We start from the raw sequence: 52450 nt of genomic DNA, 5'->3' as shown, positions 1-52450 counted from the left end.
AAAGGCAGTGGACACTATTGGTAATTACTCAAAATAATTATTAGCATAAAACCTTACTTGGTAAAGAGTAATGGGGAGAGGGTGATAGTATAAAACATTGTGAGAAACGGCTCCTTCTGAAGTGACGTAGTTTTCAGGAAAGAAGTAATTTTCCACGAATTTGATTTTGAGACCTCAGATTTAGAATTTGAAGTCTCGAAATCAAGCATCTGAAAAAAGCACACAACTTCATGTGACAAAGGGTGTTTTTTTCTTTCATAGTTATCCCGCAATTTCGACGACCAATTGAGCTGAAATTTTCACTGGTTGGTTATTTTATGCATATGTTGAGACACACGTCAAGTGAGAAGACTGATCTTTGACAATTACCAAAAGTGTCCACATGAGAGTGAGTGGAAGTAGAACATAATTATATCAAAATGTTCCTCTTTAAAAAAAACAATTCTAACTTGAAAGGAAGTGGTACTGAAAGGGACATATTGCCTTTGATCAGGCGAGTTGATCCACGCCGAATGTAAAAAAAATCGCGGCAATGTGTGTTCTCCTAAAATTAAGATCGTTCTATAATCACGCAACACATCAAACATATCTGCGCCCAGGGTGGCTTCAAAACGCAGAGCAAGTTAGCACTCTAGTCAATATATATATATAGCTCTATGGTTTGCATAGATAAATTCTTTCCTTTCTTCAGTACCGTGGGCGGTGGGTGGAATGTGCAGCGTTGGCGGATGTTGTAATTATTAAACAGCGCCCTCTTTTGAAAAAAATTTGTTCTCAATCGGAAAATATCTGAACTTGGACAAGAGACGCACCACCCGGATGCTGCTGCTGCAGAGCCAGCCACGGCACTGACTGAGCTGGCATAAGTGAAAGTGCTGAACATGGCACGTGATCAATTTCGGCTATTGCGGGCGTACGGCCCGGGCTTTTTCACAACTATTTTATTTTGTTAAAATTGATAATTGTGTTTATATGTTCAGTAGCAGTGTAGTCAATGAGAACTGTCCATGGGGACAGAGGGGATCAAAGTAAACACACCTTGTTTGGGATGGGATAATGAGTGGTTATTGCCCTTTTCGCTGTGGCGGTAACCTCGCATAAGGGGGCGTGTCTTACTTGTATTACTCGGGGGCAGTGGTGGAAGCGTCTCTCCCCCATATCCATCAATGTGTTCCCAGTAAATGAGTCAGTATTTCACTGACACCATGATGCCCGCCAACTCCCATGCACGATCTGGTTGACTTGCTCTATGATTGAATTTACACAGACTTTCATTTCGTGTAGCTGCTGTCCATTTAGAAGATCTTTGTGACTCATCGTCCAACATTTTTTATGACAACAATATTCTTCACATTTCTAAATTTTGGTATATCGTACACATCTTGTTGTTCTCACCCAACCATGCCTCATCACCACAACCCTCTCCGTGGTTCCTCTCGTCATCATCATGGTCAATATGGCCCATACCAGGCCTACCTAAGTAACAAACTGATGTGTATGACAATGATGACGGGACAGAGGGTATCCTCAAATAGAGTCCTTGCTATGAGAAAAACCATGGAGGAAGGAAACAATACCATTTTTAATCCTCTGAAGAATTCCTGAGATTCCGATTGCACAATGAGACAAAAGCCGAGCATCAAGTAAAATGGAAAGCGGATCCGCTCGGGATTGGCTGCGGTGTTGCCATGGCCTTGAATACTTTAACATTTCTTGGCCTCTGGTTGAGGGAAGACAAACACTAAAATTACGACGCGTTCTAGTTGCTTTGATCATAGAGGAAGTATTTTCTTCCTCCATGCTTTGATGATGGAAAACGTTTTGGTTGTTGGATTTCTTTATCGCACGAGCCGGTGTCCCAGGGGAATCGGTCCGGCGCTGTTGTTCCCCATTCAAAGGAAAAAACTAACATGCACTGAAGAAGGATGTTTCAAAAGAGGACGCTATCATCACTGTACACAAGTCACCGTATGGGGGTGGGGGGGGGGGGGGGTTGGGGGCAGAATCTCCGGGAACAGAATCTCCTGCCACCGAATAAGAAAAAAATTGAAAATCCGGTTGAGCGGCCTATAGTATTAAGACAAAAGCATCTTTCTGGATTTGCCATTTACTTGTTTGACTATTATTATTATACTAGCAGGACCAGATACAATATTTTTGTCTGAGCGCCCATCAGCGCACGCTAATTTTCCATACGGGGGAAATCTTCCACGGACCGATGTATAGTTTTTAAACAAAATTAACTGTTAAACTTCGTTCACTTCTAAAAAGAATTCTAAACAATCATTTTTGTTAATCGGGTCCATGCAACTTATAGGTCATGGTCCCTACCTCCATGGTCTAAGCAAAAAGAACAAGGATGGGCGATTTATTATGAGATTAGCTGTAGCATGGAGGTAGAAGTATTATAATATTTTACCCACCCAGATCCTTGTTTAACAATATGGTGCTTGTTTTCAACAACAAAATTGCGAAACATGTGAAACTATAGTTTGATTGTCATCGTATCCTGACCCAAATTAGTTCCCTTGACCAACTGAGACAAAAGGGGGAAATCTGTCTCACTTTTTAAAAATAAATAATGCGCCAATTAATTTGAGATGTAAAGAGAATGGCGTTTTACAAAACATTTAATTTGTAACTTGAGCTCATTCAAACTTGTTTCACAATATGAAGGAACAGCCGACGCAAATAAAATATAATTCTGCACTAATTGACATAATAAATCGATTGGTTATCACAGTTTTCTCAATGACGTCACAAATCACAAGCAACGTAATATCATACAAAAGATACAACGTTTAAATCTATTTTTAGATTATAACTAACAATGTTTTTATACAGTGGCAGTTGAGTTTTCAACAATAGCGACTATTATTATTTTGCAATGTGGGGACTACCCCTTTTCGCACTTGGGCCTTTGTTCGCACTGTGCAAAAAAAAACCAACCGAAGTCGTCTGGTACCCCGTGTGCATTCCGCTCTGTAACAGTTGCATATCACTGAAACGGGTACCCTTTAAAAAAAGTATACAAAGTGCCGTGTGTTATTAAATGGGTTTATAACGTTAACGACGACACAAGGCTCACAGTGCACTCTATGATTCACAGGGAAACGTTGGTCATCAATAAATGTTAGTTTTCAGCAGCTAAAAAGGAAGATTCCCGTAGCTTTGTTTCGCGTTTTTCTCGCCTTGGTCGTCTCTCCCCGGCTGGCATGGGTTCCACGGGGCAGCAGACTAGTAGGTTTGTCGACTATTTTGTCGTGTGTGGACTAGATCCTTCGGCAGTTCTTCAACCGGGACAGTTTTCTGGTGAGTATTTCTTACTTAGATGATTTGTTTACCACACATAACTCAAGCAGCAGCCCCAATCATGCTAATGCACGCATAGTGCCACGAGATCCCATGACCATGGTGTACTGTTTCTTATCATGCCACCACGAAGAAACTGTAAGATGCTTTTGCAGATTGTATTTGAAGTATTTTCAAAATGGAAACTGTTATTTGTTACTGTTGTCAGTGCATGTTTTACCTCTGTGTGTTAGGCCTATTTAAAAGTCGACTTTAATTTAAAAGTCACAAGTCTTGTGACTTCTGAGAAAAATGTTGTGTTAAATTCATTGTGCACTGTACTGTACAAACTATTCTTGTTTTTGTGTTTTACACTAACAGTAACAGTCCAACAGTGTTAGTTAGTTCTTATCTTTTTATATGACTTAGGTAAAAGGAGAATACTTAAATGGTCATGGTAATTCACGTTTTGATTTTAGTGCAGACGTCATTGAACAATTACAATGTGAACATCATCAGTCTCTCTCTTCACTTTTTGCGCTCAAAATCAATTGATTTTGGTTTCAGTTGTTAACCTCCGTTGTTTCAGCAGCAGGCGACAAATAACAGGATGTTGTTGGTCTTTTTGTTGTTTGAAATCTTTCATTTAAAAAGTCATGCAACCATATTCTGGGAATTTGACAGTGTATACAGTATGATGCTGGCGCGTGTTCATAATCATACAATTATCGTTATGTTTTGAAAAGTTTAGGGAATTTAATATTGTACGTATTTAAAAAAGTTGTTGTTTTGTTTTTTTCTTAAATGTAGTATATATGTTTTGTATTCTTTAACCACTTGCACTTCACATCAGTATTAGGACACATATTCTGGTGCCCGTATTTTTTTCTCTCAGATTTTTGAGCTTCTGGTGTTATCGGTTACCTTTGAAACCATCATTGCCGCAATGAAATCCCGACTTCAAAAAGGAAAGACAACAATACTGTTTTCATGAAAAGGCAGTGGGATTTGTTGTTTTCTTGTGAGTAAATGTGATTAGTCACTCATTGGGAATTGCGCTGGAAGCCATGGCTGATAATCTGCCATGATACACTGGAATCTGGGAACACTCAATAGTTCCCATTGAGTTGAATAAAATGATAACAATAGTGTAACAATTGTACTAAAAGGTCTGGAATCAGGGATTAAACAATAGGCCCCATGGTAAAGGGACATTACAAGCATGAGTTCCAGTACCTGTATGGGTGAATAGCACTGTACACGTAGTGCATGCCTGTGCAAGTGCAAGCTTCACAAGGGAATGTCCTCATGAATCTACGTCAGCAGTCCAACTGACAAGAAAAAAACAGAGGGTGCGCCAGAGTTGTTCTGGGCATTTATAAATCTCTGTTTTGTGTGTATTTTTAAACACATCCGATGTGAACTGGTTAAATACCAGGCCTGGAAGTACATGCTGGAGGCCATCATCGCTTCTCCTGCCCTGGTCTTGGCCTTGGTGCCCCTTCAATTTCAAAAGTTTCCCATTGACCATTTTCTAATGGAAGTGCCCTTTGCAAAATGAAAATGACCTTGCTCTTTTTAAAGATGAAATGTCAAGCCTGAAATACACCTATAGGCCTACATGTTGTACACACTTGTCATCCGCAAACTTTGTTACAGAAGATTTTTAAAGTAAAGTGTTACTAGCCGTTCTGTGTAAACAGCAAATGGTTTGTTGTATGGAGTGCAATGATCTGCTATGCGTTTATTCTGGGAAAAAGGTTGTTTTCAAACAAAAACACACATAAAATCAAAGTATAATTGTACACTTTAATTTATTGTTTTCTGTTGTTTATGGTCTTTACTAATACAGCAATTGTGGAGTTGTTGATTGTTGATTTCCTACTGTATAAAGAATAGAATCTTATCACAAACATCATTGGTCCAGTGATTTAAGCAATGGTTTATACATACAATACAAAGCTCTTAAAACTACAAAGATGATAAGCAAGCCTCTTGTAGGTATTGTGGGTAACTTACAGTAAACAACTACTGTAAACAACACTTAAATTGTACCTACCCAATGCTGTACATTTGTTAGTACTTCCTTTGTCTCTAGATATGACCACTGCATTTGTAAGGACATTGCCTTAATGAACCCTCGGGCCTGAAACATGCCTTGGTGCCCTTGCCCTTTCAAAAACAAAGCTTTCAGCCTGTACCTATGTAAATTAATCAATGCTCTAAAAAAAAGAGAGTTTTATATTTCAAAGAAACCAAAAGGATGAGCAATCTTGAATTGACCTCCTACATGATAGGCTGGTCCTATATCATCACTTGCTTACTGTGGAATTCTGAGCGTTTGGGCCATAGAATCATAAACTGTATTGTGCTGTAAGCGTAAATTTATGCGGTAAGCATAAACCTGATACTAAATTACTAATAATCAGAAAGCTGCCTATAGTATTGTGTTGATCTACTTTTAAACAATTCTTTTTCATTGCAAAAGTGCAAAGTGTTAAAAGCAGCTCAACAACTAATGCTCATATTGTGTTACAGCTTCCTGGCATCAATCTCTCTTCCCCTGCGCTTTAGAGCAACACAATCCATGCGCAAGGTCCGAGAACAATAAAGTTTAACAACTTCAGTAGTGCCCTGCCCTCAACCCATTTTCTTCATGCCAGTCTGCGCTATCCCATTAGTTCAGGTAAATTAGTTCAATCCAATTGCGAATAAAAGATAACAAAAGATGAGACATCGTGGAAACTTATCCCAGCCATTCATCAACGAGGGTAAACAAAAACACTTCCCATCCTTGCTGCCAACTTCATCACTTGACCAAATTGAGCAAACCCCCTTTTCTGAATTCCCCCTTCGTCTAATCTCCACGGAATTCATTCGCAGTCTAAGTGACAGAGAATCCCGCGTGATCCCCTCCTTATGAGATCGGAAGACGTGCTCCGTGATTCGATAATGTGAGATGGAGTCATCCGTCGCCAGACTGACTGGCAACGTGGCCGTGTTTTCCAGGCTCGGGGGTCTGAACGTCGAAAGAAAGAGACGAAAGGGTCGTAATACCCCACTGGCCTCAGGGATGGCTTGACCCGGACAAATTCATATTATTGAGATGGGCGATCAGACAATTGAGTGCCAAATAGAAAGTGGCGCTCCCATTTGTAACTTCCTCGCAAAGTACAGATCACTTTTAAAGCTCTTAGTAAAATTGGATTCCCAATAACACACTCAATTTGTTTTGGGGTAATAAGTCTATTTAAACCGCACCAACTAATACTCGCTGGTCATGTACATCTGACTGAGCAAGTTTTCTTCTTATAAGTGGACTGATTCCAGTGGAGTTGAAGTGAGATGATTGTCTTGACTTATTATTTCCTGAAATGTGTAGTGCTAGAAACCCCACTGTTCTTAAAACCACAGGCATGCCTTACTTGCAGGTTACACAGCAAGGCCATTGTACTCTAGTCAAATTACTCCTCACATCGGAGATTAACAAATGATTAGGAAATGCATGGTACTGTAGTGTTAGATACAAATTAAAATGTTAAACAAGGGATTCTTCATAAGTGTGTCATACATGATTTACATTTATTTAAATGTCGTGTCAGTAGTCGGTCAATATGAATGGACAGTTGGACACAGTAAAATGTTTCAATGTTCAACCAAAACCCAAAGAATTTATTTCGTCCTGATGCAAATTTTACATAAACAAAAAAATCATTGCCATAGTGCCCTGCTGCTAAAGTATATCAAATTTAAAGAGCCTCTAGTTACCAGGCAAGCTTGTTGGTCTAGTGCTGAGCTTCTGTTTTAGCGTGGCAAAGGTCCCGGGTTCGAATCCCACTCACCCAGGTAATATGCCTAGACATGGATTTTGTTCACAGGACTCTGGAAAGTACTGAGGTTGCAGTGTTTGAAAGTTGAAACACATTGGTGTAAGAGTAAAATTTAAATAACAATCAAGATGCAAATTTAGTGAATGTTTTTATATTAAGTGTGTTTCAAACTTTAATTATTTAAAAATTTCAGATAATGCCAGATGATAAGTCGTTGAAATGTTATATTGAAATGTTGTTGACCGTCGAATTTTCGTGTTTGACAAGTTTTCTTGTCCTAGTGTCAACAGCTGATTGAACTACCTGCAATCTGTTGGGTTGTTGCCAAATAATCTGTTGTCGTTCAAAGGTTAATAAAAATTCACTGTATTCAAATAAACAAGATGATGCAAGTGAGTATTCTGTGATTGCCCAATCCAGTATAAAGGTACAATGGTTTTCCATTTGTATTATGGAGTGCAAAGCTTTAAACCAACAATTTTTATTTCACAACAATTTAATATGTCAAGGAAAGAAGTATTATATGCAAAGTGAAAACACTCAAACACGCTTTGTGATCTTACCTACTAAACAGGTCTCTCTCAAAAGTACTGGAAACTGTTTTTATTGAAGAAGGGGTAGCATGCTTTCCATTTGAATGAAATATTTGAATATATTTATCTAACCTAAGGGAGTAAGAGAGGAATATTGTAGATGTATTAATTTTGAGAAATGTTAGTCATTTGAGTCTTTGTGCAGGTTATTTTTTTGTATTTTTAGGGAAAAACAGTTTTAGTTCTCTCGTCTATACATTCAAATGAACCTCAGTCGATGAAGGCTGCTTTTAGTTGACCCAAGGTCCTAAGAACTCGACCGATTCTCATTTGAATATATCCTCATAGAAAGAAATAATCAATTCGGCCTGAAGGTAAACTTGACCATCGAGTTAAGAGTGATTAATTCTTGATCACGATAGAAGAGGTCTGTCCTGATGAAGTTAATGAAACGGTCTGATGAGTGGAATGACCGAAGTAAATGGAATGCACATCATAATTTCTAGTGATTAGATATTTAACGGCTGTTATTGCATAATATTTAAATGGTACACGGGTGGTTTTTGTCAGTGTAATGTTGAGTTATAATATATGCAAAGAAAGATGCAACAAAAGTCACCTGTCAAAGTTTCAGCTGAACACAGTGTCTACTTATTTTTCAAAACAGCAAAAAACTTTTAAAACATTTTCATCAAGAATGTTGAATCCATCCACGTTTAGCATGGTGACAGCGGTTACCAATCGCATCTCTGGGCGCAGCATTAACAAACAGACATTTCAATCACCAAAATTTTTTGAAATCCTTTTTTGATTTCTAATCCACTGGGCACCTCAGATGAAATAATTTTGCAGTCTGATGCTTTATAAACTATCCTATCAGATCCTATCTATTGTTCTGTTTGATCAATCTGAATTCCAGTTTGTTACCACTCCTGGTTATTACACTGTGCATGACCTGCCCTCTCTTTATTTTCAAATGCACCGTCAAGATTTACTGAAATACTCTGACTCTCTGTAGTAATGACTTTTCCCTCCCATAATACAAGAAGGTTTTTAAGACTCAATCTCTTTTAAGGCTCAAGCGCGATGTGTATCAGGAAAAATGTTGTTGGATGCAGAGCTCAATGGTTCCTTTGTACCAAGTTGCATTCATGAGAGACGACATAAACTTCATCAATCGACTAAATGAATTCCCAGGGTCCTTTTCTTTTCATTTTCAAGAGATTTTGGTTCTGCAAACATCTGCTGTTTGGAATATTAACAGCAGCTGCATAGGTATACTCTTGATTCCCTGTAGTTGCCAGAGGTTATGGAGCTTGAGGAAAGAAGTGAAATGTGCATTTTGACTTGTCACGTTGTGCAAGTGTAGTTTTTTAAAATGAGTATTCCATATGTGTTTTTAGAGCTTTCCCAACTCAACTTTGGACTTTGGCATCCTGTCGGCTTACGTGGAAAGTTTGGTGTTTGATGTTTGTTGAGATGACCCTGGAACAAGTGGGATTTATCAATGCGGGGTGATTAAAAAGATTTGAACGATTCAGAAGATTGAGAAATAGGTTTAAATTGAATGATAAATTGATTAGCTTAAATATTAAAAAAATACTTGAAAAAAAGTAGTTTTAAGGCTTTAGCTTAAATATTAAAAAAATACTTGAAACAACAGTAGTTTTAAGGCTTGATACTTCTTTATTGCCTTGGTGCCTTTAAATAACAATACCTCTCTGTTATTTCTGAGAGTTATACAAGTATCTTTTAGTTGTTTGGTATTGAAGTAGTATGTACTTCGCATAGAGCTTTTTTCAATTAAAACAGCTCAATATGAAACTGTGGATAGTTTATTTTAAAATGTTTGATTCCGGTCTTGTGGCAAATGTTCTGGCCCAGTAAAAGTTTTGAGCTACAATCCCTGCTTTTCTTTGTTACACGCCTCTAGTACCCAGTTCGTGTCTCTGCATGTTGATGAAGAATGTTTTTTACATAACAATCTCCAGTAAGTGAAACCATAGACTGAGGTCTTTTGCATGAGGCGTGGTGAATATCACAATCAATCAGAATCTATAATTAAACGAATATCATGGTCTATCTCAAACATCTGTTGAAAAACCCCTAAAATATTCTTGGAATATTCCATGATGCACATCTCTGTAATCATTCAATTAAGTAGGAATATAGACCTTAATGTAGGCAGTTTATCTTTGGTTAAAGGCAGGTATGGGATTTTTCCCCGATTTCAGGATTTTCTCACAATATTTTTTTGAGCCTCCAAATATTCTCGATAGAAGGAAAGTCACAAAGAGAAAGAAAGTGCACATTGTGTCCTAACCTAAACCTGATATCAATTTCTGGTAATAAAGCACATCATCTGTAAACCTCAGCACTGTATTGTAAAATCCGGGAGAATTGAGAAAGGTGCGTCCTTTCTCTGTGCTGGGAGGTTCTGGGTCTGAGGGGGAACCAGGGCCCAATTTCATAGAGCTGCTAAGCAAAACAGTTTGCTTAGCAAGAAATTTCTTCCTTGACAAAGACAGGATTAGCAACAAAATTTCCATTTGTTGCATATTGCTTGTTACTGGTATTCAGCCGTTGTTTGCTTATCCATGAAAATCCTGGGCCCTGGGCTTGCATGCAGTTTTTTTCAGGAATATTTAAATTCATCAAATCTCACTTCTACAAGGGGGACCTTTACTTGAGGGAAGTCAAAACTCAAAGAGCATCATGGCAATGAACAGGGGCATGGAGGCAATTGGGAATATAAATTTCTACTATTGAATGATTTATGAATTATTAATCAGGCCCGCAAGGGATGTCCACATATAATACAAAAAACCTTTGTCTATGATCAGAACAGAAATATAGAAAGTTCTTAAATCATGTACAGCTGCGCATGGGATATCTCTCTAAGCCTGAAAAGCCATGCACCTCTTTTTACGCTTGATATGTCTCGAAAAGCATTTTTTTTGCCGTTATTTGAAAGCCTTCTCCAGTCAGCTTTGTTTGAAATTCAGTGTACGGTACGACCGGAACAAAGGAGTGCCGAGTCCGCTGGGTAAAACCCATCGTATAGTTTGGCAATGACGTCTGATGTAATACCAACACAGCTGCAGTGGGTACCTTTTGTCGTGCGCGTGTGCCCTTTGTCTATTCGAATGGTTGGACTTCGAATTGTTGAAGAGTGAAGGGGGGGGGGATAAAGTCGTTGAGGAAATTGCCCTGAAATAAAGTGGATGACTGCTAGTATGAAAGCTTTGTTGTTGAACACTGACGCACAATACCAAAATGGATTTAGACTTTGTTCATACATCCTTGCAGAGAGAGAACAATTTACATGATAAAAGTCATCTTGTCACCTTTAGATCCTGGAGGGGAATGTTTATCATAACGTTTTGTAATATATTTATTTTCAGATGTAGGAGTCATAATGCTGTTTGTGGGGGAAATTTAAATCCCCTTTCCAATTGTGCAATATTGAACATTCAATTGTAGATCTCAGATTTGGAACAGTTGTCATCATTTTAACTTTGCTGGTCGAAACGTTAGGCCATAAAATATATTTTTCAATATACCTTAGGTCCTATTGGTTGGTAAGCAGTTTGCAACAGCTTGTTCTATATTCTAAAATTAATATAATTTCAGTACACAGTGTCTTATGTTTGCAGTTAAATGCAGTTAAATGTAGTCTGCCTCTAATGGTATATTATTACCATGCTGGTGCATGTCTAGCCTTGTCCAAGGCTCTTTTTAAGTAAGCACTGGCCCGCTCTAACTCCACAACATAGCATTGGACGACGAAGTGCATTAGAGTACTGGCACGGTATATAACTTTTTGTCGCTATTGGCTTTCCCTGCCAGGGTTCTTGTCTTTTGTTTCGTCTGTAGTGTTTTGTGTTCCACCCCCACTGGAGGTGTTTCCTACACAATCCTTATATCTGCCCGCGGCCAGGCCAGGTTTCTCAGTAATTTGCTAGTGTTTTTGCATATTTTTAAGCTGTTCTCTTTCTATTTCCATTGTATTGCTTTTTCTTGTAAATCTTTGATGTGCAATTTTTTAATACTTGTTTGTGTTTTTTTCATGTTTGCTGGCAAATAAAATGAAATGAAATGAAATGAACAGTACTTGATACCGTAGGGTCAAAGCATGGTTTTGTAAAGGTTTTTCAACATAGTACAACAAAGCCGAACTAGTTGCGGCTTCTTTTTTGGACAGGGCTAGTACATGTACTATACCAGCCATTCTCCATAGAATGTAAACATCTATGATAGGCCTATATGAGTTGCACACAAATCAATAAATTATGATTCTCTTTGAGTAGACTGACAATACCGAAATTCTAGTTATTTTTGAGGCACCATGCTCGATCAATGAGGAAATGACATTCGCATGTGCCTGTTCGAATGGTTTTCTCATGCCATTGCAATGCATGGATCTGAACAGTGCAGGCGCTGTCTTTATGTAAACACTGTTTGTTTTGTCATGCTAGAAGGTCACGTGTTTGGCTTGGAATAATAATTGTACAACATGTAAGACTTGATTTTTTTTAGCATGTTGGAACACAGACATTTCAAAGCCACATGGTGGACAGATTTGCTGGAAAGTTACATTTTACATCGCACAATGTACATGTAGGCCTACTTGTACATGTACATTGTACAGTAAACACAATTCAATGTTTAAGGTCCCAGGTCAAAATTCCAGTTGAACCTAGTTAACTGGGGTCAACTGGTTAAACTGGAAAGTGACCAAACTCGTCCATTTTCCATATTAACCAACTGGTTTGGACTAGGGGTTCCTCCATGGTTCAACTAGGTTGAAATTATAAACCAGTTGGTTTCTGTCCATTTTCCATATTAAACCAACTGGTTTTAACTGTGTTTAACTAGTTTATCAACTGGTTTCAACTAGTTCCAGTTAAACCCAGTTTAACTAGGTTCAACTGGAATTTCGACCTGGGGTACCATTTCCGTGCTGAAAGTGAAAGTGTACAAAGTCATGTATGATGTGTACATGTAGACTATATGTGTATGCTGATTGCAGTGCACTAATAATGTCAATAATACATGTTTTGCGATGTACAGTTGATACACACATGTACATGTACAGTGTACTACATTTTGCCACAACTTGGAAACTTTTTCATCACACTTGTAAAATAACATACATCATGTACAGTTCCTTGTGTACATGCAGGCAGTACCGGTATGTACATGTGTACGTTAATACATTTAACTGTATACAAACAGTACCTCCCAGAATGGACATCCCAGAATGTACTGTACAGGTGCAATGTTATGTATTCTGTACACTGCAATGCAGTATGCATCAGAGGGATTGGGATGGGGGGGGGGGCGTGTCACTACATCAGAAAAATTAGATCATGGATGAAGATTATGTTGAGATTTAGGTTAAAAGAACGATAGGTCCCCGGTAAAACCAGTAAGAATCACATGATTACAACTGTTTAATTCTAAATTTGGTCGCATGATGTCATGATCGCATTATGAAATACAAGAGACCTGGATTCGAAATCAGTGCAGAACGTGGTTTTGAGAGTGTGTGAGGTTGCTCAACTGATCAAAGGTTACAGTGTGTAGAACAATCGGATTGAATGTATGATGTCACCGCAGATGATCAAAGGCCAGGTCAGTGAGTAAATGACTCTGAATGGATTGATAGTGAATGTTTGCTTAGAAGATTGTAAATGTACTGGTTGTTTGAAATGAGATGTTATGGTTTACACGTACGTGCAACCGACCATTTCAGAAACGGTTACATGTTCTACAAAATAATCGCAAACGCACTGGCTTAGTCACAAGCGTCTGACAAGCTCTGAACATAAATCACCAGATAGCTTCAGGAACGTGTATCAAATAAACAGAATGACGTTATTTTGTGAACACCTACATCATAGGGCCTAAAATAAAAATAAAAATGTGTATTTAGATAGTTTTGCCAAAATGTTCTCATAATTATAACATTCACAATGTAGAACGTTCTGACCTAAATATTTATGGTTATTAAAATTATTAAATGAAGATCTATCAACATATTTTGCACCGATGATAAACACAGTATGCATATAATTAATTGATAGACAATCTGAGAAAGCCTCCAGTTAGTGTTATATGGTGTTATCCAACAGGGTCTTGACAGGAGAGTTTAGTCTGCTCCCCTTTTGATGGCAGTGTACAATCAACCTAGTATTTCTGTTGAGATGCACACAGGGTACATGACTAAGATTGTGGAAGGATTTTTAGAAAGTTTACTGTGGGCATGAACAGCACCTGTAAATAAACAATGAAATACCACACTGAAAAGGGAGCATTTGCAGAGCACTTCAATAAACAACATCTTCATGGGGGGGGGGGGGGGAGGTTAGAGGCATAGACATATTTAGGGAGACCATCCCTCATTTGGGGGGGGGGAGAGAGGAGGTAAGGGGGCAAGGGTTCTTAAGGTCACAGTGGATGCTGCCCTGCCCCTTGCTTTAGAGTTTATACATTGATGAACACCAAGCAACAAAAGGAAGACACTTGTACAATGAAAATGGTGCTGGTTCATCAACATTATGTAACAAATTGGGGGGGGGGGTGGCAAACACTAAATTAAGCGTTTGTGAAGAAGGGGGCATACATGTTGCCTACCCTCCTGGTATTCTTGTAAAACAAGGGAAGCTTATTAATCAAAGATTCAGTACACTGTCAGGTCATACATTTACCTTGGTTAATGATAAGTAATGGGTGGCATGTTTGTCGTTGCTCTATGTTTCACATTATTACAACACTGTTTGATTGGTACTAATTGCAGTTGGCACCATTGGTGCCACTTCCATCCTTAATGGCATTATTAGTAGCAGTGGTAGCTGAATACAATGCATTAGGTTTATTGATGTAAGGCATTTAAAGCTTACTGAGAAAGAGGTGGTTTATTGATGCAGGGCTTATTGGGAAAGAGGTCGCTGACCCCTGGCGTGATCCTTTTACCGAGAAAAAGAAACAGTACATAAACTGTTGAGGGACAGGTATGGCGTATAGAAGCAAAGGGCAAGGTCTGGTCCTTGCTTTCTGCATGAAGGAAAGAAGGAACAATGACAGTACATTTATACAGCAAAATAGTATGAACCCATGCCAATGGCATTCACTGCGGTTGGTTGTTAAAACATGGAGGACAGGAACATGAAGTGAAAACTCAAGGCTAAGATCTCAGACTGTTTGTTTCTGTAGTGTAACAAATATTTGGCGATCTCAGTCTTGTGTTCTTTTCTTGGGTTTTGAGTTTCGAGGTTTCTTATTTGAAGAGCACGTTCAGGGGTTTTATCCCTAAGTTTCAAGTTCATTTTTCAAGTTAGTTCTCAAGTAACACACTATGAATTTACCATTGTAAATCAAAATGTTGGCTTATTATAACAATGTTCCTGTATATAAAGAGGTATTTGGCCAGTCCCAGTGATCTTTTTACTGTACTAAAATTATACAACCACAGAAAAACAGTTTTTTATATATTTTTATTTGATTGAAAATTGCATCGCAGCAGCTACCACACAGTCCATTTGAATATAATGCTGTTCAAATTAAAATATCAAACAAAAATCTGGGGTAAAAAAAAAACCCAGAACAGAACTCACAAAGCACAATGCCACTGAATGGAGCATTTCTTTTAGCTCTTGAATTGAAGGGGTGGCCTAAATATGACAGCTCAGTAGCTTATAAAGAGGTTTATTGAGGCTGTATAAACAAGCTTGACTATTATTGTGGTTAGAATGAGGCATGTCAGGTTATTGTAGTCACTGTTTGACAGCTGTGGTTATTTGTGCATCTTGACAGTAAACCCCTTGTCATATTATTACAATTTTTGTACACTTGTCAGTTGGTGTTTTTGTTCTGAAAACAAGCGGTATTCCTTTATCGTCTATCGTCTATCGTCGGAGACAATCGATGAGCTGTTATTATTTTTTGTTTACATGCATGGGTGTTGGATAGGAAAAACAAACGACAAAACACAATTGGTTCACATTGTATTTCTACATGGTGTTGTATTTTACAAGCTCATTTTAAAATGTAATGTTTTGTTCTTGTTTTCGAGCAGCTGCCTTATGGAGAAACATTCAGTGTTTGTTTTGTTATTTTGTTTTTAGCCATTTGTTATGCTACAGTTTCTGCATGAAGGCTTTCAATTTGTTATCTGTTTAAAATACAGATCTATAGAGAGAAGTCTGTGGTCTTTTCTCTATGGTAATACACAGCAATGACATTGGAATGGACGTACATAATTATGCACATTTCTACCTTATACTACTCGGGTGGGATTCAAACCCACGACCCTTGCAATTCTAGAGCAGTGTCTTACCAACTAGACTACCAAGGTTGCCCGGTAGCTCTTATTTTTTCACAGGCCTCAGGGAAGTACTGAGTACACAGTGCTAACACACATCGGTGTATGGGTGAAAAAAAAAAAAAATTAATATTCTTTATCCCGATGCAAATTTAACATCTAATATACCTTATACTAGGGTCTACATTTTCATGCTGTGTTAAACAAAAATTCCACTCAAGTTGGTGAATGCCCACCAGGTCACTGCAGAATGCAGATTCCTCTTCCTTCAGGTTTTCACATTAAAAAGAAATTACATTAATTTAAACTCGTACCCTAATTTCCTCTCTTCAAAAGATAATTTTTTGAAAGGAAATTGTCAGCTATCTTTTTGAATGCCTGAAGACTTAAACCTCGTTTCTATTTTACTTAAACGAATTCATCAGATTTGTTGGCGCCAGCCCCGGTAAGGGGGGGGGGGGATTTGTAGCTTAATTTACTTTTGTATGCTCACTGTCGGGTTAAGTTGTCAACATTTGTACGTGTCATTTTATCTTGTAACTTACTAAGACAATTTAGACTGTCTTCCTCTTAGCATACGTGCCTTGGATTATTCCGGGCTTATTACTAGCTGTAGGCTGGAGAGGCTATTGCCCCTAAATTGGGTTGGTCGTTAGTGCTGAATAGATATTGTACCCAAATATAAATTGTACCCATTTGCAAATTGTACCCACATACAAATTGTACCCAAATTAAAATTGTGTACCAATTGGATTCATAAACACCCTTTGCACAGAAAAATGGCCCAACTTAAAAGTGTATAACACGACACAATAAATTCACTCTTGGTTAATATTATAACAAACTATGGTAACAAAATTGTAATATGAGTCATATATGCCTAGATACGCAATTAATTTTGTATTATTAAAAGTGTTTACTAAAAAGAAGTGTTAATGAAATATTTCATTTGAGAAATATAAACAATTTCTGATGATCGTTCATCTAGAATTGGTATCTTAAATTTAAGAAAAGGTTAGGCCTATTGGATCAATGTACATAATACATGTGTACGTGAAAGATCTACATGTATGGATGTAGGCATTTTCAATATTTTCACCTTCGTGAATAGATTACATATTTTATTCATCATAATACAAGAACCAAATCCTCCTCAATTCCTCGCCATTCCCTCTTCAAGATTATGCAAATCTGGAGAATGAGTCAAGTGTTGAGTTCGTCCACAGGTCATCGTGATACAAGGTGGACGTCATTCAACGTACGATGGCTGAATGAAAGGGGGTTCTCTAGCACTAAGCAGCAATACAAGCAATCAGGTGTTGGAAAAAATCCCAAATATTAATTTTTGATGAGTGGTCAGAAAATGGTGCGCTTATAAAACAAGGCCGTACTACACTATTAGAGTGTGGGAAGTGCTTTTGGATTGGGGTCACACAAGGGACAATGGATGTTTGCATTTCCTTACGTGATGAGATGATATTCTATTCTCTCTTAAAGGGAAGGTGTATGTTGGGTGATTAAAAAAAATTAACGACAATAAAAACTTAGAATTGCGCCATCTTTTTCTAGTATGAAACGTCTGGAGAAACATTCCAAATCAACATAAATTTAGTTATAGAAAAAGATGTACGTTTTCATCCCTCAAAATTTGAATCTAAGAAACGTTTCTGTTGGTGTTGGAATTGTTTCTCAGATTGTGTATTCCTTTTAGGGATTATTTCTTCCTGTGTGGACATAAATCGCTCCGGATTTTGGTGATATCTCAAAAACGTGATCACCTTTTGAAATGAAATTTCAGTTTATTGATACACTATATTTATATAGGATTAAAACAGTCAAACGGTTCAAAAAACTAACCATACTTTGCCATTAAATATCAGTTAGCAGGATACCTTATATCGTAGGTTGATATATAAATTAGTTGTCAACTTGAAAAAAGGGGGAAATGTGAGTACTATGTAATGGACTTGTTATTATATTCATCGGGCACAGTATACAGCTATATTGATGTTTAGTGCACACTTACTGTATAGCGTAACACATTGATTGAATTGATTTTTCTTTCCCTGACATTATTTTTCTATTTTGTTCTCAAAATCAATTCTTTGGAAGGACTTCAGTAATTTTTTGTAGAAATTAATGTTTCGTCATGTTTCATTTGTAAGGGCTTGTTAAAGTGATGTTTCTCACTTGATTTTTTAATTAAAAAAAAATGTTTTGCTATGTTAAAAAAATTATTGTAATTTTTTTTCCCTTTTCTTTTTTAAACGATTACCTATTCTCAGTCAGTTTCCCTTGCAGTTTATTACTTGATATCTTTGAAAAATATGTAATTTTTTTAATACGGAAATGAGAAACATTTCATTGATTGGGAATGCATCAACAAAATCAATTTGTATTTATTCCCTTAAAATTTAATTTTATTATCCAAAATGACCTTGATTGGCCATAGTTTGCTTATTTTTAATTAATTTATATTATGCCAACCCCACTTGGCATATAAATAGGCATTCCAATCTAATGAGTTAAAATTCTTGTGTCACAAAATGTAAAAAAAAACATCTTAAAAATATTGTTTTACAAATTTGCATAATTTAGCCCTTGACTCACTAATAAGGTACTTGAGAACCAGTCATCGTTTCTAACCGCTGTATGACATTGACATTTGCCTGGACCTGGCCAATGAGTAATAAGGAGTCTCGCTTTAGTAATCTCACATTCGACATTTCTAACCACTGGCTGGATCGGGTTGGGTTTTGTGTAGTCGGGGCGGGGGGTGGGGGGGGCCTTTAAGATGATGTTTCAAGTGAATGTACTGTAAGGACATAACTGGAGATCCGTAAAAAATGATATTTCCAAATAAGTGAAGTATCTTGTCTTTTGGATGAAGTGCAAGTGCACCCGCCAAGTGCACTCATTCCTGGTTGGATTTAAAGATGGTGATTCAAGTGTGGGTACTTATACTGATGAGGATGAAACTAGAGGAGTTTACGGCTGTATTAAAATAATATTGTCCAAATATGTGAAGTATCTTGTCATTTAGTAAAACTGCAAGTGCACTTATGAGCTCAGTTTCACAAAAATGATGCTTTGTACCAGAATTAGGTTTCCAGCTTTCGCTAAAGTTTCGCTTGGCAGAAAAATTATAAGCATTTTTTTCTGCTCTTAAAAGCAGCTCTATGAAATTGGGTCCTGGTTTAATGGGCCCCCATATTGTGCCTTGAGTACATGTATGTTAATCAATCAAAACAATTGATAAACATTGGTAAGATCTACAAAAATAGGTTCAAAGGCATTTTTACAGAAAGGACAACAATTATTATTGTAGAAAATCCTTGAGCACAAATTCATGAGTTTGCAGTCTCTTTTTGAAAATGTCTGTAGGGAATTTGTTCCATTTTAGGTGATGCTCTGAAATTTGCAATGCATGGTGGCCATGAATATTGGAGTTAAGTTTTCATTCGGGAGGAGGAGGGGGGGGGGAGAACACATGTATGTGGTTAAACGTTGGTCGCAAAACGTAGGTTGCATGATGATGACTGATGTTACCAATTTAGTAACAGATTTTGTATCAGACCTGTTCATTGAAGAGTTTGGTTATGAAAGACAATAACAGCATGTACACTAAGGCTACTGTTGGCTGGCGCTTTGGCTTGGTCACCATGGTAACATGCATTGCATGAAGCGTAGGCTGACCTTAGCAACGACCACAGCCATTAGCAGCTAATTCAGGCACCAGTCCAATGTACATGTAAACTACACAGCATTTGACCTTGTATTATGGGACATGGACTCTGCTCACCAAGTCATGATATGTCCAGTGTTCTTGGCAGAGATCTGCCAAGATAAACACACTCTACTGGCCTGTTCATGCTGAAAGCCCACCCATTGTTGTTTTTATAATATATTATTTCAATAATATCATTTCAAGATTGTTTTCACCATATAAGGCCAGGGGGTGATCATGTGGTGTATCCACGCAGGAAACCCTTATCAGATTGCATCGGAATTGCATATTAGCTCGAGAAAAAGAAAAAAATGGAAATTGAAGTTCTGGTACATTCTTCACATTCCATCTTTTCCTTCTTATGTTTCTACTGTGACCCTTGACCCTCTGTGGTGTAAACAAAGTCGATTGTAACCAGTCATGTTCCTTTATGACAGGTATACCTGCTGAAAGATTGCAAAAATTCCTTGAAGATCACATGATATTGATATGTTGTGTTTGGAAAGCTTTGAGAAAGCTGTACACGTTTGTTTCACAAATAACATTTTTTCGTAATGCTGGGAACTTGTCACTCAAAACACTGCTCAATCAATTTCATATACAGAAATTTGAATGGGATATGATCATACTACAGACCTGGCACTAAACAAAACTCAATTAAACTCCATTTGTTGATTGTTGTGCGATACAAGTTTAATACAATCTGGAGAATGTAGATCATCTGAGTAATCATTATAATTGTCATTTTAAACTATTGATAACAATTACAGTGTACCTAATGTACTATACACTCATTAACGCTGGTGGAGTCACCATAGTAATGTAGTTCATTTACCAGGCAACTTCACATAGAAACTGGTGATCTAGTTTTATGGTGGCCATTAATGGTAAGTGAGTAATGGCCGTAACGAGAATCCATACCATTGGTGCCATGGGATCTAGTCTTCAACCAAAACCCAATCACTATAAACTTAATGACGTTCGTCATGGCAATAAAGTGGCGATCCACATTAATACTGTAGTACTAAAAGTACATGATATTTGCGACAATATGAATCACTGATTTTGTAGAAAGGAATTAAAAATTGGGCGTTACATAAAGAAAATTATGCATGTACAGTATACAGGCTTTATGTAAAGTATGTTTTGCATAATGGGAGTTCATGCGTGTTACTAAATGTAAAGCCAGAAAACTTACAAAGACTTCAAGAGAATCAATTACCATAGCAACTTGTTTTACTTGTTGGCTTCATTTGTTCATAATTATGACATTTTGTATTGTGTCTTCTTTAAAAAAAAAACATTTCATTGCTTAATTGGGGGGGCTGGGGAATGTATAAACACAGATAATTTGTTTTAAATGCAACTCCTTTTTGATGCAAGTTAAACTTTGTACACATCAAGCATGCAAAGGCAAGGAAGGTCTCTTCACTGCCATCTTACACAGTAGTCAGAAAATGCATTCCAAAAACAATCTACTTGTAGAGATTTGTCGTTCTACAATTCTAATACAGAGAGCAGAAAGTCATCCGATAGCCTGGAGATATTTTCTAAACAGTGCATTCCAAGAACATTTCACGAGATAAGAAACAATGCCAGGAAAGATAGATTCCACCTTGATCAGTTCCTTTTTCAGTGGGAAAGGTTGTTAACATTTTATTCATGGAATGTAGTATTTATAACGGCAAGGTGTGGCTTGTTTTGTGCATAAATATTTCAAAAAGAAAAACTTCAAGAAGCAATCAGCTTGACTACTCAAACTTGAATTAGCCAACTGGAGAAGTTGCTTTTAAGATTTTACTTTTAACTAAAAGTAAAGTTTAGAAGATAAAAAGTCAACATTTCTCAACAGAATACAGGATCTATATTAAGAGTTTATCAGAGCACCCATTCAAATATACCCATCACCCACGCCCGGTACGCCCATCAAAGATCCTTTCCTTCCTCTGTGGTGCACCCCTTGTAATCCTGGGTTCCTTAATCATCATCCAAAACCATCTTCAGTAACGGTTTCTTGTTCTCTTGTTTTTTATGTCCTGAAGTTTTGAGGGAAAAAAACAAACACAAATTTAAGGTCTTGTACCCTTTTATCGGAGCACGTTTTCTGGTGCTTTTAAAACGTGTTCGTGACATTTGTAGAATTGAAAGGCTTCTGTACAGTGAATTTGTGGAGTATTTAAGGAATAGAAAGTGATTCGTTCTAGACAAGGAACTGCAAGTACAGGAAACCTTCTAAGGTCTTTCACCATCATGCTGTGTGATGTGTTGTCATTATCGATAAGATATTGGATTTTTTTCCAAAGAGAAGTGTGACTGAAACTTTGTTGGTTGGGAGTGTGTATACGTACTGTGCACTGTAGTTCTTTATGTGCTGATGATGTGTCACTGGTTAAGTTGAAATCGAATACACTAAAAGACAAAGCCTTGAAACTTTGTCTGTAATCTAGATCAATAAAATGTAAGATCAACATACATTTTACAGACAATATCCCATGCAGAAAGCTGCTTAGTATCTATTTTTTTATATCAATAAATTATCAACATAAAACATCTTTAAAATAAATTGTCAAGTTTATCAAATACAGAATCTTCCATGAAAGCTTTTCTTCATGTACTTGCATTTATTATCCGATGTTGCAAATTCTGAGATATTATTTGATGACCATCCATCGTGGGATGTGAGATGAAGAAAGCGATCATCAGTTACTCATTTTGCGGATGATAACCGTGAAGAATCTGAGAGAAGATAAAACATGAATAGCATTCCCAGATGAGGTACATGGGTAGGGTATACACTGTCATGTACATGTACAGCCTGTAGTGACTCACTGGATAGTTGGCATTGCAGGAACATCCATTATTTATACTCGCTGTCAGATTGTGATTGATAAGGACTGTCAAAGAGAGTCTACTTATGACACTACTGCAGTTGGCTTTTTAAAGGGAATGAAGTTTGCTGGGTTGAGTTCTTAGTGATGCCTCTGGTGTGTTGTGCCCTTTAAAGATAGTCTAATGGGATAGTTTTAAGAATGTCTCATGATGGAAGTGCCCTTTGAATAAAGACAGTTTCTAGGGCCCTGGGAAGAAGAAGATTCAAGTTCCAGGGTTTGGTTCGGTCGAGTAATGGTTATTTTGAGAACTGAGATCTTCTGGAGAAAAGGAATTTTAATGTGAAAAGACCGTTGACGCCATCTTGGAGGGAAAATGATAGGTAATGCACAGTTAATATGTGTGGCGCACTGAACCAACTAAGAAATGTGCTACATTTGTACCTTCTTGGACAGAAGGGAAAACTTACGTGAAACCTTTAAATGTGCAACATTTACATGAACTGTGAAAAGAAGTGCACAATTGCTTTGGTCTGACTAATTAAACCTAATATTGTGTCAAGTAAACTGACATTTAGAATCTAATTAATAGTATCATTTCAATTACTTCCTTTTTATAAATCTTGCTCCTCCAAACTGAAAAGTACCACCTGGTCAATTTTCATTTGTGTGTATTAACAACAATTACATCACCTCAAGTTGCTGATTGCAGACTTTGTACTCCCAAATTTGTGGAACAATAACGAGGCCTGTTTATTGCCATCCCAGGCAGCCAAGTTTGGGCCCCACTAAGACAGCTGTATTGAAGCCCTTACTCTTACTATGCTCTTACCCTACGAGTGTAAACGCTGAAATGTCAACTGTTTGTGTTATTAGAAAAAAAATGTGGGGGTGGGAGAGTAAGAAATAGAGACCCTGGAGTTTTATATATCGGAGCAGGGGGTAGATGAGGAAGTTGGCTGTCGCCATGTGGGACTACATGTAAATGGGCATTGAATTAGGTTTATCCTAGCTGCATGTTTTGAGCACGTTTTGTATCTAATTGTACTGTTAGAAAGTTGGCTGTGGCTTGGACCTTACTTCTGGGTAGCCACTTCAGGCAGCAGCCAGGTCCAAAGTCACTGAATAAGGACATGGGAACCTTGTGTCTTTAGAGTTGACTTTTGAGGTATGCAATGTTCAGAGGATGGTTTTTGCTCAGCGGTTAAAGAAACTCTGGTAGGGCATTATTCATCGTTTTCCACTGTGTGAACTTAGCTTACACATGGTTTACATGTTTATATACAAAAATGGGGGCAGACTATGCTTTGGTACCCGGCCGTAGGTTGTATCCGAGTTAGTGGTAGAGCTTCTGCAACGACTGTTGACGCAAGTCAAGCCCTAGCTCCATACCCGCCAATTTTAACAAATCCTCAGTGTAGAAAGAAAAAAAAAACACAATGGCTGCATCAGCTGCATGATTCCAATGACTGCTCAACTCAACTGAAAATATATTCCCTGGTATCTATGGTTACCGGGGAGTTGTGTACACTGTAAACTCTCACTATACAGGAAGGCTGCAAATGTTTACTAGGGAAGAAATGAGACTGTTACCAGGAAAGATCATGAATGGTTACCAGGGAAGGGATTTGCATACTCGGGGAAATAAATGAAAATCTAGCCTTTTCAAATTTGAACAGTGAGCGATAACGTGATGAATCACTGGCGTGTCAAGCAGGCCTGATATGAAGTAATGAATCAAAGTTCAGAACCGCTGAGTCCTGGACAATATTAGTGAGGTTGTTGAACTGCTGGCAGGAGGTCTTGTTTATGGGTCTAGATTATACAAAGAAATGTCATTATGATGAGCAATGAATCAACTCGCTGTCAGTGAGAGATGTAACTAATCAGTGTTCATCATTCTCCCACGCAAGCCAGATTTATTGTGCTTTGTGGCGCCCTCTACAGTGGACCGCGAAGAAGCAATTTTTTCCCAAAAGCAGGCAACTCACCAACTATAATCATTGAGACCTTTAAATGGCCGACATGGATGATCAGCCTATGTCATGTCATTAACACAGAAAAAAATACAACATTGCTGCAATGCTGCTAAATGCAACGCAAACGAACATGAGACGACTAACAACTTTCCCCATGATGTCCAGTAAAAATGGCCTCTTTTGGGCTGAATATTAGAGGGTGCTGCTGTTAGGCAGGCAATGCAACTTGTGACACTTTGCAAAAGAGCCACAGAGCCTGGAATTCTTGCAGGCACTATCTTGCATTTTCAAACCGGTAGATTCTCAAAACTTAGTACAGAATGTTATTTTTGTAAAGCTTGAATCATCAGAATAATCCTCAAGTTTTTTGTATAATAAAACGTGTGCATTCATTGACAAGCTTGATGCTTCGATTTTGAAAGGGCAGGGGCACCAAGGCATTTTCCTCTGTGGTTGGGGGTATCTATAGAGGAGATTGTACATTTCTATTGGAACATTTCAAGGGGCACCAAGGCAGTGGCCAGGGGCAACGGAGGCAACTCAACGGAGGGAATTGTCTCTTTTGCCGCTGTGAACTGTGTAGGACTACTCAGTGATCAGATGATGCTCGAAACATGTTGTGTATGCTATGTCAATGTACATGTATCTTGGCCTTCATTTACAATACATAACATTTGTACATCTTATAGTTTACATTGTGGTTTGCCATTCATAATGCCTTAATTGGACATTCAATTACATTCTTGATGTACAGTGTAGCACTTGTTGGTTTAAATTAACAGTCTGCTCTTTGTGTTAATTGGGAAAGTGATTATTGAATTGAATAAACTTGCCTGTGGGGAAGGGGGAACTAGGTGTACAGTGGGTGTACATACTTGTAGAATCACTTATCCAATTGGATTGTACAGTAGGGGCATCAGTTGCTTGTCTCCGTCCATTTTTACATGTTTCAGATGTGACACATTGAGTGCAAATATATTAGGTACACATAGGGTACATGGATGAATGTACTTTTAGTTAACAGTACATGTAGCTGTTACACTGACTGCTCTATATTCCGCCACCCCTATGTTAAATTTACAACAACCCTAAGTTCCGAAAACCCCATGTACATGAAAACAAAGCGAGGACGTCCTCGCTCTGTCAAAACATCCGGTTACCTTTTGTTAAATGTCCTCAGTTTCAACGCGTAGACACCCCAAATGCACATAAACAGTACATGTGCAGGTATAGTGCAGCTATTTGATACATTACAGTGCATGTGACATGATATATGACATGATATATGAGGAAGACGTGTAGTATATGAGGAGCAGATGGCTCCTCTTCATGGTGAGGTGCACGCTGCTCACTCTAACCTTGGCCTGTTGAGATGAATACCTGGATAGTGGATTCTCAATGCACATTGATAGAGTGTCCACGTCCCTGTAATCCACACATCTGACATTCAATAGGTCTTTATATAGTATAATCTTATGTATCTAAGTAGTAATGGTGATATTACATAGATGGGGTGCTGTAATAGATTTCTGACTAGATAATTTCACTGTGTGGGATTCCTTGGTGAGTTACAGACAATGGTTGATGCATACTAGCCTAGGATGCAGTGAATTTAGGAACAAGCCTCGCAATTTGTCTGGTAAATAAATGCAAAAAATAGCTGAAGGTAATGTAAAAGGCCTGGCGTTAAAACCCAGCAGAATCTTTCTCGAAAAAAAATGATACTGTAACACAACACACATTTATTGTGTACATGTTCATTGTATGTACTATACCTTGTGTATTGGGTGGTGTGCTGTCAAAAGACTCTGCTAATAGAAACATCAGGTCAAGCTTTTTTTGCATTTATGTCGAGGCCCTTTTCGTTGGTAAACAGTTTGCAACAGTAAGTAAATTGAGGGACCTGTGTATGTTTGTTGATCTACATACAATAACACTTACTGCATTAAACCAATATTAACAGGAACTTTTATTTTATTTTTGCATGTACAAATTTACTGTGAGATAGAAAATAAATGCTTCATGATGTGCATACACCATGATGATAGGCCTATACTTTGTACGTGCAGTGCGTGCACCAGCAAGTTGCCATGACAGAAACATTAATGCATTGTACCATGGTATTAATTTCCTATCTAACATTGTAGGTACCTATAGCATAGTTTTTTATATATATAACATATCCTCTGACATTCAAGGACTTTTACATTTTTTCAGGCGGAACTTCCTACAACAATGTTTGCACATGAGAAAGCTAGCTTTTAGCACTCAGCAATTTACCAATGAACGCACTAATGCAAATTAAATCTGTGCAAACTCAACACAACGCATTATTTTTTTTTTTCAATTATCAATTAACCATAGACAATTATCCACTGTTCCCACCACTAGGCAAAATGAGCCCAGGTATCACTAAAACGAGGCGCTCAAGTGTTTGTCCCAACCCCTGGCAAAAAACTCTCTGTGCTACATTCCCAGGTCCCAGTTAAATGATCTTGAAACAGATGCGAGAAATAATACAACGCGGAGCATTATCCAAAGGATCCAAGGATTCTGTGCACAACAAATTATTAACACTCTGTGGTGTGAGATCAATGGAGAGGCAAGGACGATAAAGATTTTGCCAGTATCACACGCCGCCGACCCGGACGTCTTAACGTCCCATGTAGGAGGACAAATAAGATGACTTTATTGGTCGGCCTTGGATGGGTGGAATGGTGGCATATCTCCACCCCCTCACCCTCCAGAAACGAGAGATGCCTTCAGTGTTATCGAGACATGGCACTGTAATTTCATCCACACAAAGAAATGTTTAACAAAAACTCGGTTGACATTTTGGTTGTCATTACATGTGTATTATTGTGTTGAACAAAAAAATGCACAAGGGCTTTCTGTCTGCGTTCTAGGCGCCATTCGTTCTGAATTATGCATTTTTTTTGACTGTGAATAGATTTTTTTTCACTCTACATGCTTGTTCCTGAGGAATTTTTGTGAAATATACGTGATTTCTTAAAATTAAGTAGTAGTATCGTCTGTCCTGAGCCAATAAGGCTTATCAAGCCAGTTTTTTTATCCTGTTTCATTGGTATTAATCGTGTCTGAGAATATTCATTTTGGTTTTTACCCATACACCGATGTGTGTTAGCACTGTATACTCCGTACTTTCCCGAGTCCTGTGAAAAAAAAACATCACAGGCATGTTACTCGGGTGGGATTCGAACCCACGACCCTTGCAATTCTAGAGCAGTGTCTCACCAACTAGACTATCGAGGTTGCCCGGTAGCTAGAGGCAGTTTGAATGCTATGTTTAGGCAGCTGGTACCACAACGATATAAGAGATGTTAAATTTGCATCGGGGATAAAGAATATTAATTTTAATATTCTTTATCCCTGATACAAATTTAACATCGCTTATATCGACTGAGAATATTTCTATTCCCTGGACAGAGTGCCAGTCCAACACATGTAACTCCCAAGCTCTCACCTATACCCACATTGGTAACCGGTACCCCCATTTGTACTCCTAGGTGGAGAGTAACAATTATGATAAAGGCACAAGTTTCGCGACTGACCAGGCCAGGATTCGAATCCACATTCTGTAAATTACATGTACAGAACTTGAGTCCGCTCCTCTAGATCGCTTGTTCACAACACCCCAAAATATTCAATTTGATAGTTTTCTACAAATTAATTCCATGAATGCTTGAAAGCTGTACATGCAGACTGTATACAGGTTACCCCAATTTTTTTTTTTAAAGCGTTCATTTCCTTGTACGGAATGCACTTTTACTGGGAATTACATGAAATTCAGGAAGATCCATCTTCAGTTGAATTCAGTGTCATGGAAAGATCATTCAGATCAAACTGTGCTTACATCCTGGAAGTTCCAACTGATCAAAACACCGGAACGGAAGTAGTTTGATAGAGAACTTTGTTTGATACATGGGATAATATTCATTTTGTGCTTCACCTATGTACAATGTCTATAGGATTTGGTTTTAAAAGTGATTTTCTTTTGTAACAAGTTTTTCCTTGAAAAACTAAGCAAGTTTTATAAGTAGAAGTCCAGATTAGAAAATGTTCATGCTGTGTCTTTCTTTGTAATCTGATGTACTATTATCAGTAGTTCTGTATACAGTACATGTTTAAGAAAGAGTGTGCATAACAATCAATTGTATGGTTGACAAAATAAACGCCACAGTTTTACGCCTAACTTACAGGGTATTGAGATGGTCATGGTGAAAATTTTCCCTTGAATTTGTTTTGCTGAAATACCATATTATGTAGTTTTGAGAAATCAGTAAAACAATATTAACTTTGATCTCACAAGTCTGAAATCCAATGTCTGGAAACAGTGAACACAGTGGTTTGTTTGTCACTCTTTACTGGTAACTCCAATGACCGATTGAGCTGAAACTTTCACAGGTTTATTTTGCAATTTATATGTTGGGTGACAAAAAGTACGGATACATTTCTTTGACATTCAATCAATGTTTTTATAGTCTCAAATGATTAATATGTCCTTCGTTTCCACTTTCTAAGTTGTTTTTACTGTTTTCCATAGAAGATAAATGTACATGTTACATGTTTGTGTTGCGCATAAGCCATGGTTGATGGTACAAATTTCAGCATTTACCCAAAATGACGCTTCCTTTAAAAACACAACTGATCTACAGAATGGGAGGGAACCTTCATAGAGTGACCCTGACACCAATACCAGTACTCCACTTCATTGTTGCACGTTTAACCTTAAAGTTTGACAAATTTTTCAACCATTGAATAATAGAGAATTCAAACTTCATGGTTCATCGCACCCTTTTTACTCGAAAGCAAATAATTTATGAACTGGTATTTGAATGCTTAAATCCTTAATCAAGGATTTTGCTGATAGCAAAACAGAAATGGTTTAGTAAAAGTTTTGTTTGTTTCTGATTACATTTTATTTTAAAGAATAGTTTACCTCGTCCCCTCGAGCAGAGAAAGTTTGACAAGTTTGTTAAATTGATCTCATTTTCAAGGGTACCTTTTAAACGATCAAGTATCAAAGCCATTGGACCCTTTCGGTTCCGAAAAAAAAAAAAAAGTTCACAGATTTACAAATAACTTACAGGGTTTACAGAAGGCAATGGTGAAAGACTTCTCTTGAAATATTATTCCATGAAATGCTTTACTTTTTGAGAAAACAGCAAAACAATATAAATTCTCGTTAACGAGAATTACGGATTTATTTTAAACACATGTCATGACACGGCGAAATGCGCGGAAACAAGGGTGGGTTTTTCCGTTGTTTTCTGCCGACTCCAACGACCGATTGAGCCTAAATTTTCACAGGTTTGTTATTTGATATAGAAGTTGTGGTACACAAAGTGTGGGCCTTGGACAATACTGTTTACCGAAAGGGTCCAATGGCTTTAAGTTTAAGGTTAGGTTATAGACAAAACATTATAAACCTAATAAATACATTTGTTTATTATTATTTACAGAAATCTTCTCTCACAAATCAGTTTAATATCAGCCCTATTTCAACTAAAAATAAAAAATAAAGGATCTGATCAAACATACTAATTGATGGCTATGATAGCCATCAATTTATAATCTAAAAACTATAATTGGTAACCAAAAGGATATAACATATGTTATAAATGCAAAAAATAGTTATAAACTGACGTTTTGGCCAAGGAAGACTAGACTCTGTTAGGGTTGAAACTCTGACCATATAATATAAATTATAAATATAAGTAACATAAATAGTGTTTACACTGGAAAAATGTGATACTAAAATGCACAAATGATACACGGGTATGTTTAACTATGTCAAACTTTAGGTGAACGAAAATGAAATTTAATGAACAACAAAAACTAATGTGAGTTTTCATTTATTAACTTCTGAAGTGTAGGATTTCTGAAATTGGCAGTTGGAGCCATCCAGTTGTAATCGGGCGTGAACGGAATGACACACATAAAACAAACATAGAGTAACTCCAGAAATAATACAAAACCAATAGAGTTCCCTTTGCCGTCATGCTGAATGAAGCTGTTATAAAGAGAAAGAGGCGTCGGATGGTGGATCATATATCAATACAAGAAGTTAATTTGAGCGTGAATGGAATTCACTGACTAGAATCTTACGTAAATATAACCTTTTGAACCTGGATCTTGATGGATGAGGTTGAGATATAAATGTAACTTTCCTGCGAAGTGGCGTGAACTCAAGAAGATGTTCACAAAGTTCAAAGAAAGGAAAATAATTTAGTTTACAAACTGGGCCCAATTTCATTTAAAGGCAGTGGACACTACTAGTAATTGTCAAAGTCTAGCCTTCGAGGTTGGTGTATCTCAACATATGCATAAAATAACTTACCTGTGAAAATTTGAGCTCAATCTGTCATCGAAGTTGCGAGATTATAATGAAAGAAGAAAGCACCCTTGTCACACGAAGTTGTGTGCCTTTAGATGGTTGATTTCGAGACCTCAAGTTCTAAATCTGAGGTCTCGAAATCAAAATCGTGGAAAATTACTTCTTTCTCGAAATCTATAGCACTTCAGAGGGAGCTGTTTCTCACAATCTTTTATACCATCAACCTCTCCCCATTACTCGTCACCAAGTAAGGTTTTATGCGAATAATTATTTTGAGTATTAACCAATAGTGTCCACTGCCTTTAAGCCTGTGAGCAAAAAACATGAACAATTTTACTCCCCAAACATAATGCACTCAATAACTCCACATCTCCATATATCACCATCAGATAATCAGACTTGTTATGCAAATTCAAAAAGTGTATCAACAATTATTTATACCCAATCTAATGCGCTGCGTTCTTGATGTAGTGTCACTAAGTGCCCTTTATTTATGTGTTTTGTTGTTTCTGTGAGTTCAAAATAAACCTGGACTGAACTCATAATTTGTGAGCTTCATTGTTTATGGAATTAACCCATTAATTGTTCACTTTTTAAAGTACATGTATGTTGCTGTTGCACTCTTTCCTGACAACTGGGCTATTTTTCGTAAATGGGTTATAAATTAACTCATGACGATGAATGTTGATTCATTTCAGGTGAGAACACGCACCATGTTCATCCACTTCTCAGGGGTTATAAGTCGGCTGTTCTTTCCCACTATCCATCATCGTTGGAGGGGAACCCGTTTGATAAGGAGGGCATTAATATGGTAAGAGATTTTAACTGACATGAGTCAAAGACCAGGGTCCAATTTCATAGAGCTGCTTAAACACAAAAAATAGCTAAGCACAACAAAATTATGTTTACTAGAATAAGTTACCAGCCACAATACCATGCCTCATGTACAATTTGCAACTGGTATCCTGCTCATTCTGCTTAGCAAGCATCTATTAAGCAATATTGTCTGTTTTTTAAGCAGCTCTTTAAAATTAGGCCCAGGGTCCTTTATTATTGAGCTGCTTAACAGCAGATTTGGTCTTTTGTGCAATTTCCATTTCATAGTGCTACTAACCATTTACATGTAGCACACAAAAAGGCGTACTAACCTGCTTTCTCTATTAAAATGAATGACGTAACGATGTAATATCATCATGGTGAGACCGCTAGCTGGCTGCCTAATTTTTTTAACTTACCTGTGATAATATGCTTAAACTTAAGCAAATTTTCTGCTTTAGTTAGCACAAAAGAATTTGCTTACCTTTAACAGCTCCATGAAATTACCTCCAGGGCCAATTTCATAGTGCTGCTTAGCAGAAAATTAGCGGGGAACCAGACTCAAACAATATTCATTACATGGTATTTTGGCTGGTAATCTGTTTCTGCTGAGCAAGATTTGTCTGTGCTTAGCCATTTTTGTGCTTAACAGCTCAATATATAATGAGGCCCAGCTCGCGCTCACATCTCTTATGGTGAAATTTTAATATTTGAAATCATCTTCTGCTGGTAATGATTGTTCAATGAAATCCCTGCACCCAGTTTCTGTTCGGGTTTTTCTTTTTTCATCTCCATTATTTGAGCCTGATATTGTGGCAAAGTGCTATTTTTTAACGTGGCACAGTCGCTCATAAGGTCAAACAGTGTAGAAGTTAAATCTGTTTTAATACAACTCTTATACAAAAATGGGAACGAAGATTACCAAATTAATCTGCCATATTGAAGAGGTTGTCTGTGCCCAGTGCCGTAAGCAAAAGGTCAGAGTTCAACAGACGCTCAATGCCAAACCAAATGGGAAAACCAGCAGCGGTGTTCTTAATATTACTAGATCAGCAGGATGCTTGGTTTAGCACCATCGGTTGTTACTGAAGTAGATATTAGACTTATTAGAGGAAATCAAATGTCAGAAGGTTCCGTTGTTTAAAGGCACTGGACACTGTCCGTGTTGAAATAATGCAAATATGTGTTAGCATAAAAACTTAATTGGTAACGAGCAAAGGAGAGCTGTTGATAGATAAATCTTTGTGAGAAATCACTCCCTCTGAAGTATCATAGATTTTGAGAAAGAGGTAATTTCTCACTCAAATATTTAAAGCTTTCAAGCCTGAAGCCTATCTCAGGCATCTGAAAGCACAACAATTTGTGCAACAAGGGTGTCTGTTCTTTCATTATTGCATGCAACTTTCGATGCCAATAGAGCAAAAGTGAGAATACTGGTCGTTGACAATCGCCAAACTGGTCTTAAAATTCAACACGTGTATAATAAGAATCAGGTCGTTCTCCAATTGGTGAATTTGGCTTTGGCTTAAATTTACACATGAACACATGTTGAAGCATAGGCTGCCAAACCAACAGCCGCAGCCATAACCTTAGCTGCCAATCGGACATGGCTTCAATACGTGTGTTTCTCAATACAGTGAGCCCTCTACTGTTTTACCCCAGAGAGGCCATTTTCCAAAATAAGGAGTTCAATTGAAAAAAACATCTCACTCCCAACTCAGCAAAACTCGATTGCATTGAGCTGGGCCCAATTTCATGGCTCTGTTTACCCTAAGCAAAGAATCAACGCTTACGGTTACAGGGTATTCATGGTGGGGTTGGCACACACACAGGCAAACATTTTGTGGTTGTGCGTGTGCGAAACTCCACCAGGCCTGATCTAACACGGAGGCGATGAAGGCAACTGCCTCCATGCACCCTGGTCATTGCCTTGGTGTTCTTGAAATGCTCGAGTAGAAATTAACAAGTTCCTCATAGGGTGCCCTTTACCGAGGAGAAAATGCCTTGGTGCCCTTGCCCTTTCAAAGACGAAGCAACCGGGCTTGCCTGAGGCATTCTTCGCGTACACTAGCCCAGAAAATTAATGTGTTGATCCTTTAAGAACAAAGTGTAATACGTTGCAGCTGGGAATAACATCAGGCATTCACATGGCATAGCGTCATTTCTTTATTTCATTTAAAAAATAAATTTACCACATGGTACGAAGCTCTTGTTTTTGCATAATGTTGTAATTATTTTGTAAATGTCAACCGTGTCCCATGAAATTCTCCGGATTAGATAAATGTCACATTCTTTGAGCGATGCTAAGAGTTGGGAATCAATTGAATTTTCAACCAATTTTATTCCTTAATCTCACTCCAAGTTATTTTTGGTTTGCCTCGTTTACTGGAGTAAAAGCCTAGCCTAAAACCCTACAAATATTTGTTGTTGTACTTTTAAACTACATTCTATCTTCAACTATTTATACCCTTTAAACAAGGATTTTACAATTTCTTAAAACAAACTTTAGTTTGACCTTACTGGATCAAGTGAGATGTTCCCATGAAGCAAGCACAAAGTTTACTTGACACAAATTTAACTCTTTAGAGACGATAGCGGCCACAAGTGGCTAGTAAAGAAATAGCGGCTGCAAACTGCCGCAAGGTTTGACCTACTTCCTTCACATAAGGAGGTCAAGAAAGGGTAAATTCCACATATGAAATTTGTCCACTGTAGTATGTTAACACAGTAGTATCCCAATTTCTAATCACAAAGGTAAATTTTCTGGTGTCATTTTTTTGCTGACAAAAATTTAATTAAGGAAATTAATAATTAGGAATGTCTTGTGATGATAATGCAGAATTGATTGGTGTCTTAAGGATTAAAGGCACTGGACGTGTTTGAAAACAAAACAAATAGAAGCATAAAAACTTACTTGTCAACGATCAATGGAGAGCTGTTGATAATACACAACATAGTTTCTTTCATAACTTTCTTGCAACTCTAGTGATATTTGTAATATTATTGTTTTTAATATTATTGTTTTCTCATGTAAACTTGTACATATATTTTGATGTAATTTTATTGTTTACAAAATGCCATTAGTCTATGACTTTTTATTTGGTCTTGTATTTTTATATGAAAATAAACCAATTTTGAATTGAATTGAATTGAACTTCTATGACCAATTGAGCCTTAATTTTCACAGATTTGTTATTTTATGCGATACACCAAGTGAGTCAATTACCAAACGTTTCCACTGCCTTTAAAAGGTATATTCATTTTTTTTTTAGTAGAGGAGAATTTGAAAAAGGGAGATATAAATTCTTTGACTACACATTCCAGGGAAAAACAAGTCCCCACTGAATCCCACCTGAGTAAATTTGGTTAACAGAGCTCAGGAAAGCACTGAGTATATCACACATCGTTGTATATGGGCAAAACGAAAATTAATAAGACACCATACCACTGATTATGACTTTTTTTGACTGTTCTATGTTTTCCCCCAGCTATGCATGCCCAAAGGGCTCACAGTACGAACACAGAAACAGGACAGAGAAGCCAAGTTTCATTCCTTCCTGATGACGCGAGAGGACGGGACGAGGACATACGGCGCTGCGCTGACGTTCTTCGAGCAGGCAACGTCACCCAAAATCTGTGCGGAAATGGAAGATTTACAGGTATTGTCAAGGGAGTGAACTACTGTTTAATTCAAATGAGATGATTCATAATTTGTTGTACTACCTTTTTTATGAAGATACTTGCTATGAGTTTAGATAGGATTTTTTCTTATTTTCTCTCCGTATTAAATAAAAAAAAAGAAAAGTACGGTGTACCAGTTGAATGACGAGTTGACTATCGGTGCTGGTTAGTCACTGAAAAGGTCTGGGCAAAACCCTATGAATGTTTACTCTCTCCATTCACAGATAACATTCAGAGCAGACAGCAAACATCGCAAAATGAGTAATATTGAATCTCCATCGCGCTCTCACGTCGTGCTGGAAAGTCTTTCTCCGAAGATGGACCGGCGTGGGTTCTCACCGAAGCACAGACGGTCCTCGAGTCCCGCCGTGTCGTTACAGTCTCCCAAGCCCAGGAGGAAAACGACACCGGTTCACATCCCGGCACAGAGGAAAGTAGTCAACTTTGACCCCATCAATGACACCATATATGTGGCCAAATGTATATGCCTCATAATGCAGGTGAGCTAGACAAATTAATAAATATAATTTCTTTTATAGATTTATTTGTAGTGCACAACGTAACTTGGCATCGATACGCAGCCAAAACATGTGTGTAAAAAGGGTCCCCAACAGTAGAATGCACCTTGGAAACCACAGGAGTTTTATATAAATATACAAAGCTGAAGTACGAAGCTTAGGTTTATGGCACTGCTCACACTGCTTGCAATACGTGTAGATGTCACACTTTACAAGGTGCCTAGGGCCAAATTTGTCTAGAGCTGCTTAAGAACACAAAAAAGCTTAGCACAACAAACATATGCTTTACAGAATAAGGTTACCAGCCAAAATACCATGTCACACGTATTATTGTGACTGGTATGCTGCTTACTTTTGCTTAGCAGAAAAGTGTTGAGTAAAAATGTCTGCTGATGCAGCTCTATCAAATTGGGCCGAGGTCATCAACTTATTCAGACATTCGTTGGAAGGAGAGAAATTCTCTCAATGCCGCCAATCTCGTGATTTGATCCTGAATGTAAACCTAGTGACTGCCACAATGTCTTCAAACAAACATCTTAATAGAATCACGAATTGAAAGCTTCAATGTTTTCCCCCGCTCGATGCTTCTTCAACTTATTCAACTTCCAATACAACTTGTCCCGCTGTCTGAATTTTTGTTAATCAAATGAGAGAAACGTTTGTTTCTAAATTCGTCTATTTATTCATCAAGGCACATCCTAAGCAAATTGTCACAGCCTCTTAAAACAAACATCTTAATTTGTTTGCAGGTACCATTCTGAAAACAATTTTATTAATCAAATGGAGAAACGTTTCTAATTTCGTCTGTTTATTCATCAAGGCACATCCTAAAGAAAATTGTCACATCGTCTTAAAAACAAACATCTTAATTTGTTTGCAGGCACCGTTCATCCAGCCTTGCCGTCGCCTCTTGGAGGAGTTCTACAACGCGATCAAGTCGATGGCCGCCCCTCCTCTCCCTCTAGAGTCCTACATCTACAACATACTGTACGAGGTGCCCGCCCTCCCGGCAGGGCGGAGCCTGAGCTTCAATGCAATCACAGAGACGATCGTCTGCCAGAGGCCGGCGAACGGAGAGCTCCCTCTATGCGATTATTCCATGAAGGAGTTCTTTGAGCTCCTTGGGGTGGAGCACGTGATGGAGCTGATGACGTGTGCGTTTCTTGAGAGTCAGATACTCCTAGTGTCAAAAGGTAAGAAGAACAAAATTTATATATTTGTGACAGATTTGGGTTTTGTCTCTTGTGGCACCCACCCGCTGGATTAGAAACGGACATCTTTTGCTGTAGTCTTTCTAGAGAGCTTTTTATAGAGCTCAATTGTATCCATTGACTTTCATTGCCCTGAAGGTGTTCAAGATCTCATGTTGCCGATCCCATTCCAGTGGTAACAAAGACAAAACCTAATGGAGGCAATATCCCTCCAGCCCATTTTCTTAAGTACATGTAAGCCATTCTAGACAAAGGTCGAGCAAGGTATGGGATGTATTGTGCAAAGGGCACCATGAAAATTTGACTAGTCGTTGACAAATGGTCGCTGCTCGAACTTGCCCTTTGCTGTCCACAAAATACAAATCCGCTCTTCACAATCCAGAGGAAGCATTAGTCCACATACTCATTTCTCTCATAACCCTTCTTACACCATTGTCTTCTCCACAGATTACCACCGTCTCATGCTGGTTGCAGAGTGTCTGTCAGCTCTGCTCTTCCCGTTCCAGTGGCAACATGTCTACGTTCCTATTCTGCCAGTGAGTTTGATGAACTTTCTGGATGCCCCTGTGCCGTTTGTTATGGGGCTCCACCTAGACGATGGCATGGACCACACTCAACTGGAGATACTGGGAAATGTGAGTCAATATACGAAAGTAGTTTGATGATAAGAACACCTGATGGAAATTTTACTACATGTTAGAACTGGTCCTGCTGGCCAGTTATTGGATGTTGGCCCTTTGTTTAGGCCCTATGTAGACATAGAATTTTCCATTAACAGTAGTTCGCTGGTCAAATGCTTGTTTAAAGGACCAGTCAAAATTCAACTGGCTTCTGGCTAGTTACTGAAAGAGTTAATACACAAACCTACACGGGGACATTTCCCTACCCGAAGTGCCTTGCCTTGGCTCTATCATGTCTGTATGTAAAATAAAAATATTAAAAAATCAAACAAAAATACCCTGAAATTTTGCTAAAAATAACTTCAGAAACTCTTTTTTCACCCAGTTATTTTCTCTTCAAAAACCTTTCTTCTCTCCCTCTTACCCATTCATCAGGCCTCGCTGTGCTTTGTGGACATTGACAACAACTGCATTGAACTTCCTGAGGACCTTCCCCTGTTTCCAAACAGACAAAGTTTTATCCGTGATCTCACTGGACTTCTACAACGCTTTAATGTCTCCCTGAAAAAAACTACACCGGAGAAAACACCCACAAGAACTCCAACGAGGGGTGACAGCAATTTTGATTGGTCGACCCTGAAGACAGAACTCACTCTCATTGGTGGATCCGGTCGGAATCTGAACTTGGAGAGTTGCATCGAAGCTGATCAGGATAGTTCTTATTTTAGTTCGCCGAGTCGAGGGGAATCACCGACGACGAGCTTGCCGAGCAAGACCGATATCTTACGCAACAACGAGATCGTCTCGAAAGTCGCCGCCATCGTTCAGAGAACTGGTGTGATCACTTCGATCAGTGAGATCGAGGATCGGAACTCAAACACTTCCCCCGATGGGGATATGAATCCAGAGACATGGGACCCCGAATTACGGAAACATGTGGAGGGACTCGTGTTGAACTCGGCTGTCAGAGAACTCTTCTTGAGTAAGATGGTTGAATTACTCCGGCATTATGAGACCTTTGTGATCCAGCCGGCATCTCACAGCATCGAGTCTTGGTTTGCAAACAGGGAACATATGCAGAACTTTGATAAGGTAGGGATTTTTAGTTTTCCTTCAAAAAAAAAAATGTTCATTTATATTGTGGCGCATATCCAGAAAGTGAATTTTGTTTCCTTCATTCCACATTCTGACTCTGGCCTCTCCTGGCCCCAATGTCATAGAGCTGATTTAAAGCAGAAACTAATCTTTAACACAAGTTCTGCTAAGTGCAATTTAGCTGGGAATTTGTAGCATGGAAACATGTGTCGTAAATTTTGGTTGTAACAACAAAAGTCAGATGTGTTTTTGCTGTATATTTTCAGATACAGTTGTCTCGAATATAACTTAATTTCAGAGGGGAAATGTTTGACAGAGATAAAATGGTTCTAGTATGAACTTTATAATTAGTAAGCTTTCATACTAAAATTGAAACAATGATTTTTATTCTTGCCAATCCTGTAATACCTTAAAGGATTTGGGTACTTTTTGTAACACAAAACACAATATCACAGATTTACATTAAACTTACACCGTTTGAAGGTAAAGATAGCAGAAAGCGTACCTTAAAATATTAGTTGCTGAGGTGCTGTAGTTTTTGAGAAATGAGTAAAACAATGTCATGAAAATACGTTTTTACATGCTAAAAATGTTTTCGTCTCACGATCACTGAGACGAAAATTATTTTCATGACATTGTTTTACCCATTTCTCAAAAACTACAGCCCCTCGGCAAGTAATATTTTCAGGGAAGCTTTCTACCACCATTATCTTCAAACTGTGTGAGTTTAAATGTAAACCTGTGGATATTGTGTTTTTTTGTCCTACAAAAAGTACATAGACCCTTTAAATCCTGAATTTTAATGTCAAACTCTGACACCTTCTCTTTTCAGGCTGCATTCTTGTCGGATCAACCAGAAGCATACCTCCCGTTTCTCTTCCCCTTCGTGGAGACGCAAATGTTTGCCACATTTGTCGACAACAAGATCATCTCCAACTGGGAAGACAAAGTTGAGGCGCTGAGAATCTTTGACGGTAGAATAGACCATTTTCCAGCCAGCAATCCCCAGACCCCAACCTGTGAGATTCAGAGTCTCATGAGCGAAGCAGGTATGGTAGGATCATTTTGAAGTTTAGAATTTTAGAGTCTGATTTTAGGGCCTTGTCTTTTGAAAATAATCTAAGCCCGCTTTGTTACCTAGTGCTTCAGTTCACACATGCAGGATTGTTTGAGCTTCGGCTCATTTAAACAAAAAATTGTTCAATGCATAAAATTCTCCTGAAGACGAGGAGAGTATAGTGTTCCAAATGTTGAGACCAAACCTGTTCATTTCAGAGCCAACACTCCCTGAAGTTTACTATATTATTTATAGTTCATTTTCATAAAAAAATGACATTCTCCCTTGTGTTTCATCAACCACAGAATCCAACATACGTCACCGAGCAGTGAATATTGACTACACATCGCCTGTACCACATGAGCTGACCAGCAAGCCGGCTGACAATAACCATAAACCAGGTTACTTCCCGAGACTACAAGAAGAGATTCTACTCAAGGAGCCCTATACACCCAAGTAAATATTCTCACTGTCTTGGGACAATATCATTGGTGCAGCTTTAATAGAGAATTCTGCGCTTACGGCATCCCATCCCAGTTCTATAGTGGGCAGAAGGCACAGAATTCTGCAGTAGGCAGTGACATCTAGCCTCGGCCCAATTTCATAAAGCTGTTATGCATATTATACTGCTTGACAAGTTACTTTGCTATTAGCCAAAAGTTGAGTGGGGCACCAGCCATAATAATGCAAACTTAAAGTAGTTTTGGCTGGTAACCTGTTTCTGCTAAGCAAGAATGTTCGTGCTCAGAACAGGCTTAGTAAAATTGGGCTCTGTAATTGCACACAAACATGCTAAGCCTTTCACAAACATTCAGTAGGGAATTCGCTTGAACTTATCTGCAAATCTTAATGTGTTCTCTAGGTCCAAGCACAGGAATACAGCGCAGTGGAGACGAAAGGACCGGCAACAACAGCACTCTGAGCACCTACAGCTAGCCCCGCAAGAGAGAGAAGTAAGTTTTTTAGTCTGTTGGTTTGCTTATTGTTTGTTTGTTTGTTTGTTTAGATGATCTTCCTGTCAAGGGAACTCTGCAAACTCCCACAAGGGGATATAAACACCAAGATGGCAACAGCCAATCTCTCTTATACAAACATAAGTAATCTTTGATTATGAGTTGCACAAATCAAAAAACCACGGTTCAGTAACAAGACGATTCTAGTCATTGTAAAATCAGTGGCTAGCTTGCTAGGATTCAAACCCACAAGTTCTGCAGTCTAACCACTGGACCACTGGATTCACTAATTAACTACCCTTTCCTTGCCTTTCACCTCTGTGGACCCCTGTTCGAATCCCGCCCCTGTTCGGATTGGTTTTTTAGTTTGTACCTGATTGTGTGGGTTTCCCCTTTTGGGTTTTCCTCCCACATCTATGATCTAAAACAGCATTTTTTTCTCATTTCCTATTCATCCTGTTATTTGCGCTTATTGTGCTGTTAGGTGTAAAATAATATTTTTGTAATTCTTTTTTAAATAAAATTAATCTGAACTGTTTTCCCCACAGCAATACATTAATCAGGCCAGGAAGGGGACCGTCCAACAACCGGTTCTCTCCAGTCTGGACCAGAAACAAACCAACTGGAAGTTTGTCGAAGGCCTCCTCAAAGAGTGTAAAGTTAAGGTCAGTTCAGAAATTGGGTGTCTGTCTATGTCTGTGTGTGTAGATGCCCTCCTCAAGGAGTTAACCCTGAAGGTTAGTCTAGTTCCTGTCCTCCCCTGCATGGATCCCAGTCTGTCTTTCTAACCACCCACTCCTCCCTCAGGCCCTTTTTGAAACCACGTCTTCGGCTTCAGATTTGGCTCAGGCTAGCTTGGCCCCGCGGTTGTTTTGACAATATTGTGCGTGCTTTGTGTACGTACTCTGGGTTTCAGACGAAAGAACAGAGCCTGAAGCTGAAGCCAAAGCCAAAGCCAGGGATTCAAAAAGGGCCTCAGTCATGTCTCTCCCTGTCATGTCTCTCCCAGTCATGTTTCTTTAAGTCATTCCCAATGTTCTTGAATGCTGCAACGCCATTCGCATCCTTTTGATTTTTTATAAACTTTTTCACAAAAACAATTTGTTTGATGTCAAGCCTTCCAAAATGCCATTTGTGAGTTAGTCTCCCGATTGGTGTCTACGGCTATGGCTACAACTGTACAATGGTATTGCTTAGGATTCTCTATACAACAATGCATGATGAATTGAAAATCCAGCCCTAGCCGTAGCCGTCAATTCAGGCATTCATTTGAACAATCATTCTCACAGATTTACTTTCAATTCAACTTACGCCCGTTTCATACAAGCGCTCCAAAGTTGCGCCAACCAAATTCTGAATTAAGTATACGAACAGTTTAACGTCTAGAATAGTTAGGAGCGACTTGACGCGCTATTAGTTGAAAGATTGACTGTTGCAGTCGTTTGAAATGACTCTGGAGCATCTTGGTATGAGACGTCGATGCACGAAATGTAAATGTTATGTCTTTCTGAAACCAAAATTTATTTGGGTCGACCTAGAGTCCCTCCTAATCTATTTGGTACGGCGTGCCTTCTGAAACGGGTGTTAGTCATGTGACCCATAAAAGAAGACTTGCAGAGATTCAATTTAACCTCTGGTTTGTTTCCCTCCCGTTTGTTTTCCTTCTCATTTCAGACAAAGAAGATGTTGGTAAGTAAGATGGGTCAGGAGGCTGTTGAGCTTGGTCACGGTGATGTCAATCGGTCCGGTGTGGAGGAGAACACGTTGATCGCTTCACTCTGTGATCTCCTGGAGAGAATCTTCAGCCATGGAATCCAGAAGAAACAGGTCAGCAAGAAAATGATTATCTTTAATGTCTCGCTCCTAAGCATGGAGGATTGTTGTATAGGTGTATTATTTATGGAAAAGCTTGAAGATTATCACCAAAGATCTTAATTTTGACACTCATGACCCTCTTTGACTCTCTATAACTCTATTTAACCCTCATTGACTCTCTTTGACTCTCTATTCACAGGGGAAATCAGCACTATGGTCTCACATAACAGGATACCGCAAGATGAAGGAGAAACGAGAAACCTTCCCCGAACACAGTCTTTCAGTTGTACCTCATGGGTCCGAGGCCAGACGGAGAAGTAGCTCCGCAGTGGAACCTGTCCTCGTCCCAATCCCCACCGAGCTTCCATTCGATATCAGGTGAGAGTGTGACATGTCTGGGATTTGTCAAGATTTGTAAACAAGAATTTTAGGGTAGTATTTACTCTTCAGGCTTTTGTGCTATACTTATTTGTATTTTGTGTGTGTTAAATTTAACTATGCATTCTGTTCAGCACTTTTTGATTGTGATTGTTAAAGACAAAGTATGTAGTATTTTTAATCATTGATTGTTTTAATCCTGTGTAGATTAATATACAATAAAACCATCCTGTGAAGATTTAATTTTAAAAGGGTAGTGGTGTTTTTGAGATATTGCCAAAAACTCAGATGAATTTATTTCCACGCAGGAAGAATAAACCGTAATTGGAATACACTGTTTCTAAAATTTTGTTAAACATCTCCCTCTAAACGACTACCTAGGGAGCTGAGAAATATTAAAGGAGGGTTATTGACTCAATGAACAGGGCACCAATGTAAAAAACAAAACGCATTGATAAGCAATTGTAAAATGCACTAATATAGGAACTAGTTATTATTGTATTAACTTATCTTTGTGAGATGGCTTGGTAATCAGCATCTTTGTCTGAGTGGGTTTTTGTTTTGTTTCTTTGTAGGAATGTGGAGAACATGACGCAGATTAAGACGGATGTCGGGTATGCTCGTGCCTTTGTTAGACTTGCCTTAGAGAGGAAACTTTTGCACAAACATCTCAAGTTGCTACTCAATGATTACGAACTCTGCAAGTAAGTCTAGTCAAGTGACTTCTCTATATTAACCAACTGGTTTGGACTAGGTTTAACTGAGTTCAACTAGGTTGAAATTATAAACCAGTAGGTTTCTGTCCATTTTCCATATTAAACCAACTGGTATTAACTGTGTTTAACTAGTTTATCAACTGGTTTTCAACTAGTTCCAGTTAAACCCAGTTTAACTAGGTTCAACTGGAATTTTGACCTGGGTGTCCACCCCCCCCCCCCACCCCCACACTATTTTGTCATTGTTGTCATTAGGGCCCAATTTCATACGGCTGCTAGATTTAATTCAGTTGCCAAATTATTTGAAGTTAGAGTTGATGCGTCCATCCTTTGAGGCTGCATTGTTAATAAGCAGTGTTGTAGCTAGACCAATGGTGGTGGGCTCTTAATCCAGTTAAGTCCACCGAGGGCGAGCTGTTCAACAAAATTATTGATGTTTAAGATATGGGGGCCATCATTGCTGAAGTGCCATTTTGAGGAAATCTATGCTTGGCAGCACAGTGTATTTTGCTCAGAGTGCTGGACAAAATTGGTAAGTTCTGGGCAGGCCCACCCAGCATCGCCCACAGTGGCTAATAGCTTAGAAATATTGTTAATATTTTTGACGCATTTCTTGACAGGAAACGTTACAAGCGTTACGCCTTCCTCCGGACTGAGGAGGAGAAGGAACAGTTCCTCTACCATCTTCTGTCTCTAAACGCTGTCGATTACTTCTGCTTCACCAACTCTTTTATCAGCACAGGTAAGATCTTTCTTACAAAATTGTCTCAATTCTGAGACGACATCTTCAGTAAATCCTTTTCACTGTTGTCCCAACAGCAATCGCCGTGGTGCACTGTGATTTTGCTTTGGTGCCCTTTGCAAAGTTCAAATACAAATTGGCATCTTTCTCATGAAGGTGCCCCTAATCAGAGCAAAGATGCTGTGGCTCTTGAAGAGCAAAGTTCAAGGCCCGGACTGTTCCTCACAACACCGAAGTAAACAACCACTCACCTTGTGTATGCCTTTAAATTCTTACCGATATTCTGTTCAAATTTGTGGTTTTTTTTTAGTTGTGCCTTACCGAGTCCTGGTTGTTACAACTCGTAAGTTCCAAGCTACAACGTCGGCAAACGCTTGGATCTGTGTGTCTGGGGAGATCAACGACTCCAAGATGATCTCAATTCCTAAGAACTCTCCGGACTTTGTGTTCCAGGTAAGCGAGGAGTTTCAGAACAAGTCCTTCCTTTCTGATTTGCCTGTTGTTTTTAACACACGATGATAATGATAATAATAGTACATAAAAGCGCATTATTACACCCTGTGGGCGTCTCAAAGCACTCAGTATTTTTTCTTTCTGGCGGCTGAGTCATCAGAGTATGGGTTCGAATCCAAGTTTTTACACTAATGTTCTTGGGCAAAAAGACCCTTGACTACAATTGTCCTCATCACACAGGATTAAATGGGTAGAGATTATTGATGTGAATGATAAGCAACCTGGAGACCAATTTGTTTTAAGACCCAATGGGCAGGGGTGGTCATACTGAGAGTGTAAGGTGTTTTGATATAATGTTCAAAAGTGCCTGATAAACGCCTTCTGGTGTTTTTAGGAAGCATGGAAAAATACTCTCTATACATGACAGTAAAACAGATAAGTTAAATTATTAGCTGTTCCGACCTACCGTCGGAACAGGTATTGTTTCTGTCGAGATTTTTTTTTCTTTTTTCTTATTCTTTGTTTCCGCCTAAAACCCATAGCAATTGCACACGTTTTTTTCTTTAAACCTAATCTCCTAGACCATAACTTCAAAAGAGTGAAATCATATACCAAATTGAAGCTTAGAACATAAGCTTTACTCTAAATGTAAACAAAATTAAAAATCTTAATTAATTAGCCACGTAATCTTCATTTGAATATAAGTGGATGCAGTCGCTTCCATGTTATTGTTAAATATTCTCTTTGGTAAATGCCATACAGTATGTACCTATCATGAGTTGTGACTTCTTGAGATGAGTCTACGCGTTTGAACATAACTGGATGCAGTCACTTCCATGTTATTGTTAAACATTCTCTACAGTAAATGCAATTCAGAATGTACCTATCATGAGTTGTGACTTCTTGAGAGGAGTCTACTCAAGTCTCTTTTTCTTGTTTTTCGACATACGTTCTGGACCACAGCGCAGTCTCTGTTTCTTCGTTTCCTAACTGAGTTCTGGACCAATATACTCTGTACACGAAGGTTTAGGGTTTTCGTTTAATGAACGTGCGTATATAAATAGGGGTTTTTGACGACGACGACATACCATGGTGTCCACAGAATTACACTAAACTTAAACAGTTTGAAGATAATGACAGTTGAAAGCTTCCCTTAAAATATTACTTGCTGTGGTGTTGTAGTTTTTGAGAAATGAGTGAAAAAATGTCAAATTTAGACTCCGAGGTGGCGTCGTCCGTGGACGAACATGCGTAATTAAATAGGGTTTTTTGACGACGACGACGTCGTCGTCAAAAACCCCTAAAGGCATCTAATACTACATTTCAACCCTACTTAATAGTTATAGGCGTTAGCAGTTCATATTTAGTGACAACGTTCGCAAAATCATGAAACGAGAATTATTTCGCCGGATCATAATCCCCTCTGTTGATATACATACATGTAAACCCTCAGAGTGTGTACTAGCCCTTATAGCCTAGTGGTCATCAGTCGCGCTTACTTGTCTGATACCTGTGAGTTCGAAACTCCGTGCAATAACAATATATTTTTGTTATCCCCCAAAACTAAAAAAAATATTTCTTTTTGTAATATTTAAGTTAGATTCTTATCTTTATATCGATAGTGTTGCCTTTTCTTTTTCTCAATTGTTAGCCCAACATAACATGTGTGCATGCATGACACGATGATGTTTGAAAAACACAGTAAGCGGAAAATGGTGATCATAAGCGCAGAGTTTGGTGGTTAAGAGTTCTGTGAAATCAAATCGTACTAGATCAAACATCAAACCACCGACCCCCTAAAATGTTAAAAATCGTAATTAATTAACCACATGACCCATATTTGCATATTTAATTGGGAAATCTTTGTAGCACCATATCTCAAGAAGTACACTGCCGTTTTTTTAGACTGTTTGTAGTTAAAGACTCCTTGGGGATTGGAGATTAATTTTGAAAAACCGTGACCTCAAGTTGACCTCTACTTCCGGGTCAACCCAAAGTGTGGCAATATCGATTTGGTCATTTTAGCACATAATCCAAGGAAAAGAACACGGAACAGCTTTGTGTTTGTCCACAAACACCTAATGTCTAGTTTCTGTTTTGATTTTGTATTTATAGCATAGCAATCTGGGTATCCTGACGACGGTACGCATTGGACATGACAACTCGGGCCTTTTACCAAGATGGATGGTGGACTATGTTCTAGTTCGCAATGAGGTCACTGGACACACATACAAGTAAGAGATGTGTTATACAAGTTATATTATATTACACAAACATTTTATGCAAAAAAAAAAGTAATGGCCTGACGTTTTGACCCTAGCAGAGTCTTTCTCGAAGGCTAAATGACAACACAACACAACAAACATGAACAGGTAACTAAGTGAAAATTGTTTATGCATACATTTTTGTGTTTTGCCGGTATCAGGCTAGCCACAGTATTGCCATTTAGTGGATATAATTCTCTTGGGATTACCTCCCACGTCTAAAAAACTGAAACTGTTTTCTTTGTCTTCTCTCCATGGGGTTCTTGGTTAGTATAGACAAATTCAGGCGCGCACCAGGCGCACATGTCTTGAGCACCGCGCGCCACTGCTGCGGTGTACATGTACCTAGTTTTGTGCACAAAGACATGAGGAAATCATATTAATTTTCACTCTTTATGGAAATTAAATGTTTTCCTCAACGACTTACACAATTTCCTTTCCAGGACATCATGATATACTAATGTAGATCACTGACCAGAAATATTTGCAACTAAATTGAAACCGAATCATCTTGAAAACGGTGATGTCTTAGGTGAGTTTGGGGAAAAGACGCGGAAACTGCGTAAAATAGTCACTAAAAAGAGTATTTTGTCAGAGTTTCAGTATTTTACTCTTTGCTTAATTTTTAAAAAAATATCAAGAATGTAGTAAATCGTCATTTTACATGCAGCCATGTCAGAAAAATCGCATAGATTGTCGAGGAAGACATTAAATTTCCATAAGAAGTGAAAAGGGAAACGGTTTTCTCGTGTCTTTGTGCACAAAATTAGGAATAATAATGGTACACCGCAGCAGTGCCGCGCGGTGCCCATAGCGGCGCCCAGGACTTGCATGCGTGGATTTGTCTATAGTAATTAATTTTACTTTTCTGAGACACAGGTCCTTGGATTCAAAACCAGAATTAATTAACAAATGAAATGAAATGAAATGAAATGTGACCCAGACCAATAAACATGACTTACTCATAACTGATCACAGGTTTCCCTGCAATCGGTGGATTGGACGCGGCGTCGATGACGACAGTCTGGAACGTCTTCTAGTCGGAGAGCTACTCCCACCTCCATCAGAGTCCGAAGAGCTGTCCCGAGGGTCAAGGACCCCTCCCAGACCCAGTTCACCTATCCCATCGAGACACGCCAGGGGTCAGACACCAAAGCTAGATCAAGATCGCATACAGGAGATGCTGACCGATGCGGTCAATAATATTGTCAAGCATTTCTACAAACCTGAGAAGGAGGTTGGTGTCTTTCCTGATTTAACCCTTTTAGGCCTGATACTCAACAGAGCACTGAAGGCGATTGCCTCCATGCCCCCTTGCCATTGCCTTGGTGCCCTTGAAATGCTCTAGTAGAATATTGCAATTTCCTCATAGGGTGCCCTTTACCAAGGATAAAATGGCTTGATGACCTTGCCCTTTCAAAAACACAAAGCAATCAGACCTGCCTTTCATGCACCATTTATGTTAGTAGTAAATATATTACCTGCCTTTCATGCACCATTTATGTTAGTAATAAATTGATCATATGTACGCATTAATGTTTTACTCGTTTCTTTTGCAATTTGCTCAGTGGTTTCTTCCCTGCCTATTATTGTTTTTTCATTCCAGACCACAGCCTTGCATGATGATTGGGTTTATTGTCATCTCTATAAATATTATTCCATTTACATATGTCATTTTTCTGGGTTTATTGTCATTTGTATAATTATTTATATTCATGTACATATTGTGTCATTTTCTGTGATTTACTTTCTGTGGTTTGCTACCATGAAATAAATGTGCATTTATTGTCAAGATTGGAATGAGCAAATCTTATTCCTGGTTTTCAGTCCATACCTGATTGTGTTTGTGTTCCCTATTTGGGGGTTTTCCTCCCAAATTGACATTTCTTCCTTTCTTCACTTCTTCACCACTTTTCTACACAAGTATCCTCATGGGTCACAATGCTAGTTACCAATGCTAGTCACTTGGTTTTACTACCAGAAAGATATATAATGATAAAAATAAACTGCTTTAAAACTCCATTTTATGTTTGCTAGAGGCTTGATGATAATTGTTTTTGGTCATACCTTTTTGTTTCTTATTTAACGATTTTTGTGATCGTACTTTTTATATAGCTTTTGATTCACAGATGCTGTCGAATTCCTTCTATTTTCATATGTGCATTTGTAGCATAGTTATTTTACATGTGCTTTTGATATATCTTTGTATCGTTTCATACCAATTTTATAAATATAATATTTGCACAGTACATATTTTCATCTAGAAATTGTCTTATTTCAGCTTCTAGCCGTGATGATATATTATTTAGTAAACCATTTTAATTCTATTCAGAATTATATAAATAACTAAATGTATATTGTGTAAATGTCCTTCATATGAGGATCAAGAATAAGTAGTGTAGATAAACTGAAATAGATTTTAGGTTTATTTTTTGTTACAAAAAATCATGAAGAGTCTTTTTGAGATAACATGTCTCTACTTGATGTGTGATTTTCTAACATATTTCTACTTGATGTATGATTTGCTACAGAGAGGTCGACTGACCGTGCTTCTATGTGGCGAGAGAGGCCTAGTCCAATGCATGGAGATTGTACTACAATATGGATTCCGATCCGCAAGGCTCTTCAGAAATAACTTCTTCATCTGGGACTTTCTAGGTACTTACACATTTCTAAAATGTTTAAACTTGGGGGATAGACAATTAGCGTTTTAAACTTGGAATGTTGTTGAAAATAAGATCAGAATTTATCATAAAAAGTAAACTTGCAGGTACAATCATGTGCTCAGAGCCAGTGTGGTCGTGAAGTTTCAAACAGTTTACTCTGCTTGCATCAGGAGAGGGAAAACAACAACAAAACAAGCAGAGTATACTGTCCCAAACAATGAGACCACACCCGCTAGTTTCAGAGCCAACTCTCCTTAAACAAAAAAAGAGATTTTACACTTGGCTGTACCCGCAAGTTTACTTTTTTGATAGTTAATTATTATCTTTTATGTATAGACCCTTTTTTTGTAACATCACAGCCGCAAGTTTTTCCAGCAATGGTGGGCAAAAGTATGGTCATCTTTCACAGGAAAAATGTACAATAATTAGGCTTGTTACTTCGTTCACTTGATGATTTTGTTTTTCTCGCTTGTTACAGAAAAAGTAGCCAAATACCTTGAGAGTATTGATCAAGATGACGAGGGACGTCTTGGATCAGTCCAAGAAAAGAGAGCAAGGCGGACATTCTGCTTCACGATTCAACAGATCAATCAAGGAGCCGCCCAAGCTGGCAAAGATGGCAAATTCCAACTCTTTGTTTGCATCGGGATCAGGTAAGATGGAAGATCAGTTGCGATCCACGCTTGGCCAAATTTCATAGAGCTGCTTTAGCATTTAAGCACAACTAAAATATGCTTACCAGAATAAGATTAACAGCCAAACTGTGATTTGTATCCTATTTATTTTTTAAGTGTGAGTTTGAGTCTCAGTCGTGGAAAATTACACAGACACAGTTTAAGAAAAAGTACACCAGTAATTTACACAATAAATAACAAAAGCCATTATACACTTTCGGTAGACAGTATTGTCCAAGTCCCACACTTCGTGTATCACAAATTATTTATAAAATAACAAACCTGTGAAAATTCAGGCTCAATCGGTCATCGGAGTCTGGAGAAAATAACGGGAAAACCCACTCCTGTTTTTGAGCGTTTCGCCGTGTCATGACATGTGTTTATAATAAATCCGTAATTCTCGCTATCGAGAATTGATATTGTTTTATTGTTTTCTCAAAAAGTAAAGCATTTCATGGAACATTATTTCAAGAGAAGTCTTTCACCATTACCTTCTGTAAACCCTGTAAATTATTTGTAAATCTGTGAACTTTTTTTTTTTTTTTGTACCGAAAGTGGCTTTAACAAGTAATTATTGGAGTTCTTTTGGGTTTTCTCAAAACAATAATTGTTGTGATGTTTTTGTGTTTCTGCAGGGATCACATGCTCCACTGGTGGCTACCAGTCCTCTCTGAGACTCCAGTGGCTTCATCAATGTACGAAGACTCCTCGTTCCTTAACTGCAACAGCCTCCTTGACTTTGTCGTCAACCTCCTCATGCAATTGGATGAATTCTCCATTATGTTGGAATCTTCCATTACGAAGGGGGTGGAATTATAGCATACCTTTGTCAGTGATGCTGGAATCTTCCATTACGAAGGGCGTGGAATTATAGCATAACCTTTGTCGGTGATGCCGGTTGGTAATCTTGCATCTATTTCAAGAGTATGGTTAGGGACTAAAAAAAAGTATTGTAATTTAGAAGAGGCAAAATTATAAGGATGCCGCCAGATTCCAATCAGACTTTGCTCTTAGTATTAAGGTCAGAAAGGGCAATGTATAACTCAAATAAGATGCAAACAATAATGTAGTGGAGGTCAAAGGTCAGTACAGTCTTCTGATTGTGGTTTTTCTGTAGGTTGATGAGCATCCTGTATTAAGTACAAGCCAGGGCCCATTTTCATAAAGCCTGTAAGCACCTAAAAATCTTGCTTAGCAGATACTGGGTACCAGCCAAAATTCCACAAAGAATGCATTGTTGTAACTGGTGCCCCACTTGATTTTTGCTTAGCAAAGAATTTTACTAAGCAGTGTTTTCTGCTTAACAGCTTTGTGAGATTGGGCGCTGTGTGCATTCAGACTTTATAGGCTTTGGTAACACATTAAGGATGCTCTACCACATAATCAAATGCACAGCCCAGAGGGTATGCAAGGTTTAAAGATGGCACAAAATGACAGCAGAATCATTGCAAATGTCCGATTTAGCGGCCCAATTCATAAGCAAGATTTGAAATGCATCAAGACCAATGCAAGTATAGGAGAATTCTGTGTAATCATAAAATGAGTTTGACAATTGTTTTGGGTATCGGTGTAAAATACTCATGTTTCAAGTTCAAAATGGAAGAAAATATAACTCTTTTAGGAAATTTTTCCTTGTGGTGTAATGTATTATACTATGTAATGCTTGGTATTGAATGACCACTGATAGGAAAAAGTGGTCGTGCAACAGACTTTTAGTAATCTTGGAAACTTTTGGTAAAAATTATAAATCCATACTTCCCTTTCTTGTATAGTTCCAGAAATAACTTTACCTCAAAAAGGTGTATTTTTAAAACAACTACTTTTAGATCGTTGTATAGAATTCTATAAAAAAATAAAAAATGAGTAAATGTTGTTTCAATCTGTTTATATAACGAAAAACTGATTCCCCACCAAAAAAT

The 52450-nt window shown here is 38.2% G+C and overlaps 1 protein-coding gene across 1 annotated transcript; it reads left to right on the top strand.

Moving 5' to 3' along the window:
• Positions 1 to 3088: 3088 nt before the first annotated feature.
• On the top strand, positions 3089 to 51754 carry LOC117291960 (DENN domain-containing protein 5B-like). Its single transcript, XM_033773983.1, has 21 exons — positions 3089 to 3312; positions 31571 to 31683; positions 35177 to 35347; positions 35594 to 35869; positions 36768 to 37080; positions 37546 to 37733; positions 38154 to 38810; positions 39646 to 39862; positions 40176 to 40326; positions 40733 to 40823; positions 41372 to 41488; positions 42498 to 42650; positions 42838 to 43016; positions 43592 to 43720; positions 44353 to 44474; positions 44785 to 44927; positions 47043 to 47161; positions 48170 to 48428; positions 49723 to 49849; positions 50336 to 50510; positions 51167 to 51754. The coding sequence occupies exons 1-21, from the start codon at positions 3216 to 3218 to the stop codon at positions 51348 to 51350; spliced, it is 3981 nt and encodes a 1326-aa protein (XP_033629874.1). The 5' UTR covers positions 3089 to 3215; the 3' UTR covers positions 51351 to 51754.
• Positions 51755 to 52450: the final 696 nt, after the last annotated feature.

Source organism: Asterias rubens, chromosome 6 (assembly GCF_902459465.1).
Source record: "Asterias rubens chromosome 6, eAstRub1.3, whole genome shotgun sequence".
Classification (NCBI taxonomy): Eukaryota; Metazoa; Echinodermata; class Asteroidea; order Forcipulatida; family Asteriidae; genus Asterias; species Asterias rubens.
This window is presented reverse-complemented; position numbering and strand designations above follow the sequence as displayed.

Coding starts and splice junctions, on each gene's coding strand:
- LOC117291960 (XM_033773983.1), top strand. CDS start 3,216: ATGGGTTCCACGGGGCAGCAGACTAGTAGGTTTGTCGACTATTTTGTC. Junction 41,489..42,497: donor TCAAAGAGTGTAAAGTTAAG/GTCAGTTCAGAA, acceptor TTCTCATTTCAG/ACAAAGAAGATGTTGGTAAG. Junction 43,017..43,591: donor GAGCTTCCATTCGATATCAG/GTGAGAGTGTGA, acceptor GTTTCTTTGTAG/GAATGTGGAGAACATGACGC.